At 51.2% G+C, this 69,547-nt stretch overlaps 2 protein-coding genes across 2 annotated transcripts; one reads left to right on the forward strand and one right to left on the reverse strand.

The window, feature by feature from the left end:
• The first annotated feature begins 9,752 nt into the window (after positions 1 to 9,752).
• Positions 9,753 to 40,553, forward strand: LOC131562105 (hydrocephalus-inducing protein-like). Its single transcript, XM_058811679.1, has 15 exons — positions 9,753 to 9,782; positions 11,574 to 11,708; positions 13,148 to 13,347; positions 15,997 to 16,121; positions 17,385 to 17,589; positions 18,771 to 18,960; positions 22,597 to 22,820; positions 24,739 to 24,806; positions 26,969 to 27,201; positions 29,107 to 29,207; positions 30,454 to 30,517; positions 31,139 to 31,201; positions 34,128 to 34,292; positions 38,524 to 38,805; positions 40,512 to 40,553. The coding sequence occupies exons 1-15, from the start codon at positions 9,753 to 9,755 to the stop codon at positions 40,551 to 40,553; spliced, it is 2,127 nt and encodes a 708-aa protein (XP_058667662.1).
• A 10,917-nt stretch (positions 40,554 to 51,470) lies between these two features.
• LOC131562106 (serine/threonine-protein kinase pim-1-like) lies at positions 51,471 to 55,162 on the reverse strand. The gene is made up of 6 exons (XM_058811680.1): positions 55,101 to 55,162; positions 53,090 to 53,324; positions 52,926 to 52,976; positions 52,355 to 52,721; positions 51,820 to 51,996; positions 51,471 to 51,577 (listed from the first exon to the last, which is right to left on the reverse strand). The coding sequence occupies exons 1-6, from the start codon at positions 55,160 to 55,162 to the stop codon at positions 51,471 to 51,473; spliced, it is 999 nt and encodes a 332-aa protein (XP_058667663.1).
• Between the last annotated feature and the right edge of the window lie 14,385 nt (positions 55,163 to 69,547).

The raw sequence follows: 69,547 nt of genomic DNA on the forward strand, positions 1-69,547 counted from the left end.
TAATAACCGTGCCTTATGTATGCACAGTATGGTAAATATTAAATTGCCTAAAGGGTATACTGCCAGTCAGAGTGATGGCTACCGTCAATGCCTGTTAGTTCAATCTCTTAATATTCCTTTGCATTCTCCACCTGAGGAGTTAGAGCTTTTTGGAAGTGCAAATGCTAGCATGACCAGCACTTCTGATGGTGGATGGTTTAACTTTGATTATTTTAATCCTCAAAAGATGAATCCATATAAACAAACATGGGCTACTCTGGATTCAGCTCTAAAGCCAAACATAGTGTCTAAACAACTCTACAGCCATTGTAAAGGCTCTAGCATCATGACACCTAAGAAGTTACCTACAGGAATATTTCTAATTTGCGGAGATAGAGCCTGGAATGGTATACCTGCTCAACCTCAGGGTGGACCTTGTTATTTAGGCAAGTTATCACTATTTCACCCTAATATATCTGTGCTGATGCAATTAAGTCATCAGGTAAGCAGGCAAAAGCGTAGCTTACATGACTTGGACTGTAGTCAAATAGGAGATCCGTGGTTCTGGAGTAAATTTAAACAAGTGATGGTTTCAGCTTTCCTACCCTGGGGTGCTGCAAGCAAAGCATTGACTCTAGCAAAACAAATAGGGTGTTGGGCTAAGGGTGAACTAAATAAAACTTCACAGATATTAGATATGTTAACTTCAGATGTACAAAGTGTTAATCACGCTGTTCTACAAAATAGAGCTGCTATAGATTTCTTATTATTAGCTCAAGGCCATGGGTGTGAAGAGTTTGAAGGAATGTGTTGCATGAATTTATCTGATCATTCTGTATCTATTCATGCTAAGATAAAAGAGCTACGGCTAGGACTTAATAAGCTTAAGGAAGAAGAAGGATTAGGTATTGATGGGTGGCTTAAAAGTTTTGGATTGGGACCCTGGCTAAGAAACCTTATAACATATGCTATAGGGATATTAGGAGTACTCTTATTGCTTTTACTTATATTACCTTGTTTCTGTAGCTGTATCCAAAAAATGGTTAGTAGGATGATAGAGAAAATGTGGCAAACTAACCTCCTTTCTTTTAAAGAAAAAGACGGGGGAAATGTCGGGAGTTTAGTTCAAGCATGGCTTAAAGAAAAAGGCCACGAAGCCATGCAGCTGAGAGAAAAGTAACAGGTAGCTGTGAAGCAGTTTCAAAGCAGCTTCCAGCCTGACTTCTATAAACAATTAGTCTCTCTCAGGCATCCTTGTATAAGCAATAAAGTTCTCAGGCAGTCTTCCCATAACAAAGGTAACATCCTCTCTGGGAAAAGATGGCACCCTGGGAACAGTTATGGAAGTTTTGAGAACCGTTCGTATCACAGTGAGAACACTGATTTTGTTTGATGTAAACAATCAACGGTATTGTAAAACAAAAGGAGTGGTTAGAGTTTTCTCTGTTAGCCTATCATAAAGCTGTATTTTGGAATATGCATGAAGTTAATTAACACTGTTATTTAAAGTGATGGATCGATCAATAAAGTTGGAGTTCGATGCATTATAGGATGGTCGTTCTCCCCCTCACTTCAACAGTCTCCCCCAGTATATCCCAATTGTCCTTAATGTGTTTCCACTCACTCCCAGTTGCTCCCAGTAGTTTCTAGCATTATTCCAGTTCTCATAACCACTCCCAGTCACCTCCAACATGATTCCTGTCACTTCCTGTATATCCCAGTTGCCCCATCATGGTCCCAGTTGCTCTCAGCCTGCTCCCAATCACTTCCAGTATGATTCCAGAAGGATCCCAGTCACCCTCAGTGTGGTGCCAGTTGCTCCCAGTATGATCCCATTGTTCCCCAGCATGTCCCCATTTCCTCCCAGTGTGATCCCAGTTGCCTCTAGCACAGACCCAGTCCCTCTCAGTATGATCCTTCTCTGATGCCATGATGATCCCAGTTGCTCCTAGTATGGTCCTGGTTGCTCCCAGTTGCTCCCAGTCTGATCCCAGTTGCTCCCAGCGGCCCTGTGTTATGCTTTGGAGTGGGAGGAAATTTAGGGAAGTGATGCAAAGTTTTTTGTGTATCTGACAGTCTGTTGAGCTACTGAAAGCTAGACACGCTTTTGTGAAACACACATGGTAAAGATGAAAAAATTCAGAAACCTTTTTTCTTTGTTGGTCGGCAGGGAGCTGCTGGGTTTTGGCTTCTGCTCTGTGTCTGGGCTGTGCTGGGCTGTGCTGGGCTGGCAGTCTTGCTGCAGGCGGGGCTTCTTTTCTATTTTCTGGGCTGCTTGCTGGCTTCTCTCTCCATGGGCTCTGGTTTGGCCGGGCTGGGCTTCAGCAGCTGCCGGGCAAGGAGACAGGGGAGGCTGCGGAGCTTTAGCCAGAGCAGGGCTGGCTGTGGCTGCGAAGATCTCGCTGTCAGGCTGCTGCTTCTTCTTCTTAGCGTGGCTGAGACCAGAGACTTCTGTGGCTGGTGTAGAAAACGAAACTCCAACTATAAAGCTGATCTGAACACAACTGAGCCACAGCTTTCTGTTACAAGTTATTGGTGGGTTAGGTAGGCCTCATGTGTGATGTTAAGTTTTTCAGTACTTCAGTCTTCTTCTGAGTGAGAGAAAAGAACAAAATGCAAGTATATAAAAAACAACATGAAGACACTCAAGTCAATAAAGAAGAAGTTAAGTCTTAGATGAGAGGGCTGAGAAGATGCTTTGTTTTTAGAGCTGAAATTTTCTTGTAAGCTGTAAAGGAGGGGAATAGTGAATTTGTTTTTACTAACAATCTGTGGGTCTGCTCGTAGATAAAACTAGCTCTGGAAGATAAAAGAAACAATGGGAAGGATTCCACTCATCGATAATTGGAAAAAGATATTTGCTTTTACAAATACACTTTAGGTTTGCAGATAAATGAAATAAGCCATTGAGAAATGAAAGAAACAATGGGGAAGAAAAACCCCTAAACTCCGTAAGAATTAAAAACTAAAAGGGAGGGTTATACATTAGAGGGAAATCTTTGGGAAATCTTCGGTGTCAGGCGTATCAGGGCATCTGTACCTCTCAAGCACCTCAGCCAAGGGCAAAGAGAGAAGGGAAATGTGGCCAGGAAATGAGGATAAAAAGAAGGCTGCATCCTCCAAAAATTCAAGAGATCCCAGGGGAATGCCCCATGGCCTCTCCCTTTATTGGAATAAAGCCAGAAAGGATTCCTCTGTCTCCTTTGTGAACATAAACCTCTGGTGTTTCTAACAACAAGAAAATACTCTTTTTCTTCATAACGCATAAAACTATAAAGAGATTAAAGTGTTCAAATTGATATCAAATAAAGGCTTCTATGTTAAAGTAAGCAGATGTTAAAATAGTTGTAATCCCATGAGGAGTTCGAACAGACAAAGAGTGGTCTTGTGCTTCTAAAAAACGAAGAAGGGGCTGGGAAAAGGTTGAGTTGGTGCCGGATAAAGGGTGTAGGGGGGTCTCAGTACTGAGCAAAGGGGTAAAAGGGCATCTGGGTTCTCAGGAATTGGGGTGCCAGGGGGGTCTCAGGGTCATGAAAATGGGGGGGTGGGCAGGGACGTGGAGAGGTAGAAGGGAGTTCCAGGGGGTCCTTGAGCCCAGGAAAGGGGAGTCCAGGGTTTCCCAAAAAGTGGGGACCAGAGTGGGGACACCCGGGATGTTCAGAAATGGGGACTTCAGGGGATCTCTGGTTTTGCAGAAAGGTGTGCCTGGGAAAGGCAGGAATGGGAGACCAAGGCGTTCCAGGTTGTCCCGGAGGCTGGGAGCCATGGGGTGCCCGGGAAAAGGGGAGCAGCGGGACCTGATGTCCAGAACAGGGGGATTCAGGGGGTCCCTGTGCAGGCTAAGGGGAGCAGGGGGGTCCCGGTGCTGGCAGTGGCGGTTCAGGGTCCCGGTGCCGGGGGTCCCACTCGCCCCTGGCCCCCCAGGAGCGCCCTCAGCCCCAGCGCTGGAGCCATCCCGCTGCTCCTCCTCACTGCCAGTGTGATCCCAGGATGATCCCAGTAGAACTCAGTCACCCAGGAGCTGCTCCCAGGATGATCCCAGTACAGCCCAGTCACTCCCAGTCCTGGCATCCTCCCAGGCCTCTCTGCGTTCCGACCTGTCCTGGCTCCATCCCCGCCCCTGCCGGGGGCTGCGAGGGCCGCGGGAGCGGAGGAGGACGAGGAGGAGGGAGGGAGAAAGAGGCGGAGCGGGGGCGGAGAGGGGGAGCCAGGCGGCTCCGGCGCTGCCTGAACTTGCAGCAGCCGCTTGGCCCCTCCTGTCAGGGAGTTGTGCAGAGCCAGAAGGTCCCCTCTGAGCCTCCTTTTCTCCAGGCTGAGCCCCCTTCCCTGCTGCCTCAGCTCCTCCTGCTGTTCCAGCCAGGGTCGGATACTAGTGCTGCAAAGAGCAATGTACAGACCTGGCATAGGTGCCTTTGTCACCACATTTTAACCTTTCATTGGTTACAGAAAGACTCTTGGGAAGCCCCAAACTGCAGTCAGTCGCTGCAGTGCCAATGTCCTTGGCAAAGCCCTGCGGCCCGGCCCGGCCCCGCACTCGGCGCCGCGGTTGCCCGGTAACCGCGCCCGGGCCCTCAGCGCCTGTGACAGCGGCGCGGCCTCAGCTGCCTGAGAGCGCGGCCCTGGCTGGGTGTGCGCAGCCTGGGCTCCTGCAGGCGGCTGCACCGGGCCATTCGCCGGGTGAATTGTCGGCGTAGAGAATTGCTAAAGGTGCAGAGCATTGGCCTCTGCGAAAAGCCCAGCAGCGTGCAGAACACTGGTGTCTGCTAGGGAGTCCTGAATTTCACTTGAAGGTAAAGACCGACTAAAGTTGAACTTTTTGGTTTTGTTTCATCTGTGCTCTGAAAGAGAATGCCAAAGGGAAATAGAGGATGTGATCATGCCAGTCTTCTGGCGCAGTAGTTCAGTGACATGTACACCTGAGAGGATGAACAATAAATGGACTACTGATTGTGCTTTTTTTACTGAAGAAATGCAACATTTTCTAAAGATAGTAGTCTATACATTTTTTTCCTATGGTAAGTGCTTAAACTGCTTAAAGGTGAATGAGTTCTGTTCAAGTTTCAGTGGGTTTTTATCATCTGGGTTTTAAAATTTTTAGGGAGATGCCTCTGTATTGAGGTGCAAAGGAGACCATATGCCAAAGTCAATGGTCTGGATTTTATGGAACAGTAAATGTGAGGGAGAAAGAGAGAGAATGAGAAGAAAAAGTGGGAGGGGGATGGAGGTTGGGAAAGGGGGGAGGAGAAAGAGAGTGACAGAGAGAGGTTTAGTAGAAAATATCACCATTCCATGGATCCCATTGGCCTACCATTAAATCCTCTTCTGGTCTTCTGTGTGGTGAGGTCTGGCAAAATGTAAGACTCCAATGGATTAATGCAGATTTGGGCAAGGGGATACCTTGCCCAGGTACCTCCCAGGAGTGGGGCAAGTTGGACTCTGTCTCTTGCTACTTTCAAATAATATAAAATCTTTAGCACCCATATATCCTTTGAGTCTGCCATGAGTTGGGTTCTGGATTTTCAGATTTGCTGTGTTACTTTGCATGCCCTGCAGTCGTCTGGTGCGAGGCCTCAGGAATGGGTCTGGAGGCACTGCGGAGGTCTTTGCTGGGAGGTTTGTGTGCAAACCTGGCCTCAGCAGAAGAGTCTGTGGCTCTGACTTCCCCAGCATGAACCCAGACAGAGCTGATTTTCAGGACAGCTGCTGGGTTTGGCTTTGTTGTGGATAGGTTTTACTCCTCAGCCTTGTTTACTTGTCCCCAGACCTGAGCTAATGGGACAATAGTGTCACCTTGATCTTGTCTCAAGTTCCCTTAGGCAGCTTAACTCACAGTGCCAAGTTCCAGTCAGGAGGCATTTTCAGGGAGGGGTGGGCTTGGGTGTTCGCAGCTTCTTTATAGAGTTTTGTCACAATGGGCAGAAAGTCCTTTATAATGATATTTAAGCCATTAGCCATAACATTCCAGTCTCTCATTAGTCTCTCAGCTGTGAGGAGCAGCTGAGAGAGCAAGGGTGCTTTAGCCTAAAGAAGAGGAGGCCCACTCTAGCTATTTTTGAGTAATATTTAAGCTACAGCTTTGTCTGTTTGAACTGCTATTAATGTTCAGATTTTTAGCTCCAGGTTTCAGTATGATCTAACTTTGAATTGCACAAGGTAGCCATAGAGTTCAAATAAAGTCCAACTAGAGGCCTAACTATACTAGCTGCTTACACCAAACAAGCACTTAGCTACTTTCAAGTAATGTAACATTTTTAGCACCAGAATATGCCTTGAATCTGCCATGAATTGGGTTGTGGATTTTCAGAGTTCCATTGTTGCTCCTTCCAGTTTTGTTGAGGCACTGTCGCTCACCTGCGACACCGTCCCTTGGAAATGGCGTCTGGATTGCCAAAGAAGACACCGACCCCTCGTCTTTTGTCCAGGGAAGGGCTGAAGCCTCATACTGTGAGTACCCCCTGGGGCTGTGTTAAGGCTGGCACTGCCCTGGTGTCCCTGCTCTCCCTGCCCCTGTTGTCCAGCAGTGCTGTGAAGCTGCAGAGCCCCTGCCCAGCCCTTTGTGCTGTGCTGCTGTTGCTGGGGCTGTCCTGGTGCAATAGGGAACACTGTGGGTTGCTTCAGCTGTGTCTTGCCTGGATGTGCCAGCAGAGCCAAGTGAAACCAATGTACAGCTGAAGGCCTGAGCATGTGTTCTGTCCCTTTCCCTGTGCCACAGGAATTCCTTCTGTCAGGCTGGGCACCACTCACGGGTGCTGCTCTGACCATGCTGCCCTTTGGCACCTGGGCATGCGGGGGCGGGGGGGGAAGCTCAAACTCTGCCCAAAGCCCTGAGAGCCACGGCTGGTCCCAGCTGGAAGAGCTTCCAAAGCAGCTGTTCTCTCCCAGCTCCTGTGTGGGCACAGATGCAGGCCTGCAGGCAGCGCTGGAGCCAGGGCTGCAAAGGTCCCTTGCTGTCTGCAGCTCACTTGGCTGAAGATGCCCCACTGCTGAGGCTCTGTCAAGGAGATGCCTCTGTTTTCTTCTGTGGCGGGCTCTGTCAGCCCAGGCAGAGAAAACAATCAACAGGGAGAACTAAAACCTAGAGACATTGCTGTGCACCTCACTCTTGGTACAGCGTTCCTTTCTTGCATCTCTTGGACTCATCCAGCAGCGATATCTCCTTGCTGTGAGTTCTGAGCGTTGTGCAGGGATGGAGTTCAGGCAGTTCTGAGAGCTCCTCCCCATTCCCTGGAAAGGTCACTGCCTCAATCCAATGAAACGTAAGAGGAAACAAATGCCCAAAGAGCAGAAATCCCCAACCATGTCCCATCCAGTCATGGAGAAGCCAATGGGACAGAGCCATATGGCTGGAGTATGTGTGTTCCACTCTGTATTATTAATTCACTGATGCTAAGTATTTCAGCTGGAAACTCCCAGGGCTTCCAGGAATGTCCTAGTGGCTGTGATCACAAGTTATTCACCAGTGCCACTTGTTCGAGAAAAGCCTTTCTGAACAGGCACAACTCTGAGGCTCTAGCTGGTTTACTTTTGCCTTTCAGCTGCTTCCCTCTAAGTTCCAGAGGGAGAAGTTTCTCAGCAGGAAGAAGGAGGCCAGCACTGGGGGGAGTATTCTGCCCAGAATTGGCCCATTTCTAGACAGGAGTGAGACTCGCCCAAAGGTAGCCTTTTCCTGCTCTTTTCCTTTCTGTTTCACATGAAGTTTGAAGAGGGTGTGTGCTTGTGACAGGCTTGCCTCCAGCAAAATACCTCAGTGTCCAGGTCCTGCTGTCATTGCAAGGTGCTGGGAGTGGTGGACTGGGAGTCCTGATCTGCACTAAGCCAACACAAATACCCTCTGCTGAAGCTGCTGGGGTGTGCTGGAGTGCAGCTGCCATTGCTAAAACAATGGGAGGAAGGCTGGGGACACAGAGGCCCAAAATTGCCCTTTGCCATTCTCCTGCTGAAGGAGCCACCTCTTGCTTTGGTGTGGTCACCATCAAATGCTCGGGGTCACAGGATTCCCTGCAGAGTGGCAGCGTTGGCCTTTGAAGGCCAAGGATCTGCAGGAATTCCTTCAGATGGAACACAACAAATTGCATTACTGCTTTGGGCTGGAACAATGTGTTGGAGCCTGACGGGGTGTTAGATTTTGCAGGCTGCCAGATGTACAGGGGACTGGCCCTGGGCAGAGGGGAGTGGATGTGCTTTGTCTGGATCAGTGCCTACTCAGAGGTGTGTTTAAAGCTGCTTTTCTGGCAGGACTAGCTCGGTATAAAGCACAGTCCAAACGGGTAGGTGACTGAGGTGGGCTGTTGAGCAGGAAATTGGCAGCAAGAGACACGGAACACAATCCAGGTTAAGGATTGTCCTGGAGAGGGGCCTTGGGAACACCTCAGGAAAGGGCACAGCTAAGGGACAGTGTGCTGCAGCCACTCCCTTGAGCGGAATGTGTCTGCTGTGAAGTCACAGAGGAGACCTGCTTGTGTCTCTGCGGTGACAGCAGTGTGGCTGGAGAAGGCAGACAAAGCAGGGCAGAGTTTTCTCCAAGCAATGTCTCTGCTCCAGAAGCATTTGCTGTTGTTGTGTCATTCCAGACGTGCCTCTACAATGGCATGAAATAAGGTTGCAGTAATGACAGGAAAGCACCCATTTAAAGGCCATTGAAAAAGGAGATACCAACTCTACTTTTACCCAAGTTGCTGAGAAAATAACTGAAACTTATCCTCATTCAGGATTCACCTCACTTGTCTTTTTATTTTCAGCTCATTTGTCTTTTTATTTTTGCCTTTTCCTCTCTTTGGAACACACTAACTTTTAAATACAATGAAAAGGAACAAAACGATCAAAGCAAAAGAAAAGTGTTTCTTAGTAAGGATTCAGCTGAGCTGGGGATGTCTCCCTCCCTGAGAGCCAAGGGCACACACACACCCTCTGAGAAAATGGCAATCTTTGTATCCCCTTTGTACCCGGCTGGGGCGGTCCCTGTGCCCTTTGCCATTGGATGGGTACTCAGGAGCTTCCATTCTCTACTGAGCACCAACTTTTCTGTCCGCTCCCTTCTCGTCCTCCTTCCTTTTGGTCAGGTCTTCAACCCTGCCCCTCTCACTGTGACACTCAACAAACCAACCTGAACAAATCCAAACCACAAATAACACACAGAACCAACAAATTCCATTCTTTTGCTTAATAACCTTTTGGCTTCAGCCAAATGTCACCTCATCTCTCACACCTGCTCTGGTCCTGTGCTCTTCTTACTGAAGTCTAAGTTCTAGAGCAAAAAAGATATTTGCAGTTGTGTGGGCCTCGGTTTCCCTGTCTCAGAGTAAAAGACATCCCAAATCCTTTCCCATGGAGTCTCCTGTAAATTCATGGGTTTTACTTACTCCATGAGTGCTCAGTCAGTGCCCCAGAGCTCTGTGACCGCATGGGCACAGGGCTGTGTTTTAGGAACGTGCTGCCTGGCATTCTGGAGAAAGAAACCTGGAGAAATCCATGCCAAAAGAGCAGCTTGGCTTGAGCCTGCTCTGTGTGGCCCAGCAGCTGTGGATGAGCTCAGAGCAGAGGTGGGGGAGCCACTGTTTGCCCAGTGTGGGCTGGGCAGACGTGCTCCCTCAGAGTCTGTACTTCACTGGGGATCAGTGGAAGATTCTCCTGCATGAACCTTCCTCACAGCAGCTGAAGCTCTCCCTGCTCTCTCTCCCCTCCAGCTGCCGTCAGCTGCCCCGAAACAGAGCTGGTTTGGGGTTTCCCCACCAGAGCTGGTATTTCAGAACTTCGTCGCTCGGCAGGTGTCGGAAATGGTGCTGTCTCTCATGAATAAGGACAAGGTAAGTGCTGGCACGCAGAGCTTTAACGCTGTGCTGGAAGAGGAGAGTGCTCTCATTCCCTCAGTGTACAGCAAAGCAAGTTATGTGCTGCAGCACATGCAGAAGAAAATGTCTCAGCACCTTCTTCTGCAAGATGGTGGAAATCTTCCTGTGCTGGGAATTGTCCCCAGATTTTGGCCAGGCGTTGATGGTATCTATCCCAAAGGAGTTTCCTTCTCTTGAAAGCTCTGGATTGACTGGAATGTTGAGGGCTGTACAGTTCTTACCTGCTCTCATGCTTTGCCTTGGGTCTATAGCACACCCTGTGTGTCCTTGGTTAATCTTGGCTCCTGGTAGGAATCTCTGCCTCTCTCAGCCAGTTTGGCTCCCTTTGTGCAGCTCACAGGCAAAGCTCAGGGGCTGAGCCTTCTGCACTTTATGCTGGAATCACTTCTCATTAATGGCATTGGCCCTGCAGGAACCGTGTTCTGCAAGAGCCCTGCAATCAGAGTGATGGAGCAGAAGCAGTGAGAGGCCTTTAGGTGCCACTTGAGGCTCCTGCTCAGCTTCATCCAGCTCTGCTCAGCTTTTCCAAAAGCAACACGGTGCTCTGCTTTCCCTTTGCAGAAGCACAGCACATCCAAAGCCATGTGCTCCTGGAGGTTTCCACCTTCACCTGAAGAAATTGGCATTGTTTTGCAGTTTCCCAAGAGAGCTGAGAGGGAAAAAGTTGAAAAATGTCAATTGTGTTCCACTGTAAAGAGGAAAACTTGAGACCATTTGAATTTCAGTCAGGGAAACATTTTCTCAAGTGAGGCTTGTGCCAAGAGTGGGCTGGTGGGAGGAGACAGGAGGGAGTCCAAATCACCTGGTTTAGATTTTTGGAGAGCATTTTGGTGCTCAGGGGTTGATGATATCATTGTGCTAGAAAATGCATGTGTGCTGTGCATGTGTACCCCAGAGGGCCGAACCTGGCCTGCTGGCTGCAGGCAGGAATGCCCAGCAGCCCAGCTTGCCTGCACAGGCAGCAGGAAGCCCTGGAGAGCCAAGATTGGCTTTTCATACTGGAACCACACTGTCAGTCAGTGCTGGTCCTGTTTCTCCAGGCAGAAAATGCCTCTGAAGCCCCACGGTCAATAGACACCGCCTGTCTGTGTTTCTGTCACTTTTGGCAAGCTGGTTGCTCTCATGGTTTTATGATTCTTGCTTGCTGCTTTGCTCCCCATTTAAATTCTCTTTGCCATCTCCTTGTTTTAGGGATTGTCTTGCTGTGTTCATTCCTTCTTTTGCTTTTCAGGTTTGCTTTTATTCCCAGTAAGACCACAGTGTTTGGTCTCCTGTCTTGCTGCTCTGCCTGCCTGACTGTATCCCCAGAAGGTCCCTACCCAAACCTGATCTGCTGGAAGGGAATTTCTTCCTTCCCCCACAGAAATGGGCTGGTTTGCTTTTAGGTAGCACATTCCCCCTCTGGAACAGGACCACTTCATGGCTGTGTGCAGGCAGAAGCCAGCAGGTTTTTTGGCCTTGTTGAACATGCAGGTGACTTGGTTCAGGTGCTGTGTCTCCATCCTGCTGGTGCTGACCTGCTCGGCCCTTCCTTCCCAGCAGGCACTGCCCTACTGGCCCTGGCCAAAATGCTGGAGCCAGAGAGAAGGGATTCAAGTTCAGCCTTGTGAATGATGTGCCTGTGCCTGCTCAGCTGGAAGTGCTTTGGAAAAGGGGCAGGGGAGGGATGTTAGCAGGGCATGGACAGGTCTCCCCTCATCCTGTTTCCACAAGTGGCAAAATCATAATTTCATGTCTTTGCTGCAGTTTCTTCACGTGGTGAAGGTCTCCATGGAGAGCTCACCTTACTTCCAGCTGGTGAGCTCCAGCGATGCGTACCGTGCCGTGCCGCCGGGCGCCTCTGCCCCTGTGCGCATCCGCTTCACCCCCAGCAAGAACAAGGTGAGGCTGGAGGAGCCAAAGCACACAATGATCTCCACAGCCATTGTTTTCCCTGCACTCTGGCTCCAGCCCATTGCATGCTGTGAGCTGGGCTCCAGGCGTGGGCAGGCAGCCTGCAGCCAGTCACACCTTGGCACTGCTGGCAGGCACTGCAGCCAGGCCTGACAGGCTCTGCTTGCCCTCCCTGCACACTGCTGAGCATTGCCAAGGGAAGATGCACGGGAAACAGGATGAAAATGACAGAGGGCTGTTGATAGATGTTGGGCCATCTCTAGGTCCAGTGGAAGGGGTTTCATTCTGATGGAAAACACCAGAGGAACAAAGAGGTCAGAGAGCTTTCCTCCTTCCTGGACTGCCAACAGCTTCCCTGCCTGCCCCTGGGCAGGAGCACAGCCGGTGCTTTTTCACCCCCTCTGTTGTGCAGCCTGTCAGCTGTGCTGTCCCAGAGCACAAGTGAGCATGGCACAGCTGCAGGGCCAGGGCAGAGGATGTGCTGTGCCCGTGAGCCCGGCCTGGCACAGGCACACTGGGCCCTGGGTGCCCTTGGTCAGCAGGAGGTTGCTGAGCTGCAGGGCACTTGGACACCTGCCTGAAGGAGCTGGTGTAGGGCAGGTACAAGCTGCAGGCAGAGCTGTGAGCCCAGAGCCCGTGGCAGTGACACTGCTGGGGCTCTGTCTTCATGCCTGTCCCTGTGCTTGCTCTGTCAGCTGGCACCCATTCCGTGCCAAAGGTGCTTTTGTGGGGAGCTTTGAACAGCAGTGCTGAGGCCCTGGCAAGTCTGATCTCAGTGCAGGGATCTGGAGGGTTCATGTTCTGATCTGGAGGCTTGTTCATACAGAAGGGTTGAGGGCATGGCATGGAAGGGAGGAAGCCTTGCAGGGAAACAAAGAGAGGCCCTTTTCAACAGCATCCTGCTACCTCTTAGCACCGTTCTTCTCCTGACTTGGTTGGACAGGCAAAGTTAGAGGGGAGTTGTGAGCCAACTGATGTTTCTGCACCAGGCCAGAGGTGCAGGATGTCTTTGGGTGCAGCTGTTTTCTCCTCTTCCTTTTGCTGCTAAGAGTTAGTTGAACACTTTGTCCTATTCTCAGACAGTGGGAATATAGAAGCCTAAAGAGCAATGCCCTGTGTTCCCCAGCTCCATGTTGCTTAGAAGGGGCTTAGGAATTCTTTAACATCATTAAAGTTTAGAGTAAAAATGATGGTGGCCTAGGGTTGTTATCTGTATGAGCCAAGTGACACAAGAGCTGAATGCCACTGAGACGGATTTTGCAAAGTGCGCAGGTGCCTTTAAAACGTGACATAGCAGTAGAACTTAGTGTTCATGTGAGGGTGCAATAGGTAAATGGATGCCCTTGAAGGGGTATAGGAAATGGTTTTTCTTCTGCCATGGGGATGGCACTAAATGTCCTGTGCTGAGCCAGTTTCTTTTCCTGCAGGATTATTGCCACGAGCTGGTGTGCCTCACTGCAAGGGAAAGGATCGTTGTGCCAATTCGGGCCATTGGTGCCCGAGCTGTGCTGGACTTCCCTGCCCAGCTGGACTTCTCCAAGTGTCCAGTCAAGGTCAGCACCCAGCAGACTCTGCTGGTGCGCAATGTCGGTGCCCGAGCAGCTCGGTACCAGCTGAGCACGCAGAGGTGAGGCAGCTCATCTGTCCCTGTGCAAACACCTTTGGGTGAGAGCGGAGTTGGGAAAGAGCTACAGAAGGAACCAAGCACCGGATCTGCTGCCCTGCAGCCTGGCTGGAAGTGAGCAGGATGGAAGGCATTCTGCTCTTGCTTTCAGTGGCCTTGGAGCTTTCTGTGTCCCAGATTTCCTGGAGGCTGCTGGAACATGTTGGGAGCTGGCTTGCACCCTGCTGAGCACAAGCAGCTTCTGAAATGCTTCCTCAGCACTGTCAGCCAAAGAGAGCCATTCTCAGGGAGGCCACAGGCACGTGGCTTTGCAGTGGTCCTGGAGGGGACCTCTGGAAATCATCTGAGCAAAGACACTGCTCAAAGCAAGAGCAGTGTCTGGGGGTTGCAAGGTGCCATTGGGAGACATGGACCTGTAAGGCATCTTGTAAGATGCCTTACAAGAAAACAAACATGTCAATGGACCTAGTATAAAAGCAGAAGAAAACAACCTTTTAAAACCCCCTCCATACCTTATCTTTTCTGCCTGTCAGGTGCAGTAGTGATTCATTGAGAGGATGGATCTAACAGGATGAGAAGTGTCTTAAGGAGCAGCTGACAATTAACAGAGAAAAGCCCAAAATTTAGCTTTCCAGGCCCATCTCTTGACAGCGATTTTAATTTGGTTCTTACAGTGTCAGGGATGTCTCCTTCACAGCTCTTCTAGCTGTGGGCTCAGGGAACAGTTTAGTGGTGTTGGCCGAAATTCAGAGGAGTTAAGTTTAGCTGTGGAGCTTGTGTCTTTGGGTCTTGGGGAGCCAGGTGTGTGTGAGAGATGACTGCTAGAGCAGGGACAGAGGAGTCTGGTGGGTAGAGCCCAGGGATGGAGGCGATGCGGGGGCTGATTTGCACTCAGTTTTTCAGTCCTGACAGCTGAGTCCTGAACTTGGCTGGATCCTCTTCTCCTGATAATTTGAAAAGAAGAAGACACCTTCTTTCTCAGGCAAGCCCTGAAGTCATCCCTGAAATGTTATTCCCATCCTGCCACCTGAAGGCAGGAGCATGTAAGATGGGGCAGGAGTGGGAAGGGAATGGAATGGAAGGCAGTGCTGAAGCCTGGCCAGGGATTCCCCTAACTGGCAGCTTCTCTATTGCGGTGAAATTTCTGGCCAAAGACTAAGAACAGAATGCTGTGCCTTGCCCCCAGCAGGCCCTGATCCCCCCAGCCCCAGCAGAGCTGCAGCAGTGCTGGCATCAGCCCCGGGGCAGATGCAGGAGCATGAGCACTGATCTGGCTCTGGGGCTGCTGGGGCCTTGTCTTTCCTCCCCTCCCTCCAAAGTCTCACGTCCAGCACATGAACATTGCTGGCCCAAGGCTTCTCCATCAGCCAGCAGTGATGTTCTCACCAGTGGCAATGGGAACAGGTCAGCCCATAATTACAGCAAGAGGTCCTGAATGAGCAGAACCTGAAGCGAGTTCATCAGCTGTTGCTACTGACATGAACAAAGTTCAGCTTGCCAGATGTTCTCTTTGCTTTTGTGTGTGATGCATTCATCAGCAAAGTCCCCAGAACACATTTGAAGTGACAGATTGACCAGCAACAAAGCACCAAGGCCAGGAACTTTTGTTTCCTCACTGGGGCTGTAGAAGGGCACAAAGCCCAGCAGCTGCTGGGCAGAAGCACATTTCCCCTGAGCTGTCCCTGAGCATCAAAGCACAGAGTCTTGTGTTTGTCAGGCAAGAGCTGTTTACCTGGTGACTAAATCCTGATTGCTCCTGTTAAATCCAAAGTGCACCAACGCATCTGCATCATTATTTCCAACACATTGCACAGAGTTTCTCTGCTGGGCCAAGCAAACAGTTACCAGCCTGCATGACAGCCCAGAGTCCCAGACTGCATTGCTGGTAAACACACAGAAACCTCCGGTTCTGCTTCCTTGATGTGCTCCTGCTCATGGTGCTTCATTTAGCTGGGATTGGACCCTTCAGACTGTAAATGGCATCGTCCTTTTGGGTTTCCATGTCACTGTATTGCTCTAGTCTGCATTTGCACTCTTTCAGAGTTTTGATTACTCCTCTTCTTAGAGCAGCTTTCATTGAAATGCCTTGAAAAGTTGCCCTTTTTAGGCTAAATCACGATGATTTCAAGGTAAAATAAACCAAAGAAGCACACTGCAAATTCAACAGGAACTATTCCTTGGTCTTCAGGGAAAAGTTCCTTCTCCCTGTCTGATTCCTAGGCTGTAATCTCCCAGGACAGGGAGTGCCCTACCATTTGCATCTCTTGAGATGGGATTTGTAGGCAGCAGGAAAAGGCTAATTCCTGAGGCAGTCAGTGTCAAGTTGTGCATGCAAATAGCTCTGAACCCTCTCTGTGCTTTTCACAAACCATTCTCTGATGGGATTGCTGGCAGTGGGAGCCTTGAGGCTCATTGCAGAGAGCTGGATGCAGAGAATGGGGAGCTGAGGCCCTTTTACCCCCAGGGTCTTGTGAGGGCTGGATCTTGTCAGCAGTGGCTCAGTGGCTGTTTGTGATCCTGTCTGTTCTGTCTCTTGTGCTGCCTGTGCTTGGTTTGCTCCCTGCTTGGCCAAGGGAGCTGCAGGGAGCTGCAGTGCAGCAGGAATCTCATGGCCAGGCGTCCCCAGGCCTGACCCCTCTCTCTGTGTTGCAGTCCTTTCTCCGTGGTGCCGGCCACAGGAGCTCTGGGCGCTGGTGACACCGTGCAGGTGACAGTGGCATTTCACCCGCTGGCCAGCGGTGCCCATTGCGGCTCCCTGGCCGTGTGCTGCAGCTCAGGTGAGTGCTGGGCCCTGCAGGGCACAGGACAGTTCTGCACATGGCTCCCTGCTGTCCCATCCCCTGCATTGCCTCCAGAGGTGCCTCCCCTGTTCAGCCTTACCCCAAAGCAAACTGAGAACTCCTTGGTGTTTAGGGGCTTGAGAAAGGCAAAGATTTTTGACTGCTGTTTTGCTGGGACTTGCTGAGTGGAGGAAGGAGGAACTCTGATTCTCCACTACCATGTGGCTATGCCTGGGTGAAGTTTTATTTGATTCCTGGGCAGTGCTGTAGGTGAGGTCTCCATCAGACTGTCTCCAATGCAATAGATTTCTTGCACACCTCTGTCCCATATGCTGCTTCTCCATTGGCTTGTCACAGGCCCTTTTTCTGTGTGGCCCTTACACATAGATGTAGTTTCTGTCTAACAACATTTTCAGGCCTTTAAGTTCCTTTTTTGTGACAAATCAAAACAATTTTTTCCCTGTCCCCATTTCCCAGGCTGTTGAAGCTGTTGCAAACCTCTCACATCTATCTCCCATTTGATTTCTAGACTGAGGGATCCCATTCAGTCTTAATGTAGAAACTGCTCTGTACTCACTGATCTTTCCTTTGTCCCTTTCTTCTTTGATTTGCAATGCTCCAGCTTGGTTTTTCAGATCAGAACAGTATAAAATATTTAAAGACTGATGTGGCTGTGGGTTTGGACAAGGAGATGATTTTCACGGTGCTCATTCTGTAGTGGTTTGTCACATTGCAGAGCCAGGCTGGTTGTGTTTCCTCACCTGTGTCCCTCCTGCTGTGGGCTGTCACTTCACTTGTTCCTCTGGGCCTCCTTTTGCTGCCCACCTGCCCCCAGGCATATTTGCTGGTCAGCAAGAAGGGATCCAAGGGATCAGGAGTCTCCTGGGATGCCCGGGGAGAGCCTGGGCAAGGCAGGACTGAGCAGGGCTCCTCAGCCCTGTCACCTGAAGGACTTGGATGCAGAAATCCTGGTGATCTGAGTGGGTCACCGGAGCACATGGACCAATCTCCCTGTCCATCCTGTCCCCTTGGGGCCAAATCTCTACAAACACCCTCAGAAATAAGGTGTTTTAGGAGGTGCCCAGGACATCCTCACGCTGTACACACAGAGCTGAAGGATGTGATCAATGGGGTGGTCCACAGAAGTGCTCCTTCAGCGCAAAACTGGGACACTTTCTTCTGTGCCCTGTGCTTTGCTCTGTCCCTTGTGCTTCCATCAGCCAGTGAGCTGAGCAAAGACTCCCCTTTGCTTTGTTCCAGGTGAAGAAAGAATCCACACAAAGCTCCAGGGAGAAGCTGTAGATGTCAACATTGGGCTGAGCCCAAATTCCGTGGAGCTTGACAAGACTTTCACCAGCATGTCAAGCCACAGAACCCTGTTCATTGAAAACAGGAGTAACATCACAGCCCACTTCCAGTGGAAGGCTTTTGCTACTGAGGAAGAAGAGAATGAAGCGAAGAGGAGGTTGGTTTGAAAGATGCATTTCAGTGAGATACAGGCCCAAGACTGAAACTAACGTGTGGCCTCAGGGGATGTTGGTGCTTTTGAATGGTTTAGGCCAAGTGAACCATGCCCGGCACTGGGGTGTGTGTCCCTGGGCTTCAGGAGCTCAGCACTCAGCATTCCAGGTCATTTATACTCCAACCAGGGATGGCATTTTGGGAAGGAAAGGTTGATTGGGATGACTGGATTTCCTCAGGTTCTAATTGGGCTCTTGTCTCTCTTCTCTTCTTTCTACATGACCTGGCAACATCCTTAAGCATTTCCTGAGTTGCCAGTCCCTCTTTCCAAAGGTGATACAGCCTCTTTTTTCCCTTTAGTTCCTTCAAAATCTCCTTGCCCATGCGGGCTGGTAGTGTGTCCCTGTGCTGCTGTCAGAGAGGTTTTGTGCTCTCAGAGCAGAGAGGATTTTTTGTGAGAGAAGATAGTGCAGGATCCTTTCCCTCTCAGGACATTCTAGTGCCATGCACTGGGATGGGATCCAAAAAGCTCTGGCTCATGGAAAGGTCTCTCCAGGAGTTTGCTGTCTCCCTCCCGCACAACAAAGTTCCTTCCCCTCTCAGAGCCTCTGTTTTCATGCATATTGCATATAAAAACTTGAATGTCCCTGAAGGGATTCGGTGCCTGAATTCATCAATTTCCTGTGGAAGTGCTCTGGGATGCTCTTGTGAAAGGCAGAGTAGGGAACGGGGCAGGTCCAAACTGGAAGAAACAAAGAGTGATGCTGGTAACACGTAGCTGCAAGCCAGCTTTGTCTCCCCTTGCCAGGGAAATGCTGCAGTGGGTGCTCTGTGATCTTTCTGTGCCCCCCCGAGCAGCTCAGTGGGAGGAAAAGCCACTTGAAATGGCTGGTTGATTCTCCCTCATCTGTGGCAGAGGCTTTGAGGCAGGAGGCTCTCTGGAGGGATGCTGGCTTTGCAAACCTCTGCTGAGCTTGCAAGGATGGAGTGAAACTCCCTGCTGGGCCAGGGAACAGCAAGTTGTCCTCTGATCCCTGTGGGACCCTCGTGGCTTGGGCTCAGCCTTTGCTGGGGAGCTGCTGCTGCTGCTCCTCAAGTGCTTTGCTCTCTGGCGCTCACACTTCTCTCTGCAAATCTGTGGCTCATGAAACCATCTGCTGGCCTTGTCTCTCCCTGGGGCTGCAGGCAGTGCTTGCTGCGGCCGCCCAAAGAGGTGTCTCAGGAAAACTTCCCAGAGGAGAAAGAAACAGAGAAGGTGAAGAGCTTTTGTGGAGATCACAGTGCCCTCCTGAGCAGCATGGACAAGGAGAAGATGGTAAAGGTGCAAGAAGACCCCATGCTGTTCTCTGATGACATTTTTTTCCTTGAGCCAATGGTAAGTGATAGCTGAGAACATTCTCTTCCTCCTCCTCCTCCTCCTCCCACCCACCCTACTCCCTACACCCACCCCTTCCCCTGCTGCGGTCACTGGGCAGATCCTCAGCTGGCTCCATGTGCTGGCAGGGAGGACATGGAGTTTCTGGTGAGGCTGCAGGGCTCGCTGCTGAAAGCATTTGTGCCCTGCAGGCTCCAGGCAGGGCTGGGAGCCTGACAAAGCCCAGCTCTGCTGCCAGGCTCGAGCTCAAGGCACTGCCTGCGTGTCCTTGCAGTGTCCCAGGGAGCAGTTCTTGTAGGCAGGGGCTCCCCTGACACGTGGGGCTCAGCAGAGGCTGTTGGAGCACTGCCAGCTCACACACTGACCTGAAGCTTGCAATTGTTCCCTAGCAAAAGGAGGCCAAATTCAGCCCAAGGTTAATGACAGAAATGCCAATCCCCTCCTGTAACCATGCCTTGCACTATTTCTGAGTGTCCCTTCCAGCGTCATCTGTGAGCCTGGACACCAGGGTGGAAGGTTAAAATGGGCCTTTGGAGTTGTCCTGCACACAGGGACAGAAAACCTTTTCCTTTTCTGGTGGTGCAAGCAAACTGCCACATGCTCCCATCAACCAGAGCCTTGATTCTGAGTACTGGCATTGTGAGAGATGATGAATGCCTGGTGTGTGCACAGTGGAACACCCTTCTCATCTTGGAGTAAACCCTAGAATAATCCCAACCTCTGCTTTCTTTCAGTAGAGGTTAAACTAATATTTTTATTTCCAAGGAAGGGGATCATGTTCTCTTCTTGGTTACAGCTATGGCCCATCTAAGGCCAAGAGCCAGCAGGGCACAGTGGCAGTTGCATCCCACTGTAGCTGACAGCAGCATGATGTGCCCAAGAGCTTGTGTCAGAGCAGCAGGAATATTGTGGAGAGTGGGAGCTGACCAGCTGAGCATTGAGAGCTGTGTTGGGCTGGGTTTGGAGTGTTTCCTTGGCCCCTTGTGTTGTTCACTCATCACTGATGCTCTAAACAAAGGCTTACAGGAGGGTGGTGAAAACAAGAATGTGAAGTTTGCAGACCAATCTTTTGCTGTCCCTTTCTGGTGTAGGAGGGAGAAATCAGGCCGAATTGTTCAGCTGAAATCAAGGTGACCTTCAAACCCCTGGAAGCACTGGAGTATGGAAGTGTGGCTTACTGCAGCATCTCAGGTGCAGCTCCTTTGCCCTGCCTCTCTCCCCCTCAGTGAAGCCATGGTGCCAGCCTGAGCCCACTGGGCTCCCATGGAAGTGCTGGGAAGGGTCCCTGGTCAGCAGGGCAGTGCTGGCACATCCCCCCTGGCCCTGCAGCTCCCAGGGAGTCTCCCGTGCCAGGCCAGGGCTCAGAATGCTGTGTGTGCCTGACTGATCCCAGAACAGCCCAGGCAGTGCAGGGAGAGGTTTTCATGCCGTGGCTTTGCCAGCATTCCCTCAAAGGCCAGAGAGCTCCAGAGCAGAACAGCTTCAGTGAACAAGGACTCAGCCCCTGCAGGACCCTGGCCTCCAGGATGGCTCCATTTGCCATGGATCCATCATCAGGGAGCAGGAGCTGAGTTAGAAATGGGCTCCCTGAGCCTGGACCACCTCCCAGTGCCCAGACAGCAGCAGAGCAGAGGGGGCTGAGCCCACTGAGCCCGGGCTGTTGGTAGAGGGAGCAGCCTTGGCCAGCAGCTGCTTCTCTCCCTGTGTGGCAGTTGTCACCTTGCAGCTCTCAGTCTGTGGCAATAGAACACAGTGCTGAGTGTCACAAGGGGAGCACCTGGGCAACAAAGTCCTGTGCTCCTGGGCCAGGGAGTTTGGCAATTGCCAAACCCTGTTGGAGCTTTGTGCCTGCACTGAATGGATTTCAAAGCTCCTCTAGGTGCAGGGGAAGGAAACCACAGAATCACAGTATGGTAAGGATGGAATGGACCTTAGAGATCATCTAGTCCCAAGGCCCCTACCATGGGCAGGAACACCTCCCCATAGAGCAGGGAGCTCCAAGCCCCATCCAGCCTGGCTTGGAACACTTGCAGGGCTGGAACCTCCACAACATCCCTGGGGAACCTGCTCCAGTGCCTCACCACCCTCACAGGGAAAATTTCTTCCCGAATATCTCACCTAAATCTCCTTTCTCTCCATTTCTACCCATACCTCCATGGCCTGTCACTACAGGAACCAGAGATGTTTTAAACTCAGCAAACTGGTGGCTCAAATTGGAAAGCAGCCCAGGGAATGGGTTAGAAATTGCAAGTCAGCCTCAGGGGATATGTCCTGAGGGAAGAGAAGGGTCCATATCTTCTCCTGCAGCATCAGGAGCTGGTTGCATCCAGCTCAGAGTCGGGGACTAGCACTGAGGCAGCCTGGAAAATCCAGTGTAGCAGAGGGAATGATTGTACTGCAATGGACATCTCTCCCCAGGCTGTGAGAGCAGGCTGCCCCTGCAGCTCAGAGGGGAAGGCCAAGGACCCTTGGTTGAACTCAGCTCTCATACTCTGAACCTTGGGAACGTTTTCGTCAACACCCCCCATGTCTATGAGGTGAGCAGCAGGGCTTGGGATGGATCCTGATGGCTCCTGAGGCAGCAGCAAGCCTGGTGCAGCTGTGGACTTGCTGCCAACCTGGGCAGCTGTGAGCAGGGAATATTTGATGGACTGCTCAAATCTGGGGGGACACAAAGGTGTGTCAGTTGTTCCTGAAGCCCCAGTCCCTGCCTTTGGGCAGCCTTCCTTAGGGATCAGCTGGGAGGCTTCCTACAAAACAACTCCTTGGCCCATGAAACCAAGCCTGGGTCAAAAAGCTGCATGTTCAGAGGCTTTTGTGGCAGTGCCAGACACAAGGCACCTTTGGACTGGGCTCTGCAGAAGCAGCTGCACCAAAGTGGCTGCCTTTGAGCTTCAGCCCACTGCCAACAGCTGCCAGCCAAGTGTCTTCTGCTTATTGCTGCAATCACAGGAAATCCTTGGGAGTTCTCTCCCTTGCTGACCAGTCCCTCACAGCACTTCAACCTTGGTGCATCTCTGGCTCTAGAAAGAGAAAAGTGTTCCTGGGAATAAAGCAAAGGGTTTTTCTACCTATTTGTCTCCCCCCCAGTAGAGTCAAGCTTGCAAAAACTTCATGAGGCACTGCATCATGGCAGACACTTTCAAAATCTTGGCTGTGGATGGGAAAGACACGCTGAGATTTGTTACAAACGATGGTGCTCTCTGTACGTTTTGACGCTGATGCCTCATTCTCAATGTATTGTTTTCATGGTCTGGGAAAAGGTGAATGAGCAGATGGTGCTGTTGGAGCTGTGCTCACTGGGGCAGCAGCAGCTCTGGGGTGATTCCCTAGGCAGCTGCAATCAGCCCACGTTGCTCTCAGCGCCAGCTCTCAATGCGCTTGGTGCTGCTGGGCAGAGGGGCACTGCTCTGTGTCCATGGGATAAGCCCAGGGTGACTGCAGTTCTGTGGAGTTGCCACTGCTCTGCATGAAAACCCAAAGGCAGAAGTTGTCCTGTTGAATCTTTGGACTTCTGCCATTCAGCAGCACAAAACATCTTCTGCCTTTTCTGGGTGTTCATTGCATCATTAGACAATAACTCACAAGAAGGGGAGATTCCACACGTATTTCCATTTTGCTCTCTTGCTGCTGCAGGTGAAACTGATGAACCAAGGAGCTATTGATGCTCCCTTCACCTGTCTCCCTTCAGCCACCAACCTGGGCTTGTGTTTCAAGTTTGCCCCCGAGGAGGGCATCATTGCAGCAGGTGGGAGCCAGGCTGTGCAGATCTCCTTCAGTGCCACCGTGCTGGGGAGCTTTGAGGAGGAGTTCCAGTTCAGTGTGGCTGGATCTCCTACGCCTGCCATCCTGACCATCAAGTAAGGACCCTGGGAGCTGGGTGGGCACATCTGTAGCTGTCTCTGGGACATCCCCCACCTGCCTCCTTTTGGGGTGGAGCAGAGGAGAAAGGTGTTTCCTGAGGTCTGAATCTCTGCTCTGCCGCTGGCATTGCTTTGGTGTCAGGCTGCCTCCTGCCCTGTGTGGTGGCTGGGAGCTGGAATGACTCGTCCCTGCAGGGATCTCCCTGTGCCTTGGGCCATGGCAGGCAGTGGGATGGATCAGCTTTGGGCAGCAGCTGCTCTGGGATGTCCCACCTGAACACCCAGCAAGGCCCCCAGGGCTTTGCAGATGGGCCAGCCTGGCTGATTCTGCAGCAGCAGCAGCAGCAGTGTTTGTAAAACCTTGTGTGAATAATCCATGCCAGATGGGCAGCAGCAGCCTCAGCTCACCTCTCATGGCCATGCTGTGGGGCACAAGCTGTGCCCCCAGCTCCTGTGCCCAGAGGGCTCTGGTGCCTCCTTTGCACAGCCAGCAAAGCGCTGATGTGGGAGTCAGGAACTGTGCCAAGGACTTGGGCACCATCCCGTGGGCTGGTGCCATGGCAAGAGACAATCCTGGCCCAGCCACAGGGAGAAGGGCGGATCATAGGGGAGGCAGAGCTCAGTGCTCAGCACCACAGCAGCGTGAGGCCTTGTCCCTGCCAGCCTGAGCCATGTGCTGCAGGATAATGGAGTGGAAGCAGGAGAGCTGATGCTGGCTGCTCTGCAGCTTTGGAGCTGGGCTGCTGCTCTTGGGGAGCACTGGCTCAAGGCAGTGAAGAAATGAAAGCAATCTGCACCTGATGGTACCAATGAGATAAGGGAGATGGGTAAAGAAGAACAAGGAAGTTATTCCTTAGCAAGAGAAAAGTGGTGAGCAGGTCTGCCCATAGTGCAGAAACAAATCTGCTGCCTTTGTTTTTGGAGGAAAAGTGCTGCTTTTTTCATTTGGAAATCAAGAGGGAACCTTTCACCATCAAATAATTGATTCTCCTCTGTCCCTCCCCCAAAATGGCCATGGGGTGTTTGTGCATAAGCAGCTTTCTCCTTGAGCAGGGGCAGGTGTCTCTTGTTGAGATGTGCAGAGCAGAGCCAGGGGCAGTCCTGTGAGTACAATAGAGGACACAGCTGACTGGTTCTTGATTTTGAACCAAAAGGCAGAGTGGGCACTGATTGGCATCAACCATGAAATCAACTGGTGAATGTTGTGCAGCTTCAAGTGCTGATTTCAGTGGATGTTGGTGGCTTTTGGAGTGTGCCTGCTGAGTTCAAGGGAAGGTGAGGTTCTGTGCTAGATTCAGGACAGCCAAGTTTGGTTGTTGAAGCTCTTGCTCTTGGCTGTGCCAGCTGGTGCACTGCTGACAAGCTGGTCCTTTCCTCTAGGATTCATCTGTGCCCTGGGTAGAACTGTTGCTGCTCTTTTCAGAGGATGTTTGGGAATGCCCTGGATTTATATCTCAGAAAGTGTCTGTAATGATTGTGTGGGTCAAACTCTCTTGAGAAAGCTCCTCCATGGGAACAGCAGTTGCAGCTCAGAAGGAGCAAAGCAGGGAAGCTGTGGCTGGAAGGGCTGCTTACAGAAGTTAGTGGGGACACCTTGATGTCCATGCCATTGCAGATGGGGAAACTGAGGCACGGAGCCATGTCTGGGTGTGTGTTCAGGGTCCTTCATGGGACCCCCAGCAACCCGGGGGCTTCTCCTGCCTGCCCTGTGCCCAGAGCCCATCAGGGGCTGTTGGCTGCTGCCCCTTGGCTGGAGCTGCCTCCTGTGCCCAGGGCCCTGTGCTGAGCACACGGGGCTGTGTTGGTTGGAAACCCCGGGTGCCCTGAGCCCGGGTTTTGTGCCCCCGAGCCACGACAGCCGGAGCTTTGCAATGCCTTTAACCGAGCCATTGCCTGCTCTGTCCTCGGCCTGCAGGGGCAGCGTCACTGCACCGAGTTTACACTTCGACCTCGCTGAGCTCGACTTCGGGGACATCTCCTTTGGTGAGTGTTCCCTGGGCTGGGACACAGCCTCAGGGATGTGTGCCTTCCAACAGAAAAGCATCCCTCACTCCTGCTCTGCCCCAGCAGCCTCTTCAGGCTGTGAACTGCAGAGCTGCTGCTGCTGCTGCTGCCTCAGGGGGCATTTTGCCATTGTGAGATCCAGTGGAAGCAAGGAATAGAAAGGCAGAATTTTCTGGTGTCTCTGTGCTGCTTTAAAAGACAGATGTCTGCCAAGGAAGGTGGGAATCTTGCTGCAATGGAAAGATGAGCCCCTCCCTCCAAATGATTATCCCTTTGAAATGACAGGGCTCCCAGGCAAAAGTGTGGGAAAAGGAATAACAGTTCTTTGCTAGACTGTCTCAGGAGAGCACAGACAAGAAGGCAAGAACAGACATTTCCCAGTCCTGTTTTTCCCCTTTGGTGGAGTTCTGGTGACAGCAGGAGGAGCTGTGGGCTCTGGCAGGCCAGGGATCCCCCCCAGCCGGTGCGGGAAGGGAAGGGAAGGAGGAAATGCTCCTTTTGCAAAGCCCCAGAGGGCAGGGGGATGCGGGCAGTGCCCAGCAGCAGCAGCAGCAGCAGCAGCGGGGCAGGCAGGCAGGGTCGGTGCCAGCGCTGAGCTGCAGCCAGGGCAGCCCCGGGCCAAGCACAAACCTCCCGCAGCAGCAGCGGCCGAGCTGCGACCCCCGAGCGGGAGGAAGGGAAGCTCCGCTCCCTGCCCAGCCTCAGCTCCCACTGCACAGCCGCCCACGGCATCACGCCACAACTCCCAAAAACCCCCCAGGGAAAAGCCCAGCCCAGGGCCAAAACCCCCCAAAACCCCCCAGAACCCCTGTCCCCCTTCCCAGACCCAGGGCAACGTTCACTGCCAAGCCTAAAGCCAGAACAATGAAGTTCATGAACTTCTGAAGGAAACTCATTGCCTTTCTTGAGCTTCTTCTTCCCCAGCCTGCATCACCACAGAGGCGCTTGTCAAGTTGACTTTGGAAGGAATGAAACACGAAAGGAAAGAGATGGAAATATGGTTCTGAAGCAGGAGATTGATCCTGCTGAATCAATTTTCATTCCTAAGGGCTCTTCGGCTGAAGGCAGCTGTTGTATTTTTGCTTCTTTGTAACTCTTGACTGTTGTCTGCATGTGCTGGCCTCAGTCTCCTTGGAGGTTTTGACATCTGGGTTTGTCCTTTTTGTGCCTCTCTTGCCTCCCTGCTGGAGTCCCTGCTGGAGCTGGCAGTGGTCACTTGGATGGGCACAGAGAAGCTCTGGGCTGCAGCTGCAGTTGTTTTTCCTCCCCATCTGTGTCCCATTGACTCTTGGTGAGCAGGCCTGGGGAGAAGTCTCCTCCCCACAGAGCTGGCCAGCCCAGCCAGATGTGCAGTGCAGAGCAGGCTGTGGCTGCTCTGCGCGCTCTGCAGGACATCCCCACCATGAGTGGCTGTATCTCTGGCTTTGCAGGATGGAAAGCAAATCTCAGAGCCAAAGTGGGGTAAACCCTTGCAGGCAGCACTCTCAGTGAGCAGCACGGCTGTGATGTCCCTGTTTGTGGGCTGAGGTGGGACCTGGTTCCTGATTGCTAATCTCAAAGCAAGGCTCGGCTGTGCCCCCAGCTGAGCGGGCTCTGAGCTGTCACGTGCTCAGTCTGTTTGGCCCAAAGCAAGAGATGCCTTAAGGATCCTTCAGAGAGAAGCTGCATTAGGGTTCTTTGCCTCACGTTCTAGTTGCGGATTCCATCCTCACTTTCTTTTGCTGTAGCTTCTTCTCACTGACAACTCACTCTTTATATGTCTTGAAAAAGGTGGGAGTGTTGGCAGGCTGAGCAGGGAATTGGACAGCTTGAATTCTCAGAGTAAATGCTGGGTCTGGGTGCACACTCATCACTGAGAGAGAACTGGTGCTGGTTTGGGGCAGGTGAGGGAGCTTGGCCCCATCACAAAGAGAGAAGCTTGCAGTGTTCAGCAGGGCTAGGAGTGGACATTTTCAAGGCTGCAGTCTGGAATCTGTGTCAAAGGGAGCTAAGTGACGATTAATTCCTCACGCAGCTTCTGGGTGAGCTGTAGTTCAGATCATAGAGAGCTCCACTCCAATGCCACTTTGATCCTGCCAGGATCTTGCCCCCAGGATCATGGCCTGCTGGGTGCCTGAATGGATATTTGTGTCCTTGCCCAGGCTTTCCCTACACGCAGCGCTGCCGCCTCACCAACAGCTCCGCGGTGCCCCTGACGTTCCAGCTCCGCATGTCGGACGATGGCACGCAGCCGGCTGTGGACAGCGTGGATCAGATCCGCAGGGACACCGACCCGGCCTGGAGCAAGGGAATCCATTTCCATGTGGAGCCCAGGGAGTTCACCATCAATCCCAGCGGAGGCACCATCCTCCCCCAGGGACACCGGGACATCGAGGTACGGCAAGAGCCCAGCCACAGCCGCTGCAGCACCAGGGCTGGAGCTGCACTGCAGGGTGGGAGGGCTTTAGCTCTGGTGCCAGCTTGGAGCATGCTGGCACTGAGAGATCTGCACTGCTGGGACGCCTCTGCTGGCTGGCTTACTCGGGATGTTCCTCAAAGAGCACTGTTTGCTTTCCAAAATCATATGCCTGAGTTCACAGACCTTATGGTCAAGGCCTGAAGCCATTCTTGTGTTTTTGAGAGCGATTGATTTGATTGCAATGGGGCAGAGCAAGGATGAGGGCAGAAGGTGGCTGTTAGAGAGATGTCATTGTATCAAGCAGTGAGCTTTTCTTTGTGGTGTCATTTCCCCCCTCCTGGGCAGCAGAATGATTTGTGTTCACTGCAGGAAGCTCCAGTGGAGACAAAAAACTCTGCAGCCATGTGTAGCGGTTCAAATTTATTGTATTGATTCCTTGTTAAGTGGTTTGTTCTGTGGTACCCCGTGTTCTCCCTGAGTTGGTTTACCCCTGGGTTTTAGCCTCCCTCAAAGCTGTCCCTCATGCCATTCCCTGCCCCTTGTTCCAGCTCTTTCCCTGCCTGTCAAACCCAGCCCCTTTTGTTCCCCAACCTTCTTTGCCAATTTAACCTGGAGCCAATCCCTGTCTGCAATGCCCCTTTGGAATTCCCCTGTGCCTGGGGCCCCATTGGCCCAAGTGAGCCATCCTCCCCACCCTCCTACCCAAAGTGGCCCCAGACACTTGATGTAATCCCCTCAGTGCTCCCCTGAGGATTCCCTTTTGGCTTGCTGTTTGTATTCACCCTCTGATTTGTATCTGTACAAAAGCCCTTGCACGGGAGTGTCCAGGGCTCTTTTGGCTTTGACCCTTTTGCTTGGAATAAACCCTTCCTTGTGGAACTTCAAGACAGAGATCCTCCTCCTTTCTCCTCTGCCTGGTCCCGTTGGTGGCTTGTCTCTTGCGGCGTAGAGCAAGAGGCTCTGAGGGTTCTGCCTGTGGTAAATGCCCACCCTGGGGCAGTTCTGAGGGTTCTGCCTGTGGTAAATGCCCTCCCTGGGGCAGTTCTGAGGGTTCTGCCTCTGGTCAGTGCTCACCCTGGGGCAGTTCTGAGGGTTCTGCCTCTGGTCATTGCCCAGCCCGGGGCAGTTCCCCACTCCTGGCGTGGGGCCGGAGTTCTCAGAGCCAGCCTGGGGTCAGGGTCCAAGGGCAGCCATGAACTGCCCAGCACCTGCTGGGCCACACTTTGCCCTCAGCCTCCTGCTGTAAAGCTGAACTCGTTGTGGTCGAGTCAGATTTCCTCGGCATGGATGTCTTTGTAGTCAGATGAGAAATTGGCCCCTTAATTTGAATGCAGTGTTGCATGGAGCTGTAGTCTAATGTTTTAACGTAGCTGACCTGACATAGGAAGGGGACCAGGACACCAGGTGGTTCATCACAGGTCCAGTTTATTGAAGAAAGCTTCAAACACTTATACAGCAAATAATAAGCTTATGAATATTCTGTAAGCCAAGCAATCTATTGGTTAAACTATACCATTAACTCTTCCTCATTCCTTAGGGGTTACATCTCTCTTTTCTCATGTCTCTCTCACTATTTGTTATCCTACTACAGCTAGGCCCAAGGACACGCTATCTCACAGGTGCAGGACTTGGAATTAGCCACAGTCTTGTACTTTTACATTCTCTAGTCTCCTAAATTTCCCAACACTGACCTGTGCCCTTATAGCAAGGTGTGTTTAACAAATGTGGTATTGCCAGAAGGCTTTTGTTACTCTGAGACTGTGCTCTACACATGGAGCAGCAGAAGAATGAAGGGCAAATCCTCCCTCAGGAACTGGAGGTTATCACCCGTGGGTAATGAGCTTTTGTAAGGAAGCATTAACTGTTCTTCTCTTCCACCAGGTGACCCTGTGCTCCAACACGGTGATGGAGTTCTACCGGAGATTGCTGGTGGACCTGGAGGGTATTGGCAAGGGAGTGGCATCCCTGATCATCACAGCCAGGTACCAGCCCTTGCCTGGCCTCCCCCAGGCACTGCCTTGCCCAGGCTGTGCTGGCTGCAGCTGCCAAGGAGAAGTGCTGCTGAATGTCCTCATGTTGTGCCAGCTGGACACGAGAAAAGCAGTGCTTGGGCAGCAGCCTGTAGTGAAAAGCACGTTTGCTCACAGCCCAGCACGGTCCTGGGCCCTCTTCTAAAGGCACCAGGAATTATATCATTGATTGGCCTTGTTTTTGGTGCTTGAGGTGGAACAAATTTCCTGAGGGCCTCCTCTCCTTCAGGCTGCAAGAGGTGGAGTTGTGCTGGCTGTGAGCATGGTGCACTGGTTTGGGCCACACCAAGCAGCTGCTGAGAGTCAGGCTCTGCCTCTGTCCATGAGGGCACATGGCAGGGGAGAAGTGGCTCCCAGCAAGAGTGGGGAGGGCAAGGTGTGACAAGGGGAAAGCAGCCCTTGATGTGGCAGGTCAGCTCCAGTTTTTGTCCTTCCCTCTGCTTCCCGTTTTGAGCTTTAATGTTGTCAGAGTTGAGAGCAAAAGTCGTTGTTGCTGCAGCAGAATTCCATGCTGCTGTGCTGCTGTGGGTGTCAGTGTGATGCCCAGAGGGATGCAGCTCCCTGGTGCTGTTCCCTGTGCCAGGCAGAGCCATCCAGGCAGTGCCTGGGCTGCCACTGTGTACAGCAGGTGGAGCTGGGGCCAGGCAGTGCCTGGAGCTGTGCAGTGAAGGAGCCAGGGAGCTGCAGGGCCTGGCAGGGGCTGATCAGCCCCTCTGTGGGGCAGCTGCTGTCTCGTGCCCTCCAGGGCTGGGGCAAAGAGCTGAGTTCTCAGGCAGGGCAACAGCACAATGGCAGAGAAGGGAGTCAGTTTTACTGAGACCCTGGAGCTGTGTGTTCCTTGAGCCTTAGGGAGCACTGATCCTTGTTGGGAAGGCTCCCCCAGAGCTCGTGGGTCACTGGCACTGTTGCAGGAGTCCTTGCAAGCCTTCTTGGGTAAAGGAGGGGCTGAGGCAGCTGTGGGGCAAAGTGCTCTGCCTGGGGCGCTTGGCAGCCTCTGGGTGCTGCCTCTCAGGGTTTGCCCCTCCTTGACAAGACATGTGGGAGTGGGAAGAGGTAGAAGGCAATTTATCCCTGTAGGGCTCTTCAATGTGCATTTGACAGTGACCAATGGGTTCTGCTCCATTTCACAGTCTTTGGGGGTAGGCATTCTCCATTCTCTCAGTATCTCTGATTGTCCTGGGGTCATCTCTTTGCCCAGATGTCTCGTTCCTGAGCTCCAAGTGTCCTCCCCAGTGGTGCTGTGTGATGAGTGCCACCTGAAGGTGCCCTACGAGAGAAAGATCCTCATTAGGAATCCCAGCCACCTTCCTGGCTGCTACGGGCTTATTCCCCAGGTTTGGCATCACATCCACCTCCTCCTGTCAAATATTCCTGAGGAGATTATTAGGGGAACAAAGGGTTTGGATAAGACCTTGCTGCTTTCTATTCAGTCTTAAAGATCTGCTGAGAGCAGGATCCTACCCAACTGTAAACTTTAGGAGGCAGTTTAAGCTCCTGAAAAAACAGTTGATGCTCTAGTCCTCAGGGTGTTTTCCTGTGGGAGATCTTAGAGGGTTGTGAAAAGCTGCTGCACCCACAGACACCAGTGCCTGTGCTGGCAGCCTCCTTGCAGGATCCCCTGGGAGTGCTAACCCTACAATTCTTGCATCTTGTTTGTGCCTTTGACCTTTGTCCTGGGGAGCTTTAAAGGTGTGTGTAAGTTGCTGTTGTGGTGGATGTTAAGGAGCCTACAGTTTCTTGAGAGGTCCCTCTGAATCTGCGTTTCATTGTGTCCCTTCCAGAAGCGCAAGGAGGACTCTGCTGTGCTCTACTCCAGCCCCAAGCCCTGTGGGATTGTGCAGCCCCAGAGCACAGCAGAGATCCCAGTTGTGGTGGCAGTGCAGGCCCTGGGCACTCATCGCACCAACGTTCTCATCGGCGTGTTCGGGGATGAGAGAAACCCCCTGGTGAGGGCAAGGGGAGATGTGAGCCTGTGTGCAGCTGCTCCTGGCAGGATGCACAGGGACAGGGATTCTGCCGGGGAAAACAGGCACAGGCTGCTGGGGAGAAGGACAGGAGGGACGGGGGCACAAACAGCTCCTGCCTTAGAGGTGGGAATCTCAGTGTCTGACACAGAATGGAGTTGGGCTCAGCTGGAATCCAGGGGGCATTTGAGGTCATTATTCTTTCAAATGCTGGTAACTTTGGAAACATCTGTTTGAAAATGTCATCTCTCTGAGCGCAAGAGAGGATGTCAGAAGTCTTCTGGGAACCTTGAGCTTTCTGTAAAAGAAAGGAAAGCTGGCATTTGAAGAGTGGTTGCAAGGACTGAAACTTCGATTAAAACATATGGAAATGGCAATGCCAAATTCCCCGGATGGCACCAAACATCTGAACCCGGGCCGTCGTGGCACTGCCTGTAAATCAGTGAACAGGAAGGAAAGGCAATGCAGGCTGTGCCAGGGAGCCTGAAGTTTGAGCAAACAGTTGCTTTTAACTATCAGGCTGCTTCCCTTAAAGAGGAGGGTTTCTCCCCACCAGAAGAACCAGTTGTTTAACCGTCAGGCTGGTCTTACCTAGAGATTTCTTGCAAAGATAAAACCTTTCGGACAGTAACTTTTAGTTTGAAAGGTTCTCTTAGCTTAATCCTTTTCAATTTGGAGGTGAACATGTAATTTTCTTTTTCCCCAAAAGCCCAGCATTTCAGCTGGAGAGTGGTAGCTGTCCCTAAAGAAATAACTTGAGCAGGGTTGAGCTGTTGAAGGTTTTTTAGGTTTCTCTGTTGTGGTTTGTTTTGGGTTTTTTAAAATCTTTCTTGCTTGCTTCCTGGAACAGAGAGCACAATTACGGAGCTCAGGACGGCTGGCAGAAATCTCCCCAAGCCCAAGGCTGGCAGAGCTTGGCAGGATCCCAGCACCACAGCCTGTGTATGTATGGATGGAAGGAAGGATGGATGGGGAATGCGACCTGAGTCACCTGGGAGTGTTGTAAAATGTCAACCAACCCCCCAGCGGTGTCAGGGGAACATTCCTGATAAATCCCTGGTGGAGCTGCAGAGTTTCTGGCCTTGGGCACTGGGTGGGCTGTGCTGGCTGGGCACTGGCTGGGTCTGCCCCTCGGTGTCTCAAATCTCACCTTTTTGCTGCCTTCTCTGTCTTTTCCTCTCCCACTGTGCTTTTTGCATCCCCACCAGGTGTAAATGCCTGTCCTCTGTAATTGCTCAATGCGAGCAGTTGCAGCTGCTGCAGCACCTCAGTGCCATCCCTGGGCTGCCTTTAGAACAGACCTGCCCCAGCCTGGATTGGGAAGGGCTGGATCAAACCATTTCTCAGTCCAACGAGCCAGCACCCAGCCAGGGGCTGCATCCTGGCCAGGAGCTGCTCGTGCAGGTGTCCCTCCCTCCCTCTCTCCCACTGCAGGTCCCTGTTCATAGTTATTTATTTTCCAGAGATGAGCTCCACCCACCTAAATTCAAACCCCAGCCACCGAAGGAGAGGAGAACCAGTCTGGATTGTGCGGCAACTCGATGGAGGCACTTCAGGACTGGACAGGAGGAGGCAGCCAGAGCCCTGAAAGAAGTGCAGGATTTTACCCACTCTTCAGGAGCAGAGGTAGATTTTCTTGTACACCGACTGCTTGCTTTGCCTCCCCAGCCTGCCAGCACCAAGTCCTGCTCATGCTGAGCTCCCTTTTTGCTGCCCTGCTGTGCTGTGCCCTGACAGTGGGCTGGGCAGCAGGGCACGTGGCTGGACATGGGCTGAGGGGGAGGGAGAAATAGGAGAGTTTTCCTTGGAGAAGCTGGCTCAGATCCTACAGGCCTGTGCTGAGTGTGGGATTTTTTTGCCTTGTTTCCTTCCCAGTGTAAGATGAGGCTTTTCTCTGCATCATCATGGTAACACCTCCAGCTTCCCTGCCAGAGCAAGCTGGGATTATGCTGATCTCCATGGACCCTCTTCCCAAGGCAGCCAGACTCCCTGTTTGCAGGGCTCTGCTTTCACCCAGAGCTGCTATTGCACTGCTGGCCCTGGAGCTGTCTGACAAAGGCAGACTTTGCAGAGGGGCTGTCTCTTCCTCCCAGCACAGAAAATGGCTTGTTTTTTGGGTGCCAGCACCAAGTCCTGAGCACCCTCACCTGCCTCGAGGCTTGGAGGGATTCAGGTGCTCCCTGGACGTGGCGCACACTGCCCTGGGAGCAGAGAAGGCAAGAGGGAATCTGACTCCCTTGCCCATTGTCAGTGTGGCAAGCAGGGCTGGAGCTGCCAGTGCCACTGGGGGCCCTCAGCATTGGCCACAGAGGGGCCTCCCATCCCTGCAGGCCATCGCAAAGTGCTGCTGGAGCAGCTGCTTGTTGGAGAGGCCGTGCAGGACACGTTGCAGGGCTGCCCAAGGATGCTGTGCAGCACCTGTGGAGGGCACTGCTCCCCCTGGAACTCCTCAAGTGCTCCACAGGAAATTGTTGCAGGAGCTTTTGCTGTAGCACCTTGAGAAAGAAGCATTTAAATCAGAGAGAGAGGGGAAGAGCCTCAGGAGTCAGATGAGCTGGACTGGACTCCTTCCCTCAGCTCCAAGAGCTCTCACTCTGAGTCTCCTCCTTTTCTAAAAGCAGCAGGTTTTGAAACTTTGTAATGGCAAATTGTGCATCAGAGAGAATTTCTACTGCCAGGAGACATCCTAGTTCACTTTCATGTAATGTACTAATTAATGCATTGTGCTGTGAGTATGGGAGAAGATTTTCCCCATGGTCCCTGCACTGGTCAATGGCATGGATGCAGGATGAGGTGAGGGTGATTCTGGCAGTGTTTGGGGAATAGGCCCCTCTGGCTACAGCTCCAAGATGCTCTTCTGCATCCATTTCCATGCTCAACACCTCAATCTCACTTGTCTTCCATCCAGTCTTTCAATATCCTGCCACTGCCAGGTGTGCTGCAGCCAGGAGAGAGCCAGCAGGTCACCTCCACCTTCTCTGGCCACCTCAACACCACCTGCAATGTCCCGGAGCTGTGCCACATGGAGGGAGGCTCCACCTCTGAGGTGCTGGTGCCCAGGGCGGCCTCACGTGTCAGCTCCTCCCTGAGCCCCCAGGAGATCAACTGTGGCTCTCAGGCCTCTCTCAGGGACAGGTGAGTCAGCCTTCCATGGGTTCCTGCTCTGCCACGGGTTATTGTCCCTGCAGGGCTTCCCTGCTCCAAGGCCTCTGAGCTCAGAGGAGCTGCAGAGCAAAGGCCAGCAGCAACATAGGGATGGCCACTCTGAGCTCCCTGGCTGCCAAGAGAGGAAGGACCTTCTTCTGTTGAGACAGAACATCATCTTCTCTATTTGAGTGCTGAGCCCTCCTGGCTTAGCTGCTCTCTGCGGGGAGCTGGGCTCTGGGCCTGCCTTGGCACCGCATTTAGAGGTGTCTTGAAGTCCATGGTGTTGAGTGGCATCTTCTTCATCATCTGCCTTCTTCACCAGAACAGTGGGATTGTGGTATGGGCAGGCGTGGGGCACAGAGCAAACCTTGCTTTGGGTCCTGCTCCTGCCACAGATGAAGTCCTTGCACTGCTGATCTGCCAGGGTTCTCCTTATGGTGGCATAGCAGCCAGAAAAACTCCTGTGCTTTAGGCTCCCCTGCAGCTGCAGCCGTAGGCAAGCACAGGAGAAGCTCAGCTCCAGCAAGGCAGCCCAGCTCAGGACACACAGGCCAAGTGTGGAGCTGGGAGTGGAGGTGCTTAAAGCAAGCCTGTGCATCAGGACTTCTTCAGGCCAGGCTGAAGTTGGTTTCATGGGGAGGAGACGGACGAGGCTGCTTCCAGTGGTTTCCATGGCAGCCAGCACTGGTTTGCTTGGTCCCAGCTGGGTTCCAGCAGGAAATCTGCCCGACAAGAGCCTGTCTTGCAGGAGAGGAGTTCCTGCAGCCTTTGCTTTCTGACTGATAGGATTGTTCTCATGAAGGAGCAGGCTAGGAGTCGTTAAAACCGAAGATCACGGGCAGAGACTCTCTAACTAATTAAAGTTAGACAGTGGGATGTTTATTAACACCGGCGGGCGGCACCAGAGCCGTCCCTAAAAGGCGTGACCGCGCTGTCCAAGGTTCTTTGCCCTCTCTTTATTTCCCAAGATCTTACACACAATACATCTGCACAACCCCAGCACCTCCCATCCCTGCTCTGTATTCAAATGAGGTCATTGGTCCTTCACTCCTGTGCAATTCTTCCCTTGAATTGGGTTGGTGTCTCGAATTGGGTCAGTGGTCTTAGGGGATGAAGTCAGGAATGTCTTCATCAGGTCTCTGTGACCCTCTGGCACCATCCAAGGTCCCCTGCTTAGTGATTGATTGACATCAAGCCCAGGTGCTAACCATTGTTCTACTGGTTTCAAGATGTTCTTATAACAGTTCACTTCCTCCACTTCCCTCTCCTAATGGTAAACAATAGAACAATCTGCTCCAGCTTAAGCATCTCATAATCATTAACCTATGGTCTGCCTATCTAACCTACATCCTGATCAATGGGAATTGCTTCTAACCCTCAGCTGAAATCTGAACTCTTTAAAATCATGCTTCAGCTATGCCCAGGGAGAAGGGGGCTGAATGAGCTGAGTAAGAACTGTAGGAGAGCTAAGCAGATGTCAGCAATCTGTGCTCTGCTTTAAACTGGGAAGCCAAGAGACAAAGGGCGTTTCCAGGCACCAGTGCAGAGAGCTGCTGGATCAGCCTTTGGCAGGGGCTGGAGGGGTCTGGCTGTGCCTTCAGAGGGAGCTTGCACAGTCAAGACCTTATGATGGCAAAGCTCAGGTTTGGCCGGTCCTGGAGGTCCCCTTCCACCCATGCCCTCACTTGGGATGTTCCCAACCTCTGTGGGTTGAGGAGAATTCACGGAAATGGCCTCAGGGTCAAGGAATGAAGTGCAGGGCCAGCCAGGACGAGGGAGCCCAAGGTTCTGGTGGGACTCTCAGCCATATTTTCTGTTTTGTCTGCAGAAGGGAGCTGAAGGAGCCAGCTCAAAAGGTCGAGGAGGAGGCAAAAGCCTTAGAGGAGGAAGAGAGGAGGAAGGAGGAAGAGAGGCAGAAGAAGGGAAAGAAGAGTGTCTCTGTTGGCAAGCAACCTCCAATACCAGCAAAGGGGAAAACCAAGACCCGAGAGAATAAGGAAACCAAAATTCCAAAAAAAGAAACCAAAATCCCAGAGAGGAAGGAAAGCAAAGCATCAGAAGGGAAGAAAATCAAAGCATCAGAGAAGAAGGACACCAAAGCATCAGAGAGGAAGGAAACCAAGATCCCAGAGAAGAAGGAAGACAAAGACCCAAAGAAGGCGGAACCCAAAGCTCCAAAGAAGGGAGAACCCAAAGCCATCAAGAAGGGGGGAACTGAAATCCCATAGGACTAAGCTAAGATGGAGAAGAACTCTTTATTCTTTATTCATACAACTCATTTTACACAGTTTAACAGACCTTGTGTGCACCTTTAGTTCATTCAAAGGTTTCTTATCAGTTAGTCGATTATTGGTTAATAAAATAGATTTTACTTGTGCATCAAATCTCTCTATTGTTTACCTCTTCACTGATTCTCATGGGACAAATTACTTGTTATTGCAGGTGCATTTGTTTTTCACCCTCAGAATAGAATGGTCACAAAGTCTCATTCTCAAAATAGCTTCACATGGGAACTTGTAACTGCTTAGTTGCACACAGAAGAGATGATAGGCCAGCTATTGATGTGGCTGAACAAGGCTTCATTTCAAAAGGCTTTTCTGTCGCAGACATTTTTTCACAGAAAACCTTTCTTTCAGTTTTCTGTGTCTTCTGGAAGGCTGAGGCCTCAGAGGAGAACATAAACAATTATTATCAGCTTCTGGGGAATGCAACAGGGGCACCTATTTTGATTGGTGATTGGTTCATGTTCCCATGTTTATAATTAAGGGCCAATCACAAAGTGTAAGCCAGGGGACTGAGTCCTTGGCCACAGCTTTGTTGGGATTCTTTTCTATCTCTTCCTAGCTAGCCTAGCTGCTCTGCAAACCTCTCTCCTTATTCTTTCTAGTATAACTATAATGTATTATATCTTATATTAATAAATTCAGCTTTCTGATTCAAGAAACAAGATTCACCGTCTCTCTATCACCAGCAGCGCCCACTCAGGCGCGGTAATATCTGGTGACCCGACGTGTCAGAGCAAAAATTAATTTAATAAGACCAGAGGAGCAAAATTGCTGCACTGGGTAAAATCCTGTATGTGTGGCATTTGATGGTTGCTTTGAAGTGACCAAAGAAAGTGGATTCAAGCCAGGAGCTGAAGAACTGAAGATCCTGATTTGGACAGAGTTCACAGCCAAGGCTGACCACAACAGAACCTTCTTCTGGAAAACCATCAGGAAAGATGATGGAAAAGGGCAGCAGACCTGTGGAGCTGGCCAGAGCAAGCTGGACTCTTTTAGAAGGTACTGTGGGCTTTTCTATCCCTGATGAACCAGCCCTTCATAGCTTGTGGCTGTTTGTTTGGCAGACACATGCCTTGCCAGAAGACATTCAGTTCTCCGCTTCAGAGGAAAAGCTTATTGCCCTCTGGAAATATTGGTGCAGAGAAGATGGTTGCTTTTTGTCAGAAACAGATATCTATGGGTTCTTTCGATGGGCAAAGCTTTTTGGGTTTTTTACTGATGTCCTGTACGCTTTAGATGTTTTCGTCTGGGAGTGCATGGACTCAATTATCCAGTGCGTCTACAGTCAGGGACGCGTGTTGCCTTCTATCTACCCAGCATTTATAAAGCTTTTCCCAGTCCTGAAGCGCAGAGCAGCTTGTTTTCAATGGATCTCTAACTGTTATGGACAAGCTCCGTTTCCACCGCCCTTGGCAGAAGACCCCATGGGTGATGACTTTGGGCTTTTCGCCCCCCCCTGCTTCGCGGCGCGGGGGGCTGAAACTTCGCGGCGCGAAGAAGTTTTTTTTACTCTTGCTCCGGAGCATGCTCAGATGGAGTGTTGTCCTCCCCCCCCTTCTCTCTTTCCGGGGGGATGGGAGTGGCCGCTCAAGCCAGCGCCGGCCTCTCAGACTCCGCCTCCTTCACACATCGGAGCGGCACCGGTCTCCGAGGCTTCCTCCACGCCCCTGCTAGAGCCGTCACTCCAGGAGGTCCCGCCCGCGGTTTCACCGGCCTCCCCGCCCCCGCCAGAGCCTGTGTCGGAGAAGGCAGAAGAGAACAGCACTTTCGGCGATTGACCTGTTGCTAAGCAACAGCGATGCCCCGCCGCTTCTCCCGGCTCCGCTGCTGCCTGTTTGCGCTCCGAAGGAGACTGCGACTGCGCCTCTGCAGCAGACCCCGGAGTCAGCGGCGGGGCACGGCGCCGGCCCCGTGTCGTGCCTGCCGCTGCTTTCAGGGCTGGGGGACGCGGCGGAGGTGGGTTCTCGCGCATCCCCGCCGCTTCAAGCCGAGACAGTCCCAGAGTCAGCGGCAGAAAACGGCGCTGAACCTGCGGGACTCTCGGAGCAGCCCGCGGCTGATCCCACGATCAGCGTGATTCCCTCCTCGGCCGGCTCCTCCGTGGCCAGAGTCACTGCCGCGTTCCAGGCCAGCCCCAGCGTCATCCACAGCCCCGTGGGCCCCCACCCTGGCCCAGCGCCCCCCATGGCCGGCCCGCCAGCCCCGGGCCCGCTCCAGGAAGCGGCCCCGGAGTCTGGTCTCTCCTTCAGTGGAGCGGGGGCTGCCCGCCAGCTGACTCTTGCGGCAGTCCAGCTGCCGGCTTTCAAGCTCGGCGGTTTGGGGGGTGGTGTTTCGGTTGCTGTCCCATAGAGGCTGCCATCTCTGCCGCCCATCTTGTGCCCTAGCGGCGAGGGGGAGGGGGCTCCCGAAATTTCTGCCTCTGGTCCCCAGCCCGGTGGGGGTGGTGACATGTTGCTGTGGGAAACAAACATTCCCAGACCCAAGATGAAGATTCTCGGGGCAGCTTCTATTTCCCTGCTGCTGGCATGCCTCAGTGGTTTAGGGGAAAGGAAGCGTCTCACTACCCGTGCTGCCATTGTACTGGCAGCAGGGTTCAGGCCTGCAGGAATGCAGAGCCTTCCTCATGGGTTTGGCCTGGGCCGTTGGGCTCAAAAAATTCCTGGGCTGGTCCCACTGCGTGGCCTCCTTATGTTTTTGGGGACTCTGGTTTCTCCTACCGGTCCTGGTCCCCCTTTGTGAGCCAGTTTTGGGGTTCCTGGTCCAGTATGGGACAGAGCCCCCAGGGCCTTTCCTTGTCTGGCACTGCTCTGCTCGGGTGCTGCTCTTTTGTTTTTCAATAAAAAAAAAAAAATTAAAATTAAATAAAAAAGATTGAAAACAGCGGGCAGCAGCTCTGAAGCATTGAAGGGCCAGAAAGGACATTCCACAAACTGTTTAAAAATTGTGTTATGACTGTCAATGGTTTTTTGATAACTATTGATGGGATTCCTTTTGCAGCAAGTTGTTTTCAGGACCAAAAAGGACTCTCAGATATTCCAAGGGAAACAACTTTGGCTCTTGGACTGTTCCTGAAACTCAGCTGCATGGACTCAAATTCTCTTTGCATTGTATTTTGCATTTTTCTTATATTGTAGCATTGTTCTAGTGATTTGTTAGTTATTGTATATTCTACAGGTAAAGAAATTTCCTGTTCATTCCACATCAGCATTTTTTTTTATTTTATACAATTTAGAAAGGTGAGATGTCGCAGACATTTTTTCACAGAAATCCTTTATTTCAGATTTCTGTGTCTTCTTGAAGGCTGAAGCCTCAGAGGAGAACATAAACAATTATTATCAGCTGCTGGTGAATGCAACAGGGGCACCTATTTTGATTGGTGATTGGTTCATGTTCCCATGTTTATAATTAAGGGCCAATCACAAAGTATAAGCCAGAGGACTGAGTCCTTGGCCACAGCTTTGTTGGGATTCTTTTCTATCTCTTCCTATCTAGCCTAGCTGCTCTGCAAACCTCTCTCTATATTCTTATTAGTATAGTCATAATGTATTATATATAATATCTTAATAAATCAAGCCTTCTGATTCAAGAAACAAGATTCACCGTCTCTCTATCACCAGCAGCGCCCACTCAGGCGCGGTAATACTTTTCTTCTATCATTATTCTACCTATGACATCCCCCGGTGTGTCCTTGGACCCACATTGTCACAACTGACCCACGGTTCCATGAGGTTCCCCTGTGTCACCATGGTCACTGTCAGAAGCTGGATGAGATCAATGTCCTGAGACACTGTGGGATGAGCTGTCAATCAGTCACACAGTGGGTACAGTGCTAACCCAGCCCTGATTGCCTGTGTGATCAGAAATCCCACCTGGGGGAGGCTCACAAGGGCCCGGGGGCTTAAAATATAGAGCACAAGGTGAGCCCCTGGTATGGACTCTGCCCTCTCCTGGGGTTTGTGTCTCACCCACACTGGAACCCTAGGAGCTGTTAGTCATATATGTGTCTTTCTATAGAGCTTCTGTCTTTCTGTCTCTCTCTCTTTCTTCTTGTTCTAATGCTCTTTATATGGAACATTTTTGGATACCCTAACAGCTTACGTGTTTTAATGTTTCCAGGATAAATGGGCTAAGTTAATGAAGTTACTGCTATGATTAGTGTTTTATGTGTAATTTGATGTTGCGTTAAATCCTATTCCAAAGTTCTTGATTTTTTGCACTTTGCCAGTAGAATTTTGTGTCATTTTGACCTCTTACAAATATCTGGCTGGTGTTTTTCCTGTGCACCAAATTTGAGTAAAGGTGGCAGATGAATTGGTGAGTTGGCACGCAAGCCCTGAATGGAGCTCCGGGTGCGTGGAGGATCGGGGCAGTGTGAGTCGCGCACAATCCCTGCAGTAGGAGGACACGGGTCCCTAGCGGCGTTTAGGGTGCCCCGAGTACAGCGGCAGCACTGAGTAGAGCCAAGAGGGCCCCAGTGCCCAGGGTGGAACGGCGGTGCTGGGGGTTCAGGGTGCCGCCCTTCAGGTAGAAACCGTAAACCCACTGAAGGCCCCTGAGGGGATTGGGGTCACAGGGCAGGGCAGGGCTGGGCTTACAGGGCAGGGCAAGGCTGGACCTGCCCCTTCCTCCCCCACACACAAAATGTTTAGAGCCAACAATCTCCTCCAGTCTGTCAAAACAGGCAGTGTTGGAGGTGAAATCCCAATTGTGGCCATGGGCACCTGGCTGAGAAGGACAGTTCTTTTCCATGGGAAGGAAAGCACAGAGCCTCAAGGTTTGGAAGGCAAGTGAGAGCCTCAGCAGGCCACGGCCAGCTAGATTGTCAGTAATTGCAGAGTTTGGATTTAGGGAATTTTGGAGGTGGAAACCCAATCTCAGCCATGGGCACCTGGAGAAGCAGACAGTTCTTTCCTTAGGAAGGAGAGCATGGAGCCTTTCCCAATGTTTTGGGGACGGATGAGAGGTGACCCTTGTGAAACCACTGCCAGACAGACTTGTCCTGGCAATATTCCTATTGGAAGAATCCCTGGATATAAGGACCTTTGGAGGTGAAATCCCAATTCTGGCCATGGGTGCCTAGAGCAGGAGGACAGTTCTTTTCCATTGGGAAGGAAAGCACAGAGCCTCAGTGTTTCAGCAGCAGATGAGAAGTGACACTCAACATGCAAAGGTCAGTTGGACCAGTCAGGCAGTCTATGGGAGGCCAAAGCAGCCAGACTTGTTTTGTGTTCCCTTGGTTTTGTGGGGCTCCATATTGTCACAATGGTTCCTTGGATCCATGGGGCCCCGCAGTGTCAGAATGGTGACTTGATTCCATGGGTTCCAGCAGTGTCACAATGGCCCCTTGATTACAAGAAGACCTGCAGTGTCACAAAGGCCTCTTGGTTTCACGAGGCCCCACAATATCACAATGGTCCTCCCAGGATCACAATGGTCTCACTGATTCCATGAGGCCTCACAGCGTCACAATGGTCTCTGCGTTTCCATGAGTCCCTTGAGTGTCACAATGGTCTCTGTGTTTCCATGGTGCCCCTCAGTGTCACCATGGCCCCTTGGTTCCATAACACCCCAAAGTGTCCGAATGGTCTCCATGGTTCCATGCAGACCCACGCTGTCACAATGGCCCCTTGTTTTGATGAGGCCTCTCAGTGTCACAATGATCCCTACATTCCATGGAGCCACACAGCGTCAGTACAGTCCCCATGGATCCATGAGGCCCAGCAACGTCACAGTGCTCTCCATGATTCCATGAGGCCCCACAGTGTCACAATGGTCCCTTGTTGTCACAGGGTCCCACAGTGTCACAATGGTCTCTTGGTCTCACAGGGCCCCACAGTGTCACAATGGTCTCTTGGTCTCACAGGGCCCCACAGGGTCACAATGGTCCCTTGGTTCCATGGGCCTGTGCTGCTGCATTCCCCCCTCCCCTTCTCAGGCCGCCCTGCCAGCTGAGAAATGCTCCCTGGGCCTCAGCCTTGGCCAACAGCCCCAGGCTCAGCTCCTCTGCAGCTCATCACAAACACTGTCTGCTCCAGGCACTGCTGCTGCCCAACCAGCTCCTGGTTCCTATAGGAGCAGTCCTGGGACCTGTTTGTGTTCCCTGAGCGGCACAACATCCCTGTTCTCACACTGCCAAAGGAAGCTGTTGGTGCCAAGTGCGGCCAGGATGAACCATTGCTGGGACTGAAGCCCCTCTCTTGGGGCTCTGCAAACAGCGCTCCAAAAGGAGCCCTTGGAGCTCTCCTGGGTCAGCCACTCCCTCTGAGTGGGGCCTCTCCCAGCCGGGAACTCTCCCGTTTGCTGCACTCGGGGATCCTGAACAACGACGGAGCCTGGGCCGATCCCCCCACTCCTCCAGGCTCAACCCTTCACCCGCTGGGGAGATGCCAAAGGACCCACAGTGAGCATTTCCTGCCCTCAGGGGAATTGCTCACAGGTGCCTTGCACTGACTCTTTGTGTCTGTGTGCACACAGGAGTGCCTGTGCTGGAGAAATGTGGCAGAAATGCTGCACTCTGAGGGGCTTGAGTGCCTTGGATAGCTGAGTCAGTCAGGCCTGTAGGGAAGGTTAAATCACAAGGCCTAAGTGAAGTTAAATGCTGCTGAGAGGTTTTCTTTTGCTAAGCAGTTACCTTTAGTATAAGTTTTATGTTAAGTTCAATATTGTTAAGTGTTATTCCTCTGTTAAATTGCGAAGTCATAGGTTTAAGTTAGGTTACATGCTGTTATACTCTGCTCTTTTGCTAAACTGTGAGGTTGAAAGTATCAGTTAAGGTTAATGTATAAGTAAAGTCCTGTTAAGTTTGAGCTCTGTTAAGCTTTCAGGCCATGTTCCTTTTATCCTTGCCCTTGCTGTCCTTGTGTCACTCACACATGCACACACAGGGACAGTTCCAGGTTAATTTCTGGTTTTATTGCCTGGATTCTGTTTGGTTTTGTAGTTGCTTTGTTTCCTTGGTGTGCCTGAAGTGTCCAGTCAGGAGCAGAGTGACTCTTGCCAAGGAACTTTGTGCTGCTGTCCCTTAATATTAAATCTGGTTTTGGCTGATCCCTTGCCGGGGGTTTTTCAGCGCTCTCAAGGCCTCGTTTGTAACAGGGTGAAGGAGCCCTGGCCCAGGCTCTGGCCCTGGGGGACACGGGGACGCTGCCGGGGGGTCCCTGTCCCCCTGTCCCACGCCCAGGGCCCCGTCCCCCCGTCCCCGTGTCAGGCTCTGGGGTCGATCCCGTGGAACATCCTCTGGGGGAGGCTGCGGGGCTGGGGGACCCGGGGGGACAGGGGACCCCGCTGTGCACGAGCAGGGTTGGACTGCTCTGGGGGGAACAGTGAGGGGGGCCGGGGCAGAGTGACCTCCCCAGTGACCTCACACAGCACCTGTGATGTCACACTGCCCCTGTGATGTCACACTGCCCCTGTGATGTCACACAGCCCCTGTGATGTCACATAGCCCCTGTGATGTCATGCTGCCCCCATGATGTCACACAGCCCCTGTGATGTCACACTGACCCTGTGATATCACACTGACCCTGTGATATCACAGAGCCAACTCTATGTCACCCTGTGATTTCATACAGCAGTGCTGTGACATCGCAGAAGACTGATGTCACAAAGTCACCCTGTGATGTCACAATCTGGTCTGTGATGTCACAGCCTCCTCTATGATGTTACACAGCCACCAGGTGAGGTCACAACCTACTCTCTGATGCCTCAGAGCCACCCTCTATGAGAGCAGACACTGCTCTATAGCCTCACACCCTGCTCTGTGATGTCACAGCAAGCTCTGTGATGTCAAAGCCAGCTTTGTGATGTCACACAACCCTCAAGAACCCTTAAGAACTCAGTTCTATTGAAACACTGAAGTTTCTTGTACTTTGAAGAGATCCCTGTCAGGGACACCACAGGGAAAGTGTCCCCAGGCCCCAGGCAGAGCAGAGAACTGGAGGCAGTGATGACAGGTGGGGACAAAGAGAAGCCAAGTCTTGGTGCCCTGGGGCACAGCAGGGTCTGTGCCACCAAGGGCTGTGAGGAGACACCTTGTCCTGAGGCACGGGGGCCTCCTGGCACAGCCCCAGCCAGGCTGGGCACTGTCAGCCCCTTGTCCTGCCCTCAGCATCCTCCCCTAGCCCACATCCCATGGCCTCAAGGATCTGCTGGAAGGAGTCCCTGGGGAGCCTTGCTCAGGAATGGTCCTGGGGGCTCCTTCATGCTTCCAGGGACTGCAGGTTTTTCAAAGGACTTTGGGTTTTGCTTTTGCCTTGGAGTCTCTGAGAGCTTTGTGCAATCATGGCCTCTAATTATGTGTTGCAATTAGTCCTTAGAGAGGCTTTGTCAGTAACACCACTCAGTGGGGCTCATAAATGCTTCAAGGTACTTCAGTTCTTTTAAGGTATTTGGTGTTTCCCTTGGGATAGACTCTGGGAGATATTTGTCCAATCATGGCCCCAATTATCTGCGTTAATTAGTCCCTGGAGAGCTTTGTACTGACACGAAATGGGGCTCATTAATGCTTTGAGACACTCAAGGTGTTGAAGGTACTTTAGATTTTCTTTTCCACACTGTCTGAGAGGTTTTTGTGCCATCCTGGCCACAAATTCTCTCCTCCAAGGAGTCCATGAGGAGCCTGTGTTGGAGAGGGACCTCAGAGGGAGCCATGAATGCCTGGAGACACTTGGGGTGTTTCCTCTGCCTTTGACTCCTGGCAAGGTTTGTGCAATCTCCTCCCAGGCCCTGAGGTTCAAGGGCTCACTCCAAATGCACAGTGAGGCTCATGAGGATCAAGCAAGTCCTGACAAACCCTGGCTCTGCCTTGATTTCCCTCTGCTCCAGTGTAGTTCATTAGGAGGTTTTCCTTTGACAGTTATGGAGAAATAGTTCAAAGAGCTTCCAGGAAATATGTAGTCCTATTTTAAAGGGTGTCTTTTTATTGCTGTTCTTATTACACAAGAGGTGATTGCAGCATTCAGTGACTGATATTGATCCAGGGACTCTCCTAAGGAGCCCTGGCCTGCTCAGAGAAGTGGTGCCTTGAGCTCTGAGCCAGTGTGGACAACCTTGCTTCATATTTCCCAAGCCCATGGTCTCTCTCCTCACTCACCTGGAACCTGCTTTGCTTGGAGAAGTGGCTGCACACAGCCAAAGAGGGATTTTCCTTCATTTGTTTTTGAAGCAATCTAAAACTCCTGAGTTTCCCCACTGAAAACAGACATCCTCCTCAACTGTGTGCCAAGCCCAAGCTGCCACCAGAAGCACTCCAGACCTGCCCTGGGCCAGCTGTGAGGGTGCATCATCATCCCAACATGCAGTGGTGCCATTGCAAGGGACTGTTGCCATGGACACTGCAAGGACCCCACTGCTGGGTTTGGGTGCCATGGCAACCCCCATCAGTTCAGGTTTCCTTGGAAACCAGCCCAAGGAGCCATTTCTGCAGCCAGGTTCCATGGCCACTTGCCTGCAGAGCTGTTGCTGCCCTTGGCTGCCATGGCAACCCTGGGACAAAGCGGTGCCAGGGCTGTTCCAGGTACAATTGCAGTGACACTCGTTGGTGCCACCAGGTGCCATGGCAACGGCCACGGGGACCCGTTCCTTGGTTTGGTGCAATGGCAACCAATGCCCGGAGCCGTTGTGATGGTTGGTGGCCATGGAAAGCTGCCCTGGGCCCTTGCTCAGGGCTGGTGTCAGTGCCCAGAGCCAGAGGGGATCCCTTGCTGGGGGCTGTGCCATGGCCACCTGCCCTGTGCCGCGCTGGCCGCTCTGGCACCAGGAACCAGCAGCCACCGGCACTGCCAGGGCCAAAGGCCAGGTCAGCCAGACAGAAAGGGGCAGGGCTGGGCACTGTTTCCATGGCAACCGGCACTGGGGGGACACCTGGGTCACCTGGCCTGGCAGTTGCCATGGAAACCCCCGGCAGGGACTGAGGGCACAGCCCCTGGCACTGAGACACTGCTGGGCCGGGTGCTGAGCACAGCGCTGAGCACGCAGAGATGGTTTTGTTCTTGCTGAGCTGCAGCACAGCCAAGGCCTGTCCTGCCCCTCGTCCAGCCACGCTGGGGAGGGGCTGGGGCTGCGGGGGAGCTGGGCAGGGGACACAGCCAGGACAGGGGACCCAAACTGAGCCCGGGCATACCCCAGACCAGAGCACATCATGCTCAGGGTATGAAGGGGGGAACAGGGAGGAAGGGGGGAATTTTGGAGGGAGGGCTTTTGCCTTCCCAGGTAACACTTAGGCAAAAGGGGGCCCTGTTTCACCAGTGGGCAGGGTCACTACCAAAGACACAGACACCAAGTTAAGGAATTGTGTCATTTATATCATGCACAGCTGCAGAGATTTACAAAAGGATAAGCTCAGCAAAGCACATCATCATTAGCAAAGAATTACAAAAGAAGCTCAGCAATCCATCATAACCCATCATTATATTTTGATGACCAATCCCTTGGTGAAACACCAGAGGTATTTGTGGCAGACAAAGATTCTGGCTGACTATCAAGGTACACCTTACAGACATCAGTAGTACTTTAGTGACACCGTTCTTCATTATTTTTTCTCAATCTCATTCGAGTTAGGAACAAGAATTCTGTTGTCCATGGAGCTGGCACCTTTTTAATTCCAGAATAATGCCCCCAGGCCCTTTGCTGTTCAGCTTTACCATGCTGTCTGTGGCTAACAAGGCTTGGGGGGCCCTTTCCCCTCTGGCTGGAAGGGGCCGGGTCCCAGTCCCTGAGGGGCACCCAGGCTCCTGGATGGAATTGCTGTGCAAGTCCCTCAGTGTCACAGCAGCCTTCGCACGGAGCCCCGTGGATCAGAGCATTTTCCACAGGGGCCCTTAGAGCAAACAGGGAGATCTGGTCTGGCAGGATGTGTTAAACAATATAAAAAATATATACATATTTTTTACACATATGTGTATACACATATATACCCACATATATATGTGAATATATTAATATATATATATATATGTCTTTATATACTATAAATATGTATATAGATATTTATTATATCAATATTTCACTTGTACAAATGCATATTAGCTCAAGATTAAAACCTTCTGTTGCTCCATGTGGGAGCATTCCAATAATCATTGTTCCTTCTGAAAGTGCTGTTTCCTATGTACTCTCAACAAATTCATCTTTGTCTGCCCAAACCCACAAGGTGTTTTCCTTTTCCATTTGCAATTTTTGGATGCACTTGAAGCCATCCAGGGGTGCAGCTTCTTTTACCCGACTGCCCCACTGCTCACAAGGGGCTCCGACCTCAGCCCACTCCAGAGCCAGGGAACTCCAGGGAAGGGCTTCCCAGCTGGCAATTTCTGATGGGACTGATTCCTCACATTTACATTGAACAAATGACATTTTGTTGGCATCTGGCCAGACTGTGCCAGTTTTGTTTTACCAGTGGGCAGGGTCAGCACCAGAGATACAGACTCCAGCTGAAGGAATCAGTGTCATTTCCTGCAGCTCAGAGCAGCAAAGAATCACAAAAGGAGCAGCTCAGCAATGCACCCAACCATCCCCACCAAAGATTGCCTGCAGTGATTAACAAAGATCCAGCAGCATTTACCCTCAGCCTTTACCATCCCCCAGACCCACACAGCAGCTGGGGAAGCTGTCACAGCCAAGGGCTGCAGAGCCACTCCTGGGCACTGGGAATTCCTGCAGGTGCCTCCAGCCCCAGGTGAGGCTCCAACCCCGCTGGGAGAGGGCCCAGCTCTGACAGTGCTGAATGAACAAACTGACAGCACTGCTAGTGTGGCAACATCTGCTTTCATCCTCCTCTTGGGTCCCTCCCAAAGCCTGGCCAGGGCTCAAGGAGGAACCAAGGGAGCTGACTTTGACCATACAGCCCCAAACAAGGCCAGATGTCAGATTTCATGGCCTTGTCTGGCTTCTAAATACACAAAGGTCAATACATGTTTCACTAAGGAGTGGCTACATCTATCACAGTGTTAATGACCATGCATATTTCATCAGGGAGCAGATACAAAGATAACCTTTGCTTGGAAGGTTCATCCAGAGGCCACCTTTGGCTCAGGGCCTGCTGTCCAGGCCTCACTCAGGGCTGGTGTCCAGGCCTTGGCACTTCAGAGACGTGGTTTAGTGCTGGGCTTGGCACTGCTGGGTGACCGGCTGTACTGGGTGAGCTCAGAGGGCTTTTCCAACAGAAAGGATTCTGTGATTCCATGATTATATCCGCTGCATTCAGCTGGGGCTATTTTAGCAGCATTCCTTTGCTCCAAAAGTTCCCTTTTGCCCAGCTCCTGTGGCCTGAGGCTTCAGCTCCTTCAGCTCCTGGTGCTGAGCTGCTCATGCTGAACAAGACGGCTCGGAGAGAAGAACACAGTCCATGCAATTCCTTCTGGGACACGGAGAGGGGAGGCTGTGCAAACAGGAGCTTGTTTGCTGTGGCCTCCTCCTCTGCCCTTCACACTTTTCAGCGCTTTGAACCAGCCAAGAGCTTTCTCCAAGAGTGCAATGGAGCAGCTGTTCCTGCTCCCAGGCCTGGCTCTCTCCAGTCTCTGCCCTTGCCTGGTTCTGTCCCTCTTGCTGTGCCCTCTGTTCCCCCAGGGCTCGCTGGCTGCTGCCCAGGACTGTGGCACTGGCACAGATCCAGTGCTCCAGAGCCTCCTTTCTGTGCCCTTGCAGCTGCCTGGGCACAGCAGCCTTTTCCATCTGGAAGCTCCCCATGCACAGGGAGTGCCCAGCTCCGTTCCTTGCACAGCCTCCAGGAGCCCAGGGCTGCCATCTCCAGTCCCTGCTGGCCCTGGGGGCTCCCAGGTGCCTCAGGCTGCTGTGACACCGCTGCACACGGGAGGGAAGAGGGGCAGGGGCTGTGCTCAAAGTCAGCTCCATGTGCTGCTGCTGCTGCTGCTGCTGCTGTGGGGTCATTTGTGCAGCCCTGTCTGCCCAGAGTCAGGGATCAGATCCTGCCAGTCTCTTCCAGCCCTGGCTGCTCAGAGTTTGGGCCTTGGAGCCCCAGGTGGCCAAAGGCAGCTGCTGCTGGTGCCTCTGTGTGCCCGTGTTCAGCAGTGCTGCTCCATCAGTCTGTGCCCAGCAACGGGGAAAAGCCTCAGCCCTGCAGGGCCAGGAGCTGCCGGGCTCTGCCTGAGCAGCTCAGCCAGCAGGAAGGGAGCTGCTCCACATGGGAACCAGGAGCAAAGGACATTCCTTTTATAGGACATGTTTTCTATTGAAAGGAAAAAAAAAGGAAAAAGTAATCAAAAACTATATAAAATGTGAAAGTGTGAAAAAACCCCAAGTGTGCAGTGAAAAGTCATCTCTAACTTTGAATTAAGAGGCAACTTATCTTTTGAAAAGAAAAGTTATTTACTTTGTAAATGTGCTGATGGCATGGATCCATCTTACTGACCTCAGCAGTCTTTTTAAAAAGTTTTTGGGGATTGTTTCCAATATTGTTATTTTAAATTGTGGTCGAGGCAAGAGGAAGTTGCTTTGTGCCCTTCCAGCTCCAAGCAGGACTGGGAATGGAAACTCTTTCAAAGCCCAAATCCTTTACAAGACGACCTTCCTTCTCAGCCTGGGAATGAGCGGAACATTCCCATTGAAACTTTCAGGGATTTCTTAGAGTCACAAAGTCCCTCTGACAGCTTTTTGCTCTGGTGTGGAAGTGCAGAAGGGCAATTCTCCATCCACCAGCTCCAGACTGCACTGCCTCTGGAGCACGGCCCACTCGCCAGCTTTGGCCCACTCGTGGCACTGCCAGAGGAGGAAGAAAGTGCAATTGCACAATTCCAGCCAATAAAGAAGGAAGAATGGGACAGACAAAACACCCTGTGCAGATCCAGGTGTTCAGCTGCTACTGTGGAGAGTTTGGGTCCTTGCCAGTTGGATGTGTGTCCCCAGCTGCAATCTCTGGGCCTGCAGCAGAGTCTCACTCACCTGCCAAAGCAGAAAGCTCAGGCGCTGTGCTCGCAACGGGCTCGTCTGATGCAGAGCTGTCAGAGCAATGTGAGGGCAGAGCCAGCCCAGCTGGGCCCAGGGCTGAGCCCAGCTGAGCCCTGGCAGAGCCCAGAGCAGCCTCAGCAGCCGCAGAGCCCGGCTGCAAGGAGAGAAAGCAGAAACCGCCCGTCAGCTGAGGGCTCCTGTGCCCTTGTGCCAAGGCCTGCGGTGCCCAGGCCATGCTGGCAGTGCCCAGAGCTGCCCATCCCTGCTGCCTTTGGCAGCAGAGCAGGAGGGCAGCACATGTGCCCAGCCTGCAGCCAGCCACGGCACATCCAGCCCTCAGCAGCTGCCCAGAGCCAAAAAGCAGCTGGGCAGCTGACTGAAGAATTCATTGTATCTGCCCCAGCAAAGGGGGAACCTTTGGTGCCCAGCTGTGCCATGCCCAGATCTGGGAGCAACCCCCTACCTATAGACTCACCTGCAAATTGGACCTGGAGCCTGGCTTTGAAGAAGGTGCCAGAATCCAAGTCCATCATCTTCAGCTGGCCAGGCCAAGGAAGAGATTGTCATCTTTGAGGTTGTCCTTGGTGTCTCCAGCACCAGCCCCATTTGGAACAGCTTCTCCAGGGGCTCCTTCTCCTTCCCTGGGGTCAGACCAGGCTGTCAGGGCTCTGCCCAGGGCCCCAGCCATCCATGAACCATACAAACAAAACCAGGGGGATGGTGGCCACCAGTGCTTGTCACACCGGGTCTCCAGCTCAGCTCCAGCCCAAGAGCTGCATGTTCCCTTCTGCTGACCCCTGCTCAGAGCTACAGGCAGGACAAAACCAGCCTGGTTTGCTTTGCCACTGATTGCCAAGAGATGTGTGGAGCTGGTACCTGCCAGGCCCCTGGATCCAACTGTGCACGTGGATCTCTTCAGTCTTCTAGGGCAGAGGAACACCCTTCACCCAAGGATGACAGAAAAGATCTTCTAAGGATGGCCTGTCCGAGGGTTGCATGGACAAACACCTCTTAATGACATCTTGGCACGCTGGGGAGAGAAACCAGAAATCACCAGTCAGTTGGAGAAGTTGCCCTCCTGTTCCCATGCCCAGGTCATGCTGGGTGTGCCCAGAGCTGGGCCTAAACTTCCCCGTGGATGCTCTGTTTGGAGGACAGCAGGAGAGCAGGACATGTGCAACCTCCTCAGCAGCTGCCAGAGTGGTTTGCCCATGAGCCCGCTGCTGTCTCCCAGCACTGGTATTCCCCCCGTGCCCAGAGATGAGGATCCACCTTGAGAGAGCCATCGTGGGAACAAGATTCGCCCCCGGATGATCTCCTGGCCCCTCCTGAATGGGTGCTTCCCCATGACCAGGTGGCACAGCAGGAGGCCCAGGGACCAGATCGTGGCTGCCTCGCCATGGTAGCGTTGGTGCTGGATCCACTCTGGTGGGCTGTAGGACAGGGTTCCTGTGGAACACAGACACAGCTCAGCAGGGGGCTGCTGCTGCTCCCAGAGCCCGGCCCCAGCATCCCTGGGCCTGTGGGGCCGCCCCAGAGGCACACGGGGTGAGCGCTGCCCTCTCACCAGCACTTGGGACTTGTGCACAAACTTGGGGATGGAAAAGAAGCCACTGGTCTTGGAAGAGGGCAGAAGAAACACAAGGAAGGCCCAACCATGACACACAAAGGAAAAACCCACCCAGTAGTGGAGAAAACCCACTCTCCCTCCCACCCAGAACAACTCGGCCTTAGCATCAATCCCATCCCAGTGCTGCACCCAGGCTGGGCCACGAGATGCCCAGGAGCACACCCTGCGAGGGCTCACCTGCAAACTGCGTGTAGGCTGTGTCTTGGAGGAAGGCGCCACAGCCAAAGTCGATCAGTTTCAGCTGCCCGCTGGCCAGGTCGAGCAGGACATTCTCGGGCTTGATGTCCCGGTGCAGGACCCCGCAGCTGGTGCAGTGCCGCACGGCCTCCAGCACCTGGCGGAACAGCTCCCGCGCCTCCTCCTCCGGCAGGAACCCCCGCTCCGCCAGGAAACCCGAGAGCTCCTGGCACCGCTCCGGACGCTCCAGCACCAGCAGGAAGCTGTCGGGGAGCTCAAGCCACTCCAGGAGCTGAATGACACCGCCACAGCGACCGGACACCTTGGCCAGCAGCACGATCTCCAGGGGTGCGCTGGTGCCGTCGGGCTGCGGGAGGAGCACGACGCCGTCAGTGGGGCCGAGGCCGTGCCGGGGCTCTGGGAGCCCTCAGCCAGCCCGGGATGCTCTGCATGCCCCGCTCAACCCACGCCCGCTCTCCCCGCAGGGCTCACGGCGGCTCCCACCGCGCCGGGCCCCGGCTCCTCCTCGCCCGGCACGGCCCGGCTGCTGCCGCTGGCTCCGCTCACTCACCAGCTCGCCCCAGTGCCGGATGCGATCCCTCGGCACGCGTTTGATGGCCACCTGCGAGCGAGGGAGAGCAGCGGGCTGAGCTCGCCGCCCGTCATGCCCAGACGCATCCTCCTCCTCCTCCTCCCTCCCCTCTGCCTGCGTCCGCCGCCGGCCCAGCCGCTCACCGGGGCGCCGTCCGAGAGCCGCGTGGCCGCAAAGACGCTGCCGAAGCCGCCGCGCCCCAGCAGCGATCCCAGCCGGTACCGCTCCTGCAGGGCCTCCTGCGCCGTCCCTGCGGGCGGGACGCGGCTTTCAGAGCTCGGCCCGGGTCCAGCAACGGCCCCCGAGCGCCCCTCACCCGCCCCGGGCCCGGCATCCCCACCCGCCCCAGGCCCTGGTGGCTTGGGGCCGGCGGCCGCGCTGCCGAGCGGCGGAGCTCGGGCCGGGGAAGCCGCAGCGGAGGCGGAGGGAGCGGCCGCGCCGCGTGTGTGCTCCGCGGGCCCCGGGAGAAGCCGGGGCCGGGACCGGGGTCGGGACCGGACCCTGCGTTGGGTCCGGGTCCGGGCTCGGGCCAGGCGGAGCCGAAGGGCGGCGATGCCGCCCCCGCACCAGGCACTGATGCCCGCCCAGCAGCGCCACCGCCAGTACGGCCAGAGCCGGGCGGAGGCGAGACCGCGGCGGGACGGCCGGGGCCGGGCACGGGGCAGCCCCGCCCGGGGCCGGGGGCGGGCCGGGGGCATGGCCCTGCCCTGCAGGGGAGAGGGAGGCGGGGAGAGGAGAGGGACGCTGGGAAACGGACACTGAGAGAAGGGTGCCCGACAGCGGGAAAGGGAGAGAAAGAGAAATAAAGAGACAAAGAGAAAGTAAAGGAGAAAGACTGTTCAGAAGTATCTGTTTTGGTGCTCTCGCCGCTGCTGCTGCCGCTGCTGCTGCCGCCGCTGCCGCCGCTGCCGCCGCTGCAACTGAAGCACCGGGGCCGTTCGTCCCCGTGTCCGTTCCCCGCTCGCCCCACGAGCCCCACGTTCGAGCCCCGCGCGCCCCGGGGACAGCCCCTCCGTCTGCCCAAACACGGGAACTTTGCAGCCTTGAGCCCAAATGCAGAGCCCTGACTCCTGCACGCTGGCACAGCGATCCCCTCGCTCGCTGCTGGGCATTGTCCTTGCTGAGGATCAAACACTGTCGGGACACCTTCCCTTGGGGTAGGATTCCTACCTGAGCCCAGCACTGCACTTACATATCTAGTGTTGCTTTCCAGTAAAAACAGGGGAAGGAAAACTGTGTGTGGCTCATGGTATTTTAGAGTGTCTAAAAATCACTAAGTCACCAATCTTAGAGGTGAGGTGCATCTGGAATTACTGGGATGGAGAAGCAGTGCAACATGGAAAAGGGGAGCATAGAAATAAATAGAGGAAAACACCTTGGATTGTTTCTTTCATTTTCATTTCACTTCTGGAAAGCTGTTTCTGTTTTCCAGGAATCTTCTCCTGTCTGCTCTTCCCAAGAATCTCTCATGGAGAACAAGGTCAAGCTTCTGTCACAAGATTTGCCACCAGGAAATGATGCCACTGGTGAAATTTTCATTGTGACTGTTTGTGCTGGTTTGGGGCAAATTTTGGGAGGAAAGCTCCAAAATGGGTCTGTCTAGAAAGCAAGTTCGAGCAGCCCCTACTCCTAATAGTTCAGGAAAAGACTTCCCTTGAGAAAAGTGAAAAAACCCAAGTTTATTTCACAAGTGAAGTATTCACAAGCATGAAAAATGAATAATATTAAATCAAACTTCTCACAGTAGTGAAGAGATGGCAAATTCAGGAAGTCCTTTTTGTGGGTTGTAGTTGGCTGCCTTGGTCTCTTCTAAGTCCCTCTGGTGCTGGAATGCAGCGTCCCCGAGCTCGGGGGGCCACAGGTGTGAGCTGCTGCTGCCGGTGTTTGTCTGGGTTTTCAGTCCAGAGCAGGTGTAAACAGTTCCAAGAAAAAGGAAAGTCACAGTTCCTCCACAGAAAGAGGAACTTCTCTTCCTAAGCTAGCTAAAACCAAATTGCTAGACCTGGGCTGTGAAGGTATCAGGAAATTTCCAAATCTGGGCACTGGCGGTCCCAGCAAACACCAGAGCTGGATGGTGCTGGAGCCAGAACCTGCAGAGTTACAAATTTTGGCCTTCTGTGCCAGCTAATCCATGGACTTGGGCTGTGCCAGCACCAGGAAGTTTTCAGATCTGGGCGCTGGCGCTGCCAGCCAACACCAGATGTGGGTGGCGTCATTGCCAGCGACAGAAATCTGCCAGATTTGGGCTCTGCTGGCCCTGAGAAATTTCCAAATCTGCGTTCTGGTTACATGACACACAAGATGTGGGGGCGGTGCCAGAGCCAGTAAGAGGAAGCTGCCACAGGTTTTGGATTTCTGTGCCAGCAAATTGCTGCACTTGGGCTGTGCCAGAATTGGGAAATTTCCAGATCTGGGCACTGGCAGTGCCAGCAAACAGCCCATTTCAGGCTCCAGGCTCCAGGAAGGACTGGATCTGGATGCCTTCCTCTTTTCTTTCCTTCCTTCTTTCCTGGGATCCTGCGGCCAGCAAACTCCAGATTGGGCAGTGCTGGCAAGGGGAAATTGACAGGTTTTAGCTTTCTTTGCCAGCGAATTCTGGACATGGGTAGTGCCAGCACCGGGAAATTGCCAGATGTGGGCACTGGCAGTGCCAGCACACACCAGATCTGGGTGGGGAATGTGCCAGCACCAGGAAATTGTGAAATGTGAACTTTCAGTGCCAGCATATTGCTGGAATTATGCTGTGCAGGAACCTGAAAACTTCTGGATCTGGGCACTTGTGGTGTCAGCAAACACAAGATTGAGTTGCTGTAGGTACCAGGTATTTGCTTGGTTTTGGCTTTCTTTGCCAGAAAATTACAAGACTTGGGCTGTGTTGGCACTGGGAAATTCCCGCATCTGGGCACTGGTGGTGCCAGCAACCACCAGATCTTGGCATTGCCAATGACGGTAGCAGGGAATTGCCAGATTGTGGCTTTCTTTACCAGAAAATTGCTGGACTTGGCTCTGCCAGAACAGGGAAATATCCAGATGTGAGCACTGGCAGTGGCAGCAAACACCAGGTCTGGGTGCCTGTATTGGCATCAGGAGATTGCCGGATTTTGGCTTTCTGTGCCAGCAAATTGCTGGACTTGGGCTGTGCCAGGACAGGGAAATTTCCAGATCTGGGCACTTGCACAGCAAACACCAGACCTGGGTGGTGCTGGTGGCAGCACTGGGAAGCTGCTGGGTTCTGGCTTTCTTTGCCAGAAAATTGCTGCATTTAGGTTTTGCTGGCACTGAGAAATTCCCAGATGCTAATTTTCTATGCCAGCAAACTGCTGGAATTAGGCTGTGCAGGCATCTGAAACATTCCCGATCTGGGTACTGGGGGTGTCAGCAAACCCAAGATCGGGTTGCTGTAGGTACCAGGTCTTTGCTTGGTTTTGACTTTCTTTGCCAGCAAATTGCTGGACTTGGGCTCTGTCAGAATAGAGAAATATCAAAATCTGGGAACTGGCAGTGCCAGCAAACACCACATTTCAGGAAGGATTGGATCTGGATCCGTTCCCTCCCTGCCTCCCTCCCTCAACAAGGCGCCAGAAGGGCTGGAGAGCAGCCAGGCAGAAAGGGACCTGGGGGCACTGATGGACAGCAGGCTGCACAGGAGCCAGCAGTGTGCCCAGGTGGCCAAGAAGGCCAATGGCTCCTGGCCTGGATCAGGAATGGTGTGGCCAGCAGGAGCAGGGCTGGGATTCTTCCCCTGTGCTCAGCACTGCTTGGGCAGCGCCTCGAGTGCTGTTTGCATTTCTGGACCCCCCAATTTTGGAAGGACATGGAGGGGCTGGAGCGTGTCCAGAGAAGGGCAACAAGGCGGGGGGGTGGGGGGGGGATCTGGAGCACAAGAGCTGTGAGGAGCGGCTGAGGGAGCTGCTGGGGTTGTTTATCCTGGAGGAGAGGAGGCCCAGAGGAGACAAGGCAGTGTCAGGGCACAGGTTGGACTTGATGATCTCCATGGCCTGTTCCACCCTTGCTGATTCTGAGATTCTCTGAAACCACCCTTGGAGCAGTTGCAGGAGGAGCCCTGGGCCTCCTGTTCAGAAGCTCCAGCAGCCCAGGTCCCTCAGCTTCTCCTGCCAGCCCCAAAGCCCATCCTGTCAGTCCTGCAGAGCCTCTGCAGCTCCTCCTCACTGCCCAGAACAGGGAGCCCCAGAGCCAGACACAGCAGCCCAGATGTGCCCCCCTGGCCTGGGGTGCCGCTGGCAAGGGAGCAGCACCAGGCACTGCAGGAGCCTGCAGACAATTGATCTGAAGGCCAAAGCTCCTTAGCTCCTTCTGAAAGAGCAGGAACAGTTCCTCATTCCAGAGTGGTGGAATGCTGGGCACCGCAGCTCCGGGTGAGGACTGGACACAAGTTTGCTCCCACTGAGTGCTGGGATGGGTTCTGCAGGAGCTCTGGGCTCCTGGGCTTGCCAGGCACAATGAGGAGAGAAGGAGCCAAGTCCACTGATGTGGGAAATGGGTTTGTAGAAAGTTTTTAGAGCCTAATAGAAGGCCCACAAAATATGAATCTGTATATAAATCTTGAGACAAGGAATGCTAACTTAAAATTTTCCATGGAATAGGACAGATATTGTTGATAGAGTAATGGAGCTAGAAAAATATTTCTAAAGATGGCCTTGCAAATAAGACTTTGGAAAAACAGAGCTATGAAAGATGCATTGTAGTGGGACCCACAAGGGGTATTTTTAAATAATTGGCTTTAACGCATCTACAACATGGCATGGCAAAAGGCTGAAAGACCAAGAAACACTTATAATGTAAAATATTTAGGAAGTAGTTGGCTTCTGATTGTGATGGCGTGAATTATAACATCTGTATTGTCTCACCCTTCTCATGACACTGAAAATGGAATAAAAGTTTTTAAAACACCTCTCAGTTGCCCCATCTCTAGGTCAAGAAAAGAGTATTATCCAACACACTGACACACCTTTTCCTCAAGCATAGCCCAGCCTGGACCAAACACACTGAAAGGTTTCCCCTGTGGCCCATGTCTCGAAACATCAGGTCTGCTGTTTGACAACTCAGGTTGGTTTGGTGTCAAGGAGTTCCCTTAGAAATACTGGGTTTGTCTTCCTCTGTGCCTTCCCCTCAGCAGCCTTGGGGATGCTCCTGTGTGAAGCCATCTGTCTCACACAGTTTCAGACAACTTCAAACAGGATATTGTGCAAGAAGTCGTCTCCTCTAAAGTGTGCCAACAATCCCTTTCCAGCAATAGGAAATTATTACTGATAGATGAAAGTGGAAAACCCCCAACAGTTTATTATCAAACAGAATCCCCCATGACACGCGTTCCAAGAAGGCGCCGGGGTCTCTCTCGGAAGAACAGGAGCTGTCACGGAGCAGTTCCAGCAGCTGATGGAAGCTCGGGGACTCATCCGGTGTCGGCTTTCTCCCACGGCAGAGCTCCATGGAGCGGGCAGGGCAGTGAAGCAGCTGGGCTGGAGCCCCTCGCTGCCTTGTCTCCCCGGCGTGGCTCAGCCCACAGACTCTCGGGCTGGGAGCGGGGCCGCTCCGCTCCTGCCAGCACCGTGTCCCTGGGCTTGGACAAACAGTTTCCTGCCAGGAGAGCCCTGCACACTGCTCCACAGATCTTTCATAAAGGCCCAAACCAACTCCAAACACTCTGTCTGCAGCAGCTTTGCACAAAGGGCTGCAGCAATCCGGGACAGCTGCAAGTGAGTGTCGGAAGGCTCTTGTCTTGTTCCTGACAGCAGAATTCTTGATGATCTGATGCAGTTTTATTCAGATGTAACATGAGAGCGGAGGTTTTTTGTTAAAATATTTCATGATGAGTAACAAGCCTTGGGTGCATGAGGTACAGGACTGACATGCCAAAGCATGAGCGTATCCTCCAAAGGGGCCAGTTTAATTGCCCATTTTATTACTCTTGTATTTACTCCACACTAATAAGGAAAACCAAGCTCTGCTTGGAGGCAAAACAGGCATGGGATACACTACAGTCCCTCGCAGGCTCAGCAGGGCTGGCAGTGACACAGCAGGCCGTCTGCTTCATTGTGAACCACTACAGAGCTACATCCCAATGTGGTTTAGGTAGCGTGGTATAATTAAGAGCTCCCTTTCTGCATGAGACACAAAAAGGAGATCCCAAATGATCTTCTGCAAACAAGGTGCAAACAACACAGCTGCACTGCTGTCCCGGGTAAATATACATACAGGTGAACTTTGCCAAAGCAGTGCATCATTTCCCAGTGAAATACATGACCTTTTCTTAGCTATGGAATTGTGATTGAAGACACCTGTGAGCCAGATCAGTGGGAGATTGCAAAGGAGCAAAGCTTTGGGATTTGGGCACACTTCTCTTGGTTTCTTTGCTCAGGCCTTTGGTGAGCACAGAACACACCTAGGTAGAAAACCTTTGACTAGACAGGATCTTTTGGATCCATTGTCCCCCAAACGTGTCAATGTGTGGCCCCGTTGTAATGCCAAGTAACAAAGAGCAGCACAGATGACACAAAGAAAACATGGCCAAAGAGGAATAGGAGAGGCCCAATGAGGAAAGGATGTGGTGAGACACTGGCACATTGAGTGAGCTGCACTCCCATAATCTCTAGGCTAGCAGGTCCTGGTCTCACTTTCTCCTTTTGGTTTTTTCAATTGTGTTTATTTATTTACTATTTTTCATCATCAAAATAAAATAGCTAGAATTAAAAAAAAAAACCTCATAAAAACTTAAAGACAGAATCAAAAGACTGAAGCCCCAAAGCAGATAGCCTCCAAGAAATAATGAGTTAAAACATAGAATGTGAGGCATTTGAAGAAGGCATAGTATTAGGAAACACATAGAGCAATTAATCAGCTAAAGCATGGAACACAAGGACAGGAAGGAGATAGGAATAGGGGGAACTGATGGGCTAAGCATGTTCAGAGCCAACAATGTCAAACTGACCCTAAGAACTCTGCCAAGCTATAGAGACCAAGCCAAGTACACCGGGAATTAACCAAATTAGGGAAGAGGTTCAAAAGTTTAAAGAGGAAGACTCATCGGAAAGACCCCATCTATGATGAAGGCAACAGGAACGACCACCTGAAAATTCCCCAAAAGAGATGTCTCCACCTACGCTCCGCCTACACCACGCCCCATATGAATATGCATGATTATGTATCTGATCTGATGTAATCCTATACCCAAAATTGTATATAAGGCTTGCTTTTGCTATGTGAACTCAGAAATCCACTTCGTGATTTCTCCGACGCGTCGTAATAAAATACCTCCTGCTTATCTGACTTAGGCTGAGTCTCTTAAGCAGTTATTCTCGCCTTTTGGGGCAAAATTCGGCATCATTTTCTGGCGACCCAGATGGGACCAGACAGGAGATCCGGGCCCTGAGGTCCTCCCGGGCCGGGTCCGGGGTCGGGATTCTCTGGGCGCCCCTGACGAATTTTTTGTCAGAAGAGACCCCCCTGGACCGGCGCCTTGGTGGACGGAGGGTTCCCTGCATCTCCTGCTTCAATTAAGAGGTATTTTAATTGTTTATTGGTCTTATTGGTAGGGAAACGGGGGTCAGACGTGACCGCCCGAAGGGAAAGCTGGGGGACGCCCCGGTAACGAATCCCAGCTGGGTTAAAACCCCAGCATTGGGTTGCTAGCATTGGGCTGCTAGCATTGGGTTGCTAGCATTGGGTTGCTAGCATTGGGTTGCCAGGGTTAGATTCCCGGCATTGTTTTTGTAGAGAAAAGGATAAAGTCCTGCTACTGGGTGAGAGTCCCGGTAATAGAAACGCAGGTTAAAGTCCTGCCACACTGGGTTAGAGTCCCGGTAATAGAAACACAGGGGTAAAAAAAAAAAAACAACAACAAAAAAAAAAAACAAAAAACAAAAAACAAAAAAAAAAAAAAAAAAAAAAAAAAAAAAAAAAAAAAAACAAAAAAAAAAAACAAAGAAGAGGGAGAACGCAGGTTAAAGTCCTGCTGAAAGGAGTATTTGTTTATCTTGGTATCTTTGGTTCGTTTATACTGTATGGGAAACTGTCTCAACATTGTGTTTGATGTTATAATACTGCGAATTAAGGGTTAAGAACTGAGACTGCTATCTGAGAGGTTTGTCGGCCGGTGATCTTCTTGTGTCTGTTCTATGTGTCTGTTGCAAAATTTTACAGGAAACGCCTTGTCACTCTCTTTGTAATCTTTTAGAAGAGAATCAGTTGATAGACATCCGGAAGAAAATTGTGACCCCCTGCAATTGTTATATTGTCTACGGCTGCGATTGTATGAATCTGGCAAACCGGTGTCTCATGGTCTGTAAGCGACCTCTTGTGACCAAACCTGGTAAAACAGTCTGTTCTGATATAGACCATAAGGTAGGAACTATTTTATAAAGGTGTGTGGGTATGGCTGAGAGTGAATGAGACGCAGCATCGCTGCGACGCGAGAAGCCAGGACAAAGCGACTGAAAATTGTGTGTGAAGTGTTAAACCAACACAGGGAATAACTATGAGAGGTCAACAGAGTACGAAGTGATGTATGCTGACATGTTCTTTACCCTAAGAAATAAACAGGAGTGGCAAAGAGAGTGCGGGGTAAACGTAGCACCTCAGGACCCCCTGGTACTCGCCCTGGAAAAGGATAAGAAAGGTTCGAAGCCTAAAGAACGTTGCTGTGATGCATGTAGTAGAAATGAGAAAAAGCAGAAAGCAGATGCCAGAATTTTGGTGGCAGCAGTTCAAGAATTGCAGACAGTTTTGAATACAGAAAATTTGCAGGGAAAGACAAACAGTGGATGCCAGGATCTATTCTTAGGAACACAAGACCTGTGCATTTTTCCCGCAGCAAAAAAAAAAAAAAAAAAAAAAAAAAAAAAAAAAAAAAAAAACTTTAAAAATTCTTGCCCCACTTTGAAGGGTGCGGGACCTACCTGTTTTTATTGTCATAAAAAGGGGCACCTGCAAAAAAAAATTGCAGAAAGAAACAGAAGAAACAGCAAGATGAGAAAACTTCTCAGGAGAATCAGAAAGGGCAAGAGTTTTGTTTAACGAAGAGGATCGAATTACACCTAGAAGAGCCCTTGATAATAAAACTAAGAGTAGGTCCTCAGAGTGAAGAATTTGTATTTTTAGTAAATACAGGAGTTTCTCGGTCAACAGTGATGAAATTACCCCAGGGATGTGAGATCAGTTGTGAACAAATCTCAGTAATCGGAGTTACAGGAGAAGCTTTCCCTGTTCCTGTAATAAAAGGAGTAAAAGTTGAAACGAATGACAAATTTGGAGTAAATGATTTATTGTTGATACCAGAGGCCGAGGAAGATATGTTAGGCAGAGATCTAATAATAGCCCTAAATTTACAGATAAAACCCTGTGAAGGAAAACTTGAAATTCATTCTTTACCTGAAGAAGACAATCTAGAAATTAATGACATGGGTTGGCATCCAGGTGAGGTAGAAAAAGGTTTAGAGTGAAGGAGTCTGGTCCCTTTAGTCCCTCCTGGTCGGGGCAAGCCTGTGGATTTTAAAAAGGCAAGAAGGGACTATTTATACAGACTCCAAATATGCTTTTAGTGTAGTACATACTTTTAAAGAAGTTTGGAAGGAAAGGGGACTTAAGGATAATAGAGTCAGAAAAATAATTTGGCTGATAAAAAAAAAAAAAGCAGAAGAGCGACCTCAAGAAAAGGAGATACTAAAATCATGACCTTACAAAAATAAAAATAGAAATCCAGCAGGAGACTCTTTCCCTCCTGCTAGTAAAATTGGTAGCTATAAGGAAATTAGGAGCAACATTTAAGGAGGAAAAGTGAGTTTTTCTTGATGATAGAATTATGATGCCAAAACCAGTGGCACATTAGATCTTAGATAACTTGTATAGACGGACATACTGGGATAACAAGAGCCTTTTGTGATCACCTTTTAAAATTTTTTGGTGTATGGGGATATTTGAAATTAAAAGGCAAATTACCCAGGGGTGTCTCACCTGTTAAAAGGTAAATAAGAAGGTGTTTAAAAGCCCTCCCTCTGGAGGATGCAAAACAGCCTAGCGGCTATTTCAAAAGATCCAGGTTAATTCTGTAGACTTGCTTAAAGTAGGTCGGTGGAAATATCTGTTAATTATAGTAGATCAATTAACTCAGTGGGTTAAAGCACAGTTCAAACAGTACTTTTGGTTAATGCGGGAGCAACTTTTTCGGTTTTAAATCAAGAATTGGTACCTAAAAGTGATGAATTTGTACAAGTTGTGGGAGCAACAGGCCAACCAGAAAAAGCTTACTTTTTGAAACCTATCAAATACAGATTTGTATTTGCCAAATTCGCCAAAACCTCTACTAGGGAGAGACTTACTAGAGAACTTGGGAGCCATAATAAAGTTCAAAAAGGACAGATTTGAATTTCAAGTAAAAGAAGAACAACTGATTACAGCCCTAAGCCTAACAATCAGTTGTGTGAAACCTAAACCTGAGAATCACAATTTTGAGCGAGTCCTGAGCGAGGCATACCCATTAGTATGGGCTACTGATATACCTGGAAAATCAAAACAAGCAGCACCGATTGTTGTTGAACTTAAAGACGGGGCAAGACCGGTGGTAAGAAAACAATACCCTTTGAGAATAGAAGACAGGAAGGGGATTGAGCCCATAATCAAAAGGTTTCTGGAACTGGGGTTATTGGTAGAATGTGAATCGGATTTTAATACACCAATCTTGCCAGTAAAAAAAAAAACCTAATGGAGCTTATAGACTAGTTCAGGACTTGAGAGCAGTAAACGAAATAACCAAGATATTACATCCTTTGGTTGCTAATCCATACACGCTTTTAACTAGACTCAAGGATAATTTGGCCTGGTTCACTGTATTAGACTTGAAAGATGCATTCTTCTGCCTTCCCTTAGCTCCCGAGAGTCAAAAGATTTTTGCCTTTGAATGGGAATCTGTAGATAAAGGAAGAAAGACCCAACTTACCTGGACGGTATTGCCCCAAGGATGGGCGAACTCCCCTACGATTTTTGGGAATCAGTTAGCCAAAGAATTAGAACAGTGGGAAAGGCCGCTGGGAGATGGCACCCTTCTGCAATACGTAGATGACCTCTTAATAGCAACAGTGACAGAGGAAGAATGCATTGAATGGACTATTTCCTTGTTAAATTTCCTGGGTTTAAGTGGATACCGAGTCTCTCAACAGAAAGCACAGCTGGTGCAAAAAGAAGTGGTGTACCTGGGATACGAAGTCTCCAGAGGACAGCGATCCCTGGGAGCAGCTAGGAAAGAGGCCATCTGTCAAATGCCTAAACCAGAGACAGTGAGAGATCTGCGCGCCTTTCTAGGGATGACAGGTTGGTGTCGGCTATGGATCTACCAGTACGGGATACTCGCTAAACCACTGTACGATTTGTTGAAAGAAACTAAGGATGTTCTAGTTTGGACTCCCGAGGCAGAAGGGGCCTTCAAGAAGTTGAAGCTGGAGCTAATGAGAGCACCGGCTTTAGGTCTCCCAGATGTATCAAAACCATTCTGGCTGTTCTCCCATGAACGACAAGGGATGGCCCTAGGAGTCCTGGCACAGCAGTTGGGAACACACAAGAGAGCTGTGGCCTACTTCTCCAAGTGATTGGATGAAGTAAGTAAAGGATGGCCAGGCTGTCTGAGGGCAGTGGCCGCAGTGATAATTAACATAGAAGAGGCCAGAAAGCTCACACTGGGCCAAAAGATGACTGTGTTAGTATCTCACACTGTGTCGGCTGTGCTGGAACAGAAAGGCAACCATTGGTTGTCCCCTTCCAGATTCCTAAAATACCAGGCCATCTTGGCTGAATCAGATGACGTAACCATTCAGGTAACTAACATTGTGAACCCAGCTTCATTTCTAGAAGGGAGAGCCCCAGCAGAACCCATCGAACACGACTGCCTGGAAACAATTGAAGCCGTCTATTCCAGTCGCCCAGATCTCAAAGAAGAGCCGCTCGAAGGTGCGGACAACTGGTTCTCAGATGGCAGCAGCTTCGTGAAGCAAGGAGTAAGAATGGCTGGCTATGCAGTCACCACTACAGAAAGGGTAATTGAGTCAAACCCCTTGCCTGCAGGGACCTCAGCCCAAAAGGCAGAGCTGATAGCTCTGACCCGAGCCCTGGAATTGGCAGAAAACATACAAATTAATATATGGACAGACTCTAAATATGCCTTCTCTGTTGTACATGCTCATGGGGCCATCTGGAAAGAAAGAGGACTATTGACTACACAAGGAAAAACAGTCAAACATGCAGAAGAGATTCTGCGATTGCTAGAGGCGGTCCAACTCCCAGCACAAGTGGCCATAATGCATTGTAAAGGACATCTGAAAGGTAACACTATTCCAGAAATAGGGAACAGGAAGGCAGATACAGAAGCTAAATTGGCTGCCACAAGGAAAAGAGAAGTGGAAATAGTGGCCCTAATACCAGGAGAGCTGGATACCAATATCCAGCCAGAATACCAAGAATCAGATCATAGATGGATTCAAAAGAATAAAGGTAAACTGTTAGACAGTGGATGGGGACAATTAGAAACAGGACAGTTGATAATACCAGGGAACATAATGTGGCAGATTGTGAAGGCGGAGCATGAAAAGGCCCATTGGGGTCTAGATCCGCTTTATCAACATTTGCGAGCCAGGATAGCAGGACCGAAATTATTTACTACTGTAAAGCACGTCACATCCCAGTGCGAGCGGTGTCTGAAAAGTAACCCGAACACAGGAACCAAAGTACATCAAGGAGCCATAAATCGAGGTAAATTCCCAGGTGAAGTATGGCAAATTGATTTTTCTGAACTCCCAAGAAAAGGGGGGTTTCGGTATTTGTTGGTACTAACTGATACATTTTCTGGGTGGCCTGAAGCATTCCCTTGTAGGACAAATAAGGAAAGAGAAGTGACTAAAGTACTGTTGAATGAAATTATTCCACGGTTTGGGGTACCAAAGAGCATTTCTTCGGATAGAGGTACACACTTCTGTGCAAAAGTGGTGAGAGCAATAAGCAAAGCATTACAAATCAAATGGCAACTACACACACCTTATCGTCCACAGGCCAGTGGGCAAGTGGAAAAGATGAATCATCTCATCAAACAGCAAATTGCCAAAATATGCCAGGAGACTAATTTGCAGTGGTATCAGGCTTTGCCTATTGCTCTGCTTAGGCTGAGAGTCAAACCAAGATCAAAAGAAAAGTTAAGCCCATTTGAAATTTTGTATGGTAGACCTTATGCTATGCAAGTTGTAAATGGGGACGCTATAGACCAAATCGGTAATCAGTATATTTATGATTATGTAATTACGGTGGGGAAACAGTTTGATAAGAATGCTACTGTGGTGATAGGGCACCAACCTAAACAACCCGACTGCAAATTGCATCCGTTTAATCCCGGTGATTGGGTGTATGTTAAGAATCTTTTAGGAAAACCCCTACAAGAGAAGTGGGAGGGACCTTTCCAAGTACTGCTGACTACCTTCACTGCGGTTCGGATCAAGGAGCGACCCACGTGGATCCATTACTCACGAGTCAAGAAAGCTCCGGAGAATAAAAAAGAGGAGCAGACATCATGATCCTGACTCCACCTCAGATCTTCACAACCCTGATCATTGGACTAATGATAAGTATAGTGCTTCCCCAAGACTCTTCCCCAATAGACCCATGGTCTCATGCGCACCAGTGTATCCACCCAGAGTTGGGAACGAGAGGGCCCTATTTCGAGGTTTATGCCTTACGTAACAATCAGCCATATGCAAGTGAAGTGTGGGATCAGCCCTCCATGGTAGCATACAAGGGAGACCAAGTCCAAATTGGGTGTCGAGAACTTGACCCAGAGGAAGGGAAAACAAGGCGGCTAGTATTAACAATTAAACCCTTGATGCCAGCCTTTAAACATAACCTAATTACCTTTAGTCCAGTGAAAATGGGCAGGCCCACAGTCTGGATCCAGCAAAAAGGCCCAATTTCATGTCAGTGGAGCGACTTCAGGGAGGATCCACCTGGATCACAACAACCGATAAAGGGGGTGATTTATAGAGAAGATTCACTTGGGGAGCTACGCCCTCAAAACATAACCTATGACCCTCACCCCCTTCTCCATTCTCCGGGAGAAATTGTAATATCTAGTGGTCCTGAGGGAGGAAAAGCACTGTGTGAGATGGCATTTAGATTGGATCAGTCAATGACGTTCACATGTGAAAGGGAGTTGAAAACACTGGGACAGGATATTAGCTCCCTCGGGCGTGCTCTCGGGCGTGCTGTCGATTATAGGATACAATTACCAGAAGACGTGATCCCATTGTATCCAGATCTAGACTTGCCTCAAGAAACCACCCTACCAGTGGAGTGTAAAGCAGTACACAACCTAACCTTTATAGGGCCTCAGGTGATAAGAAAATCTAACGAACTAAAATTATTGTTAGACCCCACTTATTCCCTGAAAAAAGGTGCAAATTCACACCGATATTACTTATTTGCAAAAGGATTGCCGACCATTTATACAGCAAAGCCTTAAGGGATGGAATGCATGGCTAGCGACAAGGTCTCATCACAGAAAAACAAAAAGAGATCTAAGTGGGTGGATTGGCACCGGATTTGGCATAGTAAACACAATAGATCAAGAGGTATTAGTAAACGATCTAAGTACCGTCACATCGAGCTTAGGAAAGCTTAAGGTGCCTCTCAGTACATCCATGCTTACATTAGCTGAAACACAATCGCTAGTGGTGAAATTACTAACCATGGTAGCGAACCACACTGCAGAGGATTTTGTGAAGCTCGCTAACTACACAGGGGAGCTTGGCAAAGACATTGCACTCGCTATCCAATGCTCTCAGACGCAACAATGGGTACAGTCAGTAGCGGCAGGAATAATGAGAGAAGGAACGGCAGGTATATTACCTCAAGAAATAAGGGAAACAATATTAAAGGACAATCATACTACACGATTTGAAAGGGACCATCAAGCTTGGTGGCAATTAGTAAACTTCACTTACGAACCTCAACAAGAACACGTTGAAGCTTATGTCCTCACCATTAGTGCGGCAGAGGAAAGAGGTATCTTTCCCATCCTCACTTTAGGGACAATACATCAAGATGTCATTGTCAGGCCAATAAACCATAACGTCTGGGCCAGTTATGATTACACCAAAAATAAGTGGCAATCGGTTAGCACAGAAGCATGCATCCCTAGAGGACAATTAGGCTATGTTTGCGAAAATGCTGTGGTAGAAGCCGAAGATTTATGCTTAGATGCTGAAAATAGTGTATGTACCTTAGAAATGCTTCCGCATGATAGAACACAATCACAAGTTTACTATATAGGAAATGGGTGTGCTTGCGTAAGGACAGCTTGTGACAACGTCACTATAGATAATTGCCTAGAAGAGACTAACAATACTAACTTTTGTGTATGCAACTTTACCAAGATCATAGGTTGTGATTTTCATTACACTGTCCCAATAACTACCCAACAGCTAATTAACGCAAATTTCAACCTATATCAAGAGATACCGAAATTACAAATAGGGATGGACGTCAAAATTCTCAAAGCAATGCTTGCACACCCTAAAGTAAAGAAATTGGTGCAAAAGGTGAATCAAACAACTAAACGAATGGTATGGCAGATAGAACACAATTCAGAAAGGATAAAGAACGTCCTGACCGAAGTAGAACAAGTAGGCCAGCATCACTGGTGGGACATCTTTACAGGATACTCCCCAACAGCTACACAGGTCTTCCATTACCTGGTGCACCCAATGCTAGTAGTAATTATAGCTTTGTTATTACTAACTCTTACAAACATTTGTTTGTGGTGGAGACTAAGGGGCATAATGAAGAGGACCCAAATGATTTGGGCAATGGCACGAGCCTATCAGCGTCCTGTGGGACCAGAACTTGACGAAAGAATTCGTAAGCTATAAGAAAAGGGGGGAATGAGGCCCCAAAGCAGATAGCCTCCAAGAAATAATGAGTTAAAACATAGAATGTGAGGCATTTGAAGAAGGCATAGTATTAGGAAACACATAGAGCAATTAATCAGCTAAAGCATGAAACACAATGACAGGAAGGAGATAGGGATAGGGGGAACTGATGGGCTAAGCATGTTCAGAGCCAACAATGTCAAACTGACCCTAAGAACTTTGCCAAGCCATAGAGACCAAGCCAAGTACACCGGGAATTGACCAAATTAGGGAAGAGGTTCAAAAGTTTAAAGAGGAAGAGTCATCGGAAAGACCCCGTCTATGATGAAGGCAACAGGAACGACCACCCGAAAATTCCCCAAAAGAGATGTCTCCACCTACGCTCCGCCTACACCACGCCCCATATGAATATGCATGATTATGTATCTGATCTGATGTAATCCTATACCCAAAATTGTATATAAGGCTTGCTTTTGCTATGTGAACTCAGAAATCCACTTCGTGATTTCTCCGACGCGTCGTAATAAAATACCTCCTGCTTATCTGACTTAGGCTGAGTCTCTTAAGCAGTTAGTCTCGCCTTTTGGGGCAAAATTCGGCATCAATACAGACAGACCAGATTGGGCAACTGAATCCAAAACACCATCACCAGAGGTCAACTAAGAAATTACCCTTTGGTAAAGAAAT

The sequence above is a fragment of the Ammospiza caudacuta genome, chromosome 10 (genome assembly GCF_027887145.1).
Source record: "Ammospiza caudacuta isolate bAmmCau1 chromosome 10, bAmmCau1.pri, whole genome shotgun sequence".
NCBI classification, from domain to species: Eukaryota; Metazoa; Chordata; class Aves; order Passeriformes; family Passerellidae; genus Ammospiza; species Ammospiza caudacuta.

Bases quoted from the DNA above. Each gene is read 5' to 3' on its own strand.
- LOC131562105 (XM_058811679.1), top strand. From the start codon at position 9,753: ATGGTGCTGTCTCTCATGAATAAGGACAAG. The intron at 9,783-11,573 runs GTAAGTGCTGGC...TCTTTGCTGCAG, and splicing joins CTCTCATGAATAAGGACAAG to TTTCTTCACGTGGTGAAGGT. The intron at 38,806-40,511 runs GTGGGCCCCCAC...CTGTGTGATCAG, and splicing joins CCAGCGTCATCCACAGCCCC to AAATCCCACCTGGGGGAGGC.
- LOC131562106 (XM_058811680.1), bottom strand. From the start codon at position 55,162: ATGACGCCACCCACATCTGGTGTTGGCTGGCAGCGCCAGCGCCCAGAT. The intron at 53,325-55,100 runs GTGCTGGCACAG...GCCGCTCGGCAG, and splicing joins CCAGATCTGAAAACTTCCTG to CGCGGCCGCCGGCCCCAAGC. The intron at 51,997-52,354 runs GTGAGCCCTCGC...TGTGTTCCACAG, and splicing joins AGCCTACACGCAGTTTGCAG to GAACCCTGTCCTACAGCCCA.